The sequence below is a fragment of the Vulpes lagopus genome, chromosome 10 (assembly GCF_018345385.1).
Source record: "Vulpes lagopus strain Blue_001 chromosome 10, ASM1834538v1, whole genome shotgun sequence".
NCBI classification, from domain to species: Eukaryota; Metazoa; Chordata; class Mammalia; order Carnivora; family Canidae; genus Vulpes; species Vulpes lagopus.
The window spans coordinates 77,145,306-77,217,394 of NC_054833.1; the positions used below are offsets into that span (position 1 = coordinate 77,145,306).

At 43.2% G+C, this 72,089-nt stretch overlaps 1 long non-coding RNA gene across 2 annotated transcripts; it reads left to right on the plus strand.

Annotated features, from left to right (window-relative positions):
- Positions 1 to 25,853: 25,853 nt before the first annotated feature.
- On the plus strand, positions 25,854 to 46,158 carry LOC121500823. 2 transcript variants are annotated; one of them, XR_005990457.1, is made up of 4 exons: positions 25,854 to 26,070; positions 37,127 to 37,186; positions 39,547 to 41,894; positions 42,114 to 46,158. It is a non-coding gene; the product is annotated as an uncharacterized LOC121500823 (long non-coding RNA). The 2 variants fall into 2 exon arrangements; XR_005990456.1 differs by lacking the exon at positions 37,127 to 37,186 and having other exon boundaries at positions 25,856 to 26,070.
- Positions 46,159 to 72,089: the final 25,931 nt, after the last annotated feature.

The window sequence follows — 72,089 nt, forward strand, 5'->3', positions numbered from 1 at the left end:
AATGAATGCCCAGTGTCATGCCTCTTGATCCTCAAAAGCAAGTGACCAGTATGGGGCCCTCCACCAGTGAGGCTCCAGAAAAACCAAACATCCTCACAACTAAGCTGGCCACAGAAGCGGCAGAGACTGCAGAAGCTTGTCTCTGAACTTTTGCCTTCTAGAACTCACACCCTTGTATCTGATTGGCCAAACCTGAAACCCACCCAGAGTTAAGCCACGTAGGAGTCTAGGACATGTCCCTTTTACTGTCCTAGGCCCCACAACATAGGGATATACATCAGAAGGAGAAGGAGATGGATTTTGAATGCTAATCCACGATGTCTGGCAAAGTACATTTATCTGATCCTGAGGGCATACAGTCACTCAACAGATATTTTCTACTGAATATTTATTACGTGTCAGGACTGCAATTAAATGCTGTGGTCACAGCTGAGTATGACACAGTCCTCCTCAAAGAATTCTCCAGTAGAATTTGCAAGACAGCATGCTAAATTTTAGGAGGGAACCCTGGAGTTCTGAGGGAAGGCAGAGCAGGGCTGCTGCAGCAGATCTTCATATGGGAGAAGAGGGAGCACTACTCAGGAAGGTGTTTGGTGGGCGATGCTTGAAGTTAGTCCTGAAGGAAACATATATTATGGCTTTGTGACAGACAACTTGGGTCTGGGTTGAGAATGTTTTGAATCCCCCACTGCCATCCACTATTAGCTAAAACTTTTAGTATGCTCTCCTGTAGACCTGAATATAAGGCAGTGCTCCCTCACCCCCAAAAATCTATCCCACAGAAAAAAAGAAATGTCTTGGTCTTCTTAGTATTCTGTAACAAAATACCACAAATTAGGTAGTTTATAAACAACAGAAATTTATTCTCATACTTCTGGAGGCTGGAAGTCTGAGATCAGAGTACTAGCATGTTGGGTGAGGGCCCTCTTCCTCTTCTGGATGGCAAACTTCTCTTTATGTCCTCATATGATGGGAGGGAGTGGGGAGCTCTGTGGAGTCTCTTACAACAGCACTAACCCCATTCACGAAGGTTCCAATCCTTCTGACCTAAGCCTTTCTCAGAGAGCCCACCTCTTAGTACCATCACATTGAGCATTAGAATTTTAAAATATACATTTTCAGGGGACATATTCAGACCAGAGCAGGGGGTAACTTTATATTCAACTCCTTATAAAAATTAGTGCTTTATTTTGAACAAAAGGATATGATAACTTGAAATAATATCAATTAAATTGATGCATGATGCCTTTGAAAGAAGAAGGCATTCCCCTGAGACCCCACAACTAGAAACTGGCAGAATCAGAATGGACACTCTCTCCATAGCTTAGCTCTTAGCTACCCACTGTATCATTTTTTTCGCCTGCTGGCTTCTCCCTGGTGCTTATTCTCCACACTGTAGCTAATTTACAGGCAGTACTTCTGATAGGTAGGACTTGAGTTTCTTGTGTATCTTTGGCTGAGCCTGTAGCTTTCACTTCCCCAGATATCCCCCAAGGTCTCAGACAAGGACTCCTTGGTTCCAGACATCTGGTCCCGCTGTTGGTCGGAGCTAGACTCAAACTTTTCTTGAGTACAGACATACCCGAGTCTGAGGATGTCTTCAGATCACTAGTTGCAGCAAACACTGCAGACTCAGCCTTTCTTCTGCCAGATGTGCCAACAGGCTGAGATGATCTGATAAGAAGAAGTATATATAGAGAGCTAGATCCAAACTCTAAACAGCTGGGCTGGCTAACACTTGCATGAACACTCCATATTCAATCACAGATGATTCCCTTCTTTATAATATCTAGCCAGCATTGGACTCATTTCAACACCCATACAAGTGGGAACCAATAACTAAAGGGATTCCTGGGCATTGCCCAGGTCCCTGAGTTTCCATAGATACCCTGATATCACCAGCCCTACTGGTTTTTCCACTTGCACTTGTTCTTCAATACACCTTGGGTCTCTTCTCAAACACTATTGTGATGTGGGGCCCAATCCAAGGATAGTGGACCCAACTCCCAGACTGTTTTATCTTACTTAGCAGGATTGAGCTGTATTGAGAGACTAATTTTCACCTTCCATGTTGCCCTGAGACCTAGAATGCATTCACATATAAAGTATAGAAAAATAAACAGAGGTTCTGGGAAGACCTTAGGTAGAAAGGCAACCAGAAGGCAGGAAAAGAGTCCTGGTCTGGGAGTCTAAAGACAGGAATAGAAGTCCTAGTTCTGGTGTTGACAAGCTGTGTGAACTTTTCACAGATGGTTCCCCCTGCTCTGTTTCCTTAGCAGTAAAAATTCAAAAATTAGCTGGACTATATCAGGGCTTTTCAAATGTTGATATGTTTCCAAATCACCTGGGAGTCTTTTAAAAATGAGGTTTTTGATTCAGGGAGTCAGGTTGATCTGTGATTCTGCATTTCTAACAAGTTCTCTGGGTGAAGCTCATGATGCTGGGCCAACCACAGTTGGAGTTTCAAAAGTTCCCTCCAGTTCCTATATTCTGTGTCCCTCATGCTTTTTAGTGACCAAGAATAAGGTCTCCAATAGGTTTAAGTATATATTTATACATGTTTGTTAAACTATACACATATACAGGTGGCTAAAAAATTAAAACAGTATAGAAATATAAAAACACAGAATGTAGAAGGGCCCTGGTAATTCTCCCCCCAAAGAGAGAAATGCTGTTAAGTGGTGTGTTTAAGCAACATGACCACCCACCAAAAGAGGTGCTCAACTGTTCCTGCTTACTGAACCTCCAGGCTAGAGGCCCAATCCAAGGCTGGTGGATCCAGTTTTGAAAGAAGTTAAAGTTTCTTCTCCAAATCAAAGTTGTTGCAACACTTTGGTGCAGGAGATGGCAAGGTAGCGAGTTTGGGCTTAAAGTAGAGGAGTCGAGTTCTTTGTATTGCATTCTCAGAGGGGGGATATAAAGTTTATGGTGACTTTGGAAAGGGATCTTCACAGAGCTAAGGGAAGAAGAATGAAAACACAGAGGGTCAGAAATTTGGTCACCTGGGGCTTTCCAAATAGGGGTTTTCTCCTCCTTATTTCTCTGTGGGGGCACTACCCAGATATTGGGGGAAAGTTTGGCATATGTTTTCCCTAGAAAATGCTCTGTGATGTCAAAGAGTGATCTACTGGAATCGAGAAAGGTGAGGATTTCTTTAGCAATGGGCTCAGGACCCATTGGTGCTGGCTACCTAGAATAGATTCCTCTTAATCCAGGGGACCCAGAAGAAGGGAAGGTTTTATCTTCTGCTACCTCAAGCATACAGATGAGAAGGTCAGATGCAAACTCTGGCTTTGCAGCCTTTTCAAGAGCAGGCTCAAGAGACAAGACTTACTGACTGCCCTCAGGACTACATTCAACCTGTATAAGATGGCTGTTCTTGGCTTGGTACGTCTCTCTTCTACAATCTCTTCCCCTTTCCACATTCTTCAGAAGGGAGTCTTGATGTACTTACAAAAGGATTTCCCCCAGATGAACCCTGTTCTTTCCTGCCTCTGGACCTTTTATAGGCTCCTTCTTGCTGAAACATCCCTGGTCCTGTCATCTACTCCCCAGTCTTCACTGACGTCTCTTCCCTTCTTTCCTTTCCCAAGTGGAGTAAGGGAGAGAGCTGCTGCCATCTTACATCACTTCTATAATAATACTTCTAGCACACTGTAGTGAAGCTTTTTGTTTCTCACATTAGACCAGGGATCCTTGAGAACAGATATCCTATCCTATTCAAGTTTTATCTCCTTCCACAGCATAAAGTGTATTTATTAAACATTCGTTGAATGAATGGGAGAAATTTAAGTCACTCAAGGAGAATTAAAGTGATAATTACTAAATATACTTGCATGAGTTCATTTCTGATTAATTCAGGATATAATAATATAGGGTCATTGATTAATTTACTTTGTATACAAAGTTTGAGAAGACAGTGTGATATAGTGAAAGACACTAGACTTGAGATCAGAGACCCAGGTCTACCACTACATATTGTATGTCATTTGGCAAGCACTTGACTTTTCTGGGTGCCATTATCTTGAACAGGGAAAGAATGATTCCTATCATTTTCTCAAGAATAAATGAGATAACAGGCTTGAAAAAAAAACTAGTGAGATGTGCGAATGTCAGCGCTTATTATGGGAGCATTTAAGGAAATTAAAGATACCAAGTGACAGCCACCAGTGTTGAATATGGCTCCATGTACAAGTTATAAAGATATTGTCTATTGGATTCTCCTCCTTTTCCCCCCATGCCTCACTTCAGTACTCTGTTTTGAGACACTGGGCTGGGTGGGACCCTAGAAACCCAATGCCTCCTGTGTCAGGAGTTTCCTTTTAGGCTCTGCAGATAGGGGATGCTAGAGAGACTCTAAGACTGGCAGAGGAAGAGACTTGCTCCAGCCTATTTGCTTCCTGTTCCTGTCCATGTCACCCCAGCCTTGTTTCTTCATCCCAGTAGCAGCAGTTCTTTCCCATTGGATCCAGTAGACAGTTTCCAATACTTGGAGAACCAGCCTCATTACATTCCCTCAGGGACATCAGCATTAGCTGCTGGCAGTCCCCCCTAGGAGACCTGGGTTGCAGCACTACAGAGCTCTTCAGCTCAGCTTGGCAACCTTAGCACCAACTGAGCAACACCACCTGGGTTTCAGTCCTGGGGCCTCCAAGTTTCTCCATTGTAATATTCCAAACTCTTCCTGTGAAACATGGGAGACTGTTAGCCAGAGGCACCTAGGTAACCCACACCCAGATTTCTGATCATAGAATTGCAATAATAAATGTGGAGTTTTGAGCCACTAGGTTTGGAGGTAATTTGTTTTTTAGCAATAGATGACTAATAAAGGTCCTTTTACTGAGAAGCTATAGAAGGACAAAAGGAGACATTTTTTTCCAACTTTATTTCCTGAATCAATGACTATGGAAAACTGGACTAAGAATCAGCAGTTATACATTGCTTTCAATTGAATATTCATTTAGTTCCTCTTATTTACTTCTAAACTTTGGTTTTCTTCTTTTTGTGAAAAGCGTGCTGGTGGAGAGGGAACTGGGACAAGGAGAATTGAACTACGTTTTCTAAAAAAGTCTTCTGGCTTTAATTTCCTACAGGCATTCCCTGGACTAGGCATTAGAGGAATAGAAAATACATTTCAAACTTTAGATTTAGTTTTTATTAAGGAGCTTACAAGTTGAGATGATAAAACCTGGATAAAGTTTAGTAACCCAAGGAGACCAGGACTAATCAGGATTCTTATGTGCAAATGGTGTATTTGTCATAGTAAATTAGCTTCTTTAACATACAAGCACAGACCATCAGTGCTTTAACATTAAAAAAAAAATCTCATTTCTTGGCATGTGGAGCAGGGAGGGACTCTGCTCTACACGCTTATTCAAGAACTAGGAGCTCAGCCTCCTCCTGTCTTATGGGTCTGCCCTCTTCTAGGTGACCTCAGTGATCAACTGGGGAAAGAGAGAGAATAGCTGATGATATGAGAAGTTTTTATGGACTAGCCCTGGATGCACCTCACTTTTTTTCCATACTCTGTTGGCTGGAAGTTAGCATGTAGAACCATAGAACTGCAAGGAATGCTGGAAAATGTAGTTAGCTATGTGCCCAGGAGGAAAAGGAAATGAAATCTGGTGACTTCATAGCAAGGTCTGCCACTAACGGAGACCAAATCTTGTTGAATTCAATAGAAAAGAAATAGACTAGAATGGGAATCTATCCAGTCTATTTGCATAGTTAATGCTACCAAGTAGAGATGTACAGGTTGTGTCCTGCCAGAAGGAAACTAGATGAGGGATAATGGAGGCCGTGTTCAGCTTGGAGGAAGGTTTTCTTCTTTCTAATACTCTACCAAGAGAGGTATGCCTTTAAGAAATTCAGGCAAAGGCACTGTGCTAGTGACCCTGTGCCTCACTCATGGAATTGATGGGAAGGCATAAAGGGGGAGGCTTGGAAGTAAGAAGAGAGCCCAACGCTAATACAAGAACAGTCTAGTTAGGATATTGCTACTGACCAGATCATCAACAGACATTCACTGCTATGCTGACAGCCCCTGCTGGAAACTTACTATCTCCTCAAAGGTTGTCCAAAGCGTTGCATCAAGTAGGCTTCCTTGGCTTCTTGGGAAAAACATTCCACCACAGGAATCCTGCTCCAGTTCATATTTCGGGTGATATGGAAGTATGCTGGTTTTAAATGGGGCTGAAAGCAGACACGGCTTCTCAGGAGATCCAGGCTGTGGTGCGATCAGCAATGCCCTTAGGCCACATGTCTGGCAGATGATAGGATGTTGGAGGAAACGGTAGGAAAAACCTCACTATGAACCTTATGACATGCTCCAGTGGAGGAATCACAATGCAGAGTTTCTGTTCCTCCAGACATCTGCACATGTGCAGCAGAGAATTATACAACTAGGTCATCAGTCCAAGTTTGGTTTAAAAAAAAAAAATGGGAGCCCACAAAGTCAAATTACCAGAAATGACAAACACAAGAAACATCATGCCTGCCACAGTCCAAATTATTCAGGAAATGGTTTAACCACTCCTGGCACATATTAACCCAAGGCACTTCGTTTATGTGGAGGTAGAATATTGAGCGTGTAGTAGGTGCTTAGAGAATACTGAACTAATAACTGCCTTAGTGGAGTGGATGTTTTTTGAGTTACCTAATGTCAGAAAATTCTTCTAAAATTGGTATAGTAGCACAGCTTTGTCTGCAAGAAGAAAGACTTTTCCCTCTGCTCCCCTGGGCAGCTGGAACAGGGCGTCTTTTCTACACCATGGTGCATGCACAGACGGCACCCTTGGTTAAATACCATAAAGGCTAGAGCCCAGATGATACTGCTTATGAATGAAACTCTCAGGCCCTGTCCATTGTCCCCAAGATAGTATCTTACTGGTTGGGAAGCTCTGCGCTAGACCATGATCAACTGACCTACCTTGGCCCAATCAGATTCTTCAACCCTAGATATGAGATCTTGAGGGAATGATGACTAGGTACAGGGTCAACTGGAGATCATGATCACTACTAAGTATTAGGAGTAGATGCAAAATGCAGAAACTTGTCTTTTACTTTGGGAAGACTATCCCAGCATATCCTGAACCACTGGATGACTAAAAACTTCATTGAAGTGACAGGTTCTTGAACTTTAGAATGGTGGGTCTCTCTCCCATTCTCTGGAGTGCGTGTGTCTAAATAGGACCTCCAGCATACTAGATACTGTTTGTCCATTTAGTCCAGTCAAGGTAATGTGATTGATGTGATGGGTCAGTGTCCTGATCTCTAATTCTCTCAGGTTGTATTACAACAGAGGCCAGGAAAGGTGCCATGGTCCTGAGAAAATAAATGTTATTCATCCTATGAGAATGCAAACCATTTCTGGTCCTCTTTTTAAATTGCAGTGAAAAAGAATGGATTCCCCAAACCAGTGGTGGCATACCATATCCCTGAAGTCTTATTCCTCATTTCTAGCAGGTATACCATATCTGGCAGTAGCCATGGCTACTACTTTGTTAAGTGTGCAATAGTCTTCAATCTCCAGGATCTATCACCTTTCTACAGGGACTACGCTGGTGAATTATATGAGACCACCGCTCCTGCAGTTTTTAAGTGTTTAATGGGGAGACTAATCCCCCTCTCCCCTAGGATGTGATTATTTTTGATTTACTGTCTTGGCTGGGGTGGAGGGGAGTTTCAAAGTTTTTCTCTGCCTCCCTGCCATGATGACCCTTACCTCACAATCTAAGGATGTAATGTGGGATTACTCCAATTGCCAAATATATAAATTCCAATTATATAGTCATGGACTGAGAAAATCACTACTAGGATTGAGAAAATCCATGAGCCCAGTGGGCTTACCATGAGCCAGACTTTAGCCAGAATTTTATTTATTACCTGTCTCCTGTAGGCAGGAGTGACTATACAATTTGCAGAGCCCAGAGCAAAATGGAAATGCAAGGTCCCTTGTTCAAAAAGCAAGAAAAAAGTGCCATAAAAGGTACATATAAAGATTTTTCTTTCTTCTGTGGGCTCTCTCCTAATTTGTTATTGTGTTTTTGTTTGCTATTTAATGTAAGTAAAAATAATAATTGTAAATTATTAGCATGAATTTTATTATTCATCATCCAGCTTTAAATGCAAATATCAGAATATCTAACTTGTATGCAGAATCACCACAATTACATATCTGTATTTCAAGGCTTGTCTCTAAAGGTACCTCAAGATGGTCAAAAGAGGAAAACATAAGACAGACTCAGGAAGGTTGGAAGGAGGAAAAAAAGGATTCCCCAGCCACTGATGGAGCAGTCCTGGGCATGGAGATATTTGCAGGGGGAGTGTAAGCTCAACCTTGCAAAGGAGGGTACACATTGCCTCACTCTGGCCTGATGGCTGAGAGCTTCCCCCCTCACTGACTACTGGACTGATGTGCCATGTCATGACCCTGGGCAGGGTATGATGACATTGGGCAAGGCATCTTAAGTTCCCAAAGCCCTTGTTCCCTTAAGCCCACCATCCCAGTCCACGGCAAACAGGCAGCTCCCAAAGATCTTTAAACCTCTGCCCTAGGAAATGCTTGGTACCAGGATCAAGGTGAACAAGAGTCTTGCCTCCATCAAGACATAGCCTCCGACCTGTCACCCACCAGGTATAATGTAGCACTGCTAGTCCAAGGCAGAGATGGCTGCTTCCATGTTCTGCCCCAAGGTGCTGTGGGATGCTTGGGCCTGGCCGACCCTCTGTCCACATTTAGGTCCTTCACAGGTCCAAAAACAGCAGTGATTGGAAGACAGCTGTGTAGGTCCTGGAGGGCCAGTAAGCAGAGAAGCAGGTGGTAGAGAACGTGTCCTTGAGAAGCCGTGAGAGTGGGGCTTTCTTTACAAGATCAAAGATAAAAATATTAAGAGTTTCAAGACAGCAATCGCAGAGCATTAAACCCCTTGTTCAGGCCCTTTAAAGTATGGGGCTTTGTACAGCCGCACGGGTCACATGGCCATCCCAAGAAGCTGGCCCTGACCACAGGCCCCCACTCTAATAGGAGACTATAATAAGATTTTAGATCTCCAGATACTGATGCCAACTCAGACCCTGTGTCCAATAGTGTTCCAAATGTCTGGATATTCCCCTCTTTCCTCAGAGTACAATCATCCAAGTCAATGGTCATAGGTCTATTTAGGGAACCGCTGGAGAGAGCATCACAGTATATACCTGTCATGGTGTTGCAAGATTTTTCCTCCTGGAGACTCAGCCATCTCTTCATCTAGTGGGTTTTGGATCTGAAAATTGGCTCAGGTGTGGGAATTGAGCAAGGACCATGACTTTTATTAAGGTGACTGCCTTCAGCCTCCTGACCTCCATTTTTGTTTTTCTTGGTAATAGACATTAAGCACCCTTGTTGACCAATAATCTATTTTTGCCCTTAGGGACATCATGTGCTATTAACCATATCCTCACCTCCCTGTGGGTTAGACTTCCTTGTTTACCTCTCTGACCTTGCTGGCTATCCAGTGGCTATCCATTAATTGTGGTCTCCTGGCTTCTCGTGGTTAGTACCACCACCTGACCTACATTACTTAGGTGGATGAGTGGTGGGGAGAAGCATCATCCCTCATGGCTGTTAAAGAGCCCATCTCTGTGATGACCTCTGGCCTGCCAAAGAGGCTACTGCCGAACTTCTTGGTGATGCTGTTTCTCTCACCAATGCATCCCTGGTGGCCTTGGAGAATGGTATGTCTCCTGATCAGTGTTCTTATATTAATGCCAGCATACCTCATCCTTCGGTCTTTTTATTTCTTCCTGTTTCTTTGCCAGGACATTTCAGGCACTCCCCTGAAAGTTGGCCATTGTTTTTTCACAGTGAGTTTGTCCCCTCCTAGGGGTCCCTCTCAGAATGTTAAATACTATGTCCCCAAAACATGTCCCAAGTCAGTGAATTCTTGCTTAGCCAGTCAGTATGGTTTCCTGGATCAAGTATCTTCAAAACGCAAGCTTGGAGTATTCCCCTGGTGCCTGTTGATATATAATAGCTAATTCTTATAAATCTTTAACTGTGTAGTCCTCCCTTGCTAAGCCCAGCATGTCTCCAGCTGGGTTTAGCTCTGGATATTAGCTTGGGAATCAGCAGAGTCAATATTCTCAGGGGCACCCACATTTCAGGGTCCCACATTTTCACACCAGGACCCTGTCCTTCACATAACAGACCTGCTTTGACTGGAGCTTTGCAATTCTCACAGTTAGGGCTTCGGCATACTCTTCAGTTGGTTTTCCCTTCAGTCATAGGGGATGGGGGCACCTATGGAAGCTGCCACAGAGGCTTGATGACTCTCATACTTAACTATTAACTTCTGGTTAAATGCTTTCACTGTCTCATTATCCTTCTGCAGAGTGTGGATTCACTTTAGTAGCAACCAGCCAACTCCCTGGTCTTTAAGGCACTGTTCCCTCTTTTTAAAAAAATATTTACATCACTGAATTTGCCACAGCATTCCCCTCCACCAGGACATTTTCCAAGGTCACCAGTGATGAAATCTTTTTTAATTAAGCTACCATCTTGTTCCAGGGACCATCTGTGACTCACCTAGCTTTCACGACTGTGCCCCCTTCACCTGCTGTGTGGCGGCTGAGCCAGTCTTAAATCCCTATCTTACTGATTGTTTTCTTAAACCACTCTCAGCACCATTTATGTTATTCTGGGTCCTCTGAGAAGCAGAGACAAGGTGTGTGTAAATGTGTGAGAAATGTATTATGAAAAAGGCTGTGAGAGAAAAATGGGAGCCTGGGGGAATGTTAGACTCTATTGCTGGTCTGACCCTGAGTGAGAAAGAGGACATTAAGGAAGGAAAGTTGTGTGGAAGTGTCTTAGACTAGAGTGCAGTCCCAAAGGAAGTTTGGCAAAATTATTGAGAGTTCTGAGCCAGTGGTGCTCACTAGAGGAATCCCCATCTCCCAGCAACCAGCCTGTCCTCCTATTTCTTGTGTGTTCTGTCTGTGACCAGGAGTGTCCTTGGAACCGTGACTCAGGTGCTACTGAAGTGAGAGTCTTTATGCTCCATGCATTCAGTGGCCTGAGTAGCTCATTCTCATGTCCACCATATCTGCAGATGATTAGAGTACTCTAAATTGTAGCTGGATGCAAGTTTTAGAATCAAGCCTCATTCACCATTCCAAAGAGTGAATGGTGAAAAGCCCACTAGATTCTTGTGTATTATTCATGCAAAGGTGAAACTGTCTTCACAATATTTTAGCCACATATCTTTTAAAACATTAATTCTATCCGTTAAAACCACTCTCTAACATCTATTATGCTAATTTAAAAATTGGCATTGGAGATAAAAGTAACTGAAATGTTGTCTCTGGAATGGGACCTCTGGATTAAATGTCCTTAACTTGGTTAAATTCCCCTGGAGTGTGTTTTCCTGCATAGGGCAACTGGACTTCCCAGGGTATACAACACAATAAACTAACACAGGCTTACAGAACTCACTGCATCAACACTGAATCATGTTAAAACAAATTGGAGATGACACAGTAAGATGATGCTCATATGTGGCAAATTTAGTAAAGGTGGAACAAAAATTAGTGAAATCTTGGAAACACTGAGCTAATCCACACACAACTCTTAGAACCCTACCATGAAAGGTAGACATTATTATTATATCTCATCATATCACGATTTGATACAGTCTTGTATTATGGAAAGAAGCCTTAGATGGTATGGGATGATTAGGATTTCCTCATTTCTTTTTGTCCAGGATGTGAATAGAAGCAAGCAGAGGGTGAAAGTGATGATGTCCATGTTAGGAAAAAAGAGTGATACTTGTATGCATATCCAGGGTGTGTATGAGCAGCTGGCTAAATTAGGTGAATGCTGGGAGGGAAGGCTACATGCCTGACTCTGTGCACAGGTGTGTCATGGGTGGAGAGTTGGAGAAACACTGATCCATTCAGGTGGAACTTGTGATTGATTAGTATCTGTATGTCAACATAACAATGAATATTTACACAGGACTTTGAACTTTATAAAGCCTTTCCCCACAATTTATTGTCTCATTTAATCCTGATAACCCTGCAAAACAAGGAATATTTTGTCCCCATTTTCCAGATGAAGAAATATGTGACTCAGAGATTAAGTGAGCTTCCTATGGTGTACATAGTCATTCATTGTGAAGCCTGAATTGGAACCCCATTCTTCCGCTTCCCAGAGCCATATTCACCCATCAGGTGCCACCCCTATTTAATCTGAGGATAGAAATGTGATGAGGACACATTCTGTGCTTCCAAAGAGCTCTTATCCACAAGAATATTTGGCCCTGCTAGGAATTGTGAGAAGATAGAGAAAATGTATATATTATGGCCTTTTCCCTGGAAGAGTTTATACTCTGAAAGTTTTGGGGGGCAGGAAGGTGTTGGAGGGATAATTTTAGATTTACAGAGAAGTTGCAAAGATGATATAGATTCCCATATACCTTCACCAAGCTTTCCCTGATGTTAACATCTTGCATAACTGTAGTATGTTTATCAACTGGATAACTATTAACTAGACTACAGACATGATTTTGGATTTCCTATTTTTCCACCTGTGTCCTTGTTTCTACTGCAGAATCCAATCTACGTTACCATAACACAATCACTTATGGCTCGTTAAACTCCTCTGCTCTGTGACAGTTTCTCTATACTGTCTTTCATGACCTTGATCTTGATGCTGCTCAGGTATTTTATGGAATCTCTTTCAATTTTTGTTTGTTTGATGTTTCTCTTCTGGTTAGGCTGTAGTTATGGATTTTGGGGAAGAATACACAGATGACTTGCTGTCTCATTGCTTCACATCAGTGAATAAACTATATATCAACATAACTTATCAATGGTAATGTTAACCCTCAGCACTTAGCTCAGGTGTCATCTGCCAGGTTTTGCTACTGGAAAGCTACTCTTTTTCCCTTACAAGACTCTATTTATTAGGAGTGAGGGAGTCACTGTCTAATTCACACTCAAAGGCAGGGAATTGAGTTCCACCTCTAGAGAAAGGAGTATCAAGGAATTTAGGATGTATGCTAAAACCACCACAGTAATTAATACATACTGGAGAGAGGGAATAATTTAAGGCTATGTAAGAATCTTGTTCCTCCTGAAGGTTTCATCTGTTAATTTAAGCATTCATCAGTGGATCTTACCTGAGGCAATTATTGCTGATTATTACAATTGTTACAATTAATATTTTGTTGCTTAAATTGTTATAGCTTGGTCATTGAACCAACCATTCATGACTGAACCGACCATTCAGGTTGGTTTCTGTGTCCTTTTAACATGTCCCCACCTTTTTTGTTATTGTTTTGAACACTGTTTCATTCATTTGTTCATGCCTCTATACAATACTACAGGTTCATCTTGTATTTCTCCAAGGAATCTTGGTCTCTTTTATCAGAGAATGGATTTTGGAAACCTGGGCACGTAAGTTGTACTTGTTGCTATTGGAGTGTCACTGCTTTTGGGCCCTCTCAGTGGACACAGCCTGGAAAAGGAGTACATCCACCAGCCTACATATTATACTCCCCCATCTCCACCTATATGCATCTCATTGAATGAAATGGGATTCCTACTGATATGTCCAACTCCAACCCAGCATCATAGGATTCATGATAACATGTCACTATTGCTTATCTGTTGTTTCTTCTTACAACAGTGAGAAACCTCAAGGGGGTAATCGTGCAAGCTGGATAAAGATCCTACAACCTTGTAGATGTGGAACTGTCTTTGAGTAGAAGAAACAGGAAGTATGAGAGACTAGAGAACCCATCTTTGGGGCTACAGGCAACTCTATTGTGTAGGACAGATTTACCCAAACTGCAGAATATTTGGGGGATGTTAAAAAGAGTTTGTGGGAAAAATCCACATTTAATTTAAAACATTTATGTTTCTGTACTTCTCTGTGTCCCACTCCTCCATTCCCTCCCATCTCCTGAGCAGCTACAAGTGAATAACAGGGTCTTCTTTCATGCCCTGACTTAGAATTTCATCTCACTTCATCTCATAGGTGAGAGTGCATGAAGGTCAGAGAGGGAGAGACTTCACCCAAAGTCCCACAGCAAGTCAGTCAGCAATAGAGTCAGAAGAGTCAGGTCTCCCAACTCCTGGAAGAGCCAGTGCTCTTCCAAATAGCAGAACAAGGTATGAGTTGGAGAAGTCCACTACAGATGTGGAGTACAGATCCCCTGCTTCATTTTGATAAGGGTCTTCAACTGCCATGAAAAAATGGACACTGTTTATTGAGTGCTCCTTCTATGTAGGCACTAGGTTAAGCTTCAATATCTCCTTAAACAACCCCATGAGTCAAGTATTACTATGCTTATCTGCAGATTAGCAAACTGAAAATGAAGAAGTTCACAAACTAGCCCAAGATCACAAGTAGAACTGGGATCCAAGCCTGGACCTGTGGGGTAACCACCAAGCTGGTGTCTCCAGGCTCCTGACTTGTTCCTGGGCTGTGGGAGTCGCCTCAATCCTCCTCCAAGAGGAAGGTGTGTCTCCATCATCGCTGGGAGCTAGGCAAGCACTGGCCTGGCGAAGGCTAGTTATGACAGTATAGCCAGAAGTACCTCACAACGCTGCCGCACAGAGGTGAGGAAAGCACAAGGAAGCCATGCAAACATGCTTGCCTCCTGCTCACTCTTCTCTTTCTCTGTCTCTTTCTCTCTCTCTCTCTCTCTCTCTCTCACACACACACACACACAATCACACACACACACACAATCACACACACACTACCCTTCCTTCCTGATGTGACTCAACTACCCTCACTTTCCCAGAGCTAGCCATCTTCAGCTCTGGCCAGTTCTGCATCCTTAGCAGGTCACTGGGGGAAAACCAGTCTTAGTCATTGCATTATTATGTACAGAGCACAGGCTTAGGGGTCAAGAAGTTCTGAGTGCTAAAGCTAGATCTGCCCATTATGAGTTACCCCTCCAAGGGAGTTGTGTGACCTGGGAAAATTACTCAAACTTTTTTAATGGGCTAATAAACCTGACTGTAATATTGGAGTCAAAAGAAAATATACCTTGAATCTTCTGCTTATCTCCCCTTATCTTGCCCCGAGTCCAAGCCATTGACATTTTTGCTGAGATTATTGAGAGAGCCTCCTGACTGTTCTTCTTATCCTCTCTCGTTTCCCTTCAAAATCACCAAGTTATACCTAGGAATAATCTTTTTAAAAACATGAATCTGATCATCTAGGGGTTCCTGTCACTCCCCCAATATTATCATCAACAAACAATCCACAAGGGTTTCTCATTGCACTTGGGACAAAACCCCACACATCCCTATCATGGAAGGGCCTCTGTGATCTGGCTTGCCCACCTCTCCACCCCTTCACAGCCTCTTTCACAAACTAATTTTTCTGTCATTTCCTCCTAAGCAGAAGCTCTTTCCTGTCCCAAGGCCTTTCCACCTGCCCTTCCAGCTATGGGGAAATCCCTGCCCCCTCTTCTTGCCTGGCAGGTGCCTACTCACTCTTGAAATCTCAGCTTACCTTCCCAAGAGAGGCCTTTCCTGCATGCTCTGTTTAGATCCAACCCCACTTTCATTGTTTCATGCCACTAGTTCTCTTCCTTTGTACCTCCTAGCATGATTTACCATCATACACTTGATTGTGTAATTCCTTATTTAATGTCTCTCTCCTCCATAGGTGGAGAGCAAAGAGTGTGTTTCTTTTGCTCCTTTCTGACTCTCCCTGAGGTCAGTCACAGTGCCTGGGGCATAACAGGTGCTCAAGAAATCCATGGTGTATGAAGGTATGATGAAGGTTGCATGTGAAGCCCAGATATTGGACATGTAGTAGACTTTTGATCGATCTCTGTAGCTGTGTCCCCTCTCTTCCCCTCCTGGTGGATGCTGCCAGAATGCAGTTCTTAGGAGGGGTGTGGTCCCTCCTATACCCCAATTCCCCAGCACTGGGGAGAGGCCCCAACCAGGACCCCATGGGGCTGGCTGGGCACAAAGGCCCAGAGGCTGTGGAGCCAGGCTGGGCAGGGCCAGTGGCAGGCCTTGCCACCCAGGAGAGCAGGAGTAGGGCAGGGCTGCTGGAAGCAAGCCCCCTGGGTCTTCATCAGGCTCAAACCCTCCCTGTCCTTTCTTTCCCTACTGCAGAGAGCAGTTTTGCCCTGGCCAATGCCAGTTGGGCTGCTCCTTGTTTTGTTGTACACGCTGCTAGGCAACTGGTCTGTTTTTGCTTATTTACCTCCCCTGGGCCATTTCACAACACTTTGTAATAGGCCCTGCTCTCTCTGGTGCACATCTGGTTTGGATTTAGCCTGTCAGAGCCCCCTCTGCAAAGAGAGCCAGGACTTTCCCCAGCAGTTACCAGGACGGACCCCCAGGCTCTGGGTGTGCAGGCCTCCTTAGTGTTGGGCCACGCCAGCCCAGACGCCTTCCATTCGCCCAGCCCTGATTCTCCCCTCCACCCTGAACCTCCTAGTCCTTTTTGTCAACAGCGTGCACATTTCAAAGTCTGAAGGTAGGGAAGCTTTGAGAAGGAAAAAGCTGATGAGGAGTCAATAAATATTAGAACACCAGGTAGGAAGTTTAGAGAGAATGAACTCTGAGTCCTTAGTCCAGAGAGGGGTTGAATTTCCCAAGGGGACATGGGGAGACAGGGACAGACCCAAGACCAGATTCCTTGGGATCACTCTCCTTTACCCTGGAGCTTTCTCATCAAGAAGACCATCTTGGGGATAGAGTGGGTTAAATGGAATATTCTTAGGTTTGAAAGATTTAGTAAGTTTATCCTTCTCCCCAGCATACCCCAAAATTCTGGCCGGATTTCTGTAAAGGACCAATAGAGAATCAGAAATTTGGTAGATGTCATTTTACAGAGAGAGACTGAAAGTTTCCAATTTTCTCACCCAACAGACAACATATTGGCCAACGCAGGGCAGGGTCAGGGATAGGTGAATGAAATAGGGCTGGGAACAAACACAGAGCACCTTTCCTGCTTCTCCGTTCTCTATTGTTTTGGCAAATGCATCACACTCAGAGTAAAACCCAAGGTTCTGACAATGGCTTACAAGGCTCTACAAGACCAAGTCCTGTGACTTCTGTGACCTCATCCTTTCCTTCCGTCTTTGTATATTCAGCCCCAGTGATTTATGTCAAGAAAGAAGACTTCCTTGTTGCAGAAGCAACCAGCACCTGGGCAGAGCTCAATGAACAGAACAAGGATGGGGTTCCCCACTCACTTTTTCTATTAGTTGGCCCCATTGGCAGAGAATGAAATGCTCAAATTGCACAAAACCTACAAACTGCCTTATTTTCCTCCATAGCACTTATCTGTCCTTGACACATAGTTACATTACTTATTTATAGTCTTTTCTTGTTAGAATGCAAATTCCTTGAGGGTAGGGTCTTTGTTCCATCTATTGTTAGGTCTTTGAATCTAGAATAGTTTTGTATGAAGATAAGGCTCAATAAGGATTTGTTGAATGAATGAATGAATGAATGAATGCATGAATGAATGAAAGTCTGTTTTTTCTCCCAACATGTTCAACTGGTGGTATTTCCTTATTCTGACTTCTCACCTATAAAATAAAATGCTGACCAATCCTTTTAGACTATCTATCACAAACATCTTTTTGTCTCTCTTCCAGCTCACCATGTTTCAATCATCTCTGAACTGTTGGAGCACATGGCGTTCCTCCTCCTGGAATGACCCTCCCAGTCCATCTCTGAATCTCCTGGTTGGGTTTCACCTGGTAACTTTTAATGCTAGGATGGACTTCTTGGTAGCTTTGGATACCTCCCTTTGTTTTACCATCATGGTGATTATTACTTGTCAGGCTGCTCCACATTGATTAATCAATGAGGGATAAGGGACCAGATAACCAACTGGGTAGCAAATGAGCCACAGTCAATGGTCTCTGTCCTCTAATGGTTTCTATTGATTCTTTTTTAGGTCTACTTTGCCACTTGTTGACCTTAGATTATGGGCCTCTTGCACAAGAATGTAGAGTGAGACACAAAACAGAACTCTTCCTTTTTTTTTCTCCTCAAACCTTTGTCTTCTCCAGTTTCCCACAGGGAATGTCAACACTGTCTATTTCTTAAGTTTCTTTTTTTTTTTTTTCAGTTTCTTCTCTTATTTTTATTTTATTTTATTTTTTTAATTAATTTTTATTGGTGTTCAATTTACCAACATACAGAAAAACACCCAGTGCTCATCCCGTCAAGTGTCCGCCTCAGTGCCCGTCACCCATTCCCCTCCAACACCCGCCCTCCTCCCCTTCCACCACCCCTAGTTCGTTTCCCTGAGTTAGGAGTCTTTATGTTCTGTCTCCCTTCCTGATATTTCCCAACATTTCTTTTCCCTTCCTTTATATTCCCTTTCACTATTATTTATATTCCCCAAATGAATGAGAACATACACTGTTTGTCCTTCTCCGATTGACTTATTTCACTCAGCATAATACCCTCCAGTTCCATCCATGTTGAAGCAAATGGTGGGTATTTGTAATTTCTTAAGTTTCTAAAGGCAAAAACTCAGGACTTAGCTATTGATCAAGACCGGGTCTATAATCCACCATCCCTAAGCCATAGGCAAGTTCTATCACGTCTACCTCCATAACATATCTGAGATCCATCCTTCACTTTCCCTCTCCATTTCTCCACCCTATTCCAGACACCGGCATTCTTGCCTGCACTGGCTGGATTCCTATTTCCACTCTCATTGTCCAACAAGTGATCAGAATTAGGTTTGGTTTTTGTTTGTTTAGAGAGAGAGAGAGAAACCTAAGCAGCAGGCTCCACACCAGTTGGGCTTGATCTTACAACCCTGAGATCATGACCTGAGCCAAAATTAAGAGTTGGATGTTTAACTGACTGAGCCAGCCTGGGCCCCCAGAATCAGGTTTTAAAACAGAAATTAGATCTTGTTGCTTCTTGGAGCATCTGGGTAGCTCAGTGGTTGAGTGTCTGCCTTCTGCTCAGGTCATGATCCTAGGGTTCTGAGATTGAGTCCCACATAGGGAACCTGCTTCTCCCTCTGCCTGTGTCTCTGCCTCTCTGTGTGTCTCTCGTTAACAAATAAATAAAATCTTAAAAAAAAAAAAAAAGGGATCATGTTGCTTCTTCATTTAAAACTGCCCAAATGGCTTTCTGTTACACTTAGCATAAAACCCAGTTCTTTACCTTGTCCTCCAAAACCACCACAATCACAACCCCCTGCTGACCTCTCCAAACTTCAGTTCATACCACCCCCCAGTTCCACACTTTCCTCAGTATGCTTTAGCCACATCACTCCTCTTTCTGTTCTTTAAATATGTCAGTTTATTCCAGCTTCAGGGCTTTTGCACAAATTATCTCCCCTCCTTGGAATATTCTTCCCTCAAATCCTTACATGGCCAATTCCTCTGGCTATTCAGATCCTGACTTGACTGACAACTCTTCAGAGAAGCCTTCCCTGACCACTCAACTTAGAATAACATGACTCCCCACCACCACACACACAGTTATACTCTCATGTGTTGTTTTAGGTTCTTCCAAGCATACACCACCAGATTTTGTTTTTTTATTGTCTGTCTTCCCCCTATTATAATGAAACTCTATAAGGGGAGCGACCACTGTGACCTTAGTACCTAGAATAGGGCCTGACACATAACAGACATTCAGAATGTTTCCTGAATAAATGAATGAATTAGTCATTGTAGCCGAACCATGGGCTGAGAGTCAGGAGTCCTGTGTTCATCTCTATCCTGGTTGCTCTCAAACTATGTGACTTTGAACATGTCATGTATCAGCTCTCAGCCTCTGTATCCACATCTGTAAACTGAGGTCTGATTTCATGATCCATAAAGTCCTTTCCAGCTTCCAGATACCCTGATCCTATGGATCTCTCCATATTGTTGATCACAAGAAGCTGTCAAAATTGATGATGATAGCAATGACCCAACTAAAGCTGATGGATTATTTTTTTAATTTCATGCAATGTCCTAGGCCACCTTAGTTATTTATGATTTATGCTTAAGCTAACTTTTCCAAAAGGGTTTGTATGGCTCAGGTTTCAGACCTACTTTCCCACCTATGTCCTTATTTGCTTTATTTATATAGGGAGAAGGATAAATGCTCTCATCTGGATTTACTAGACTAGAATGGACCCTTTTGATTGCAAATGACAGAAACCTATCTCAATTCAAGGATAAAAATGAGAGACAGGTTTTGGCAGTTCATGAGATCCAAGGAGAGCTGAATAAGCAAGGTTCTAGGAGGACCAGAAGACAGCAAGGCTTCAGGTGCTGCTGGAACTAAATGCTCAAATCCCAATAGTGTTCCCTCCAGCCCTTTCTCTGCTTCTATCAATGCAGTCTAGCTCTTTCCTATAGTCCCAGTATAGCACTGGTCTCATGGACTTATTTCCCTGCTTGTTTCCAGTCTTTTCCAGTACAATAAAGTTTATTGAGGGAAAGGATCTTGTCCATTTGTTAATTTCTATACCCCTAAGCCCCAACACAGTACCTGGAGCATAGAAGGTGCTCAATAAATACCAAATGGATAAATGAATGGTAGAAAATATAGTCACCAACTGCTCCAGAGTTTAATACCCAAGTATTTCAGTTACTGAAAGGTTAGCAAAGTTTCCTAGGATCTACACCCCCTGAAATCTCACAGAAGGGATTCTCGTCCAACTAGGCCATATGCTTACCTACCCCTTGACAGATAAGAGTAGCCACTAAGCATGCTGATGTCTCAGCATCCACGTGAATTCAGGGAGGAGAAGCTTTTGAAAATGACTGTAGGAGGAAATATCACAGGTGCCAACACACTTACAGAGCTATTGTGGAGATCAAATAAAACATTGCAAGTAAGGGTGCTTGGAATGTTATTATGGAGTTGCCATTTTTAAAGGTCAAAAATGACCAAATATTGGCACTTTTATATGTTTCAACTTATTATAAAAGTATTAAAAGCATTACATGGATGTAAGATGATTATTTGATTATATGTCAGCAGAAGAAAGAATACTATGTTTTTAAGAAGAAAAGTTACTTCCTTTTTAAAGCAATGGTAGCTAAAATGATTTACTATGTGATAGCTCTGCAATTAAAAATGCTAATTGCTTTACATGGATTTTTTTTGTTTGTTTCACATGGATTATCTCATTATTTTTCCCAACACTTCCATGAGATAGACACTGTAATTATCCCTATTCTATAGATAAGAAAACTGAGGTTCAGTGAGGTTAAATTACATGCTCCAGATGACAGTTCAAAATGTGGTGGAACCAGGATTTGAATGTAGGTTTCTGGAATAAGGCCATTCATTATACTACATTAAGGAAAAGGTTGGGAGTCCAGCTAATCCACTGCTACTAAAAAGAATGACTCTGTTACCTATGACTCCACTGTCCTGGGTGCACTCTGCTTCCAAGCCATCTGCATTGTATTATAACTAGGAGTGAGTACATCTGCCACCCATGGCCAGACTACTCTCCTTGAAGGCCCATCATATTCATCTTTTCAATTAAAATAGACCTTACACTTTACCTAGCATGATAAAGGGGCACTCTCCAAAGGGCTATTGAACTGAGCGAGATGGACAAAAGATGATTTGACATCTCCAAAGGATATTGTCTTTGGTCTACATGTTTTCAGTGATATAGGGGATGGAACAATGGGAGTAATGGGTAATAATAAAAATATAGCTACCACATGTTGAGAGCCTATTATGTTTCGGGAAGTTTATGTCCATTATCTTTAGTTTTTGTAGTACCTTGCAAATTAAGTGGTGGTATCTCTGGGTATTACCTTTTCAGAGTAGCAGAATGTGTTCTTTCCAGAGATTACAAACATCTCCTCTGAGACATCAAAGCTGGACCAAGAAAATGTGTTTGCTCCAACGAGGGTCACACAGAGCTTTGAACCTAAAAAACGGTCCTCAGCCAGAATCTTACAGAATTCCATTCTGGGCGGGCCCCCAATTTCCTCTAAACGCAAACCCCACCCACACTCCAGAGCCCTACAACTCTGTCAAACAAATGTTTGACTTGATTTTGTATGTGAACTTGATTCTGCACCATGGAATTTCAAAGCTGTGCCTGCATGTCTGGAATTTAAATATTAGCCTTTCTGACCTGGATAGCTTTGATCTACCAAGTTTACATGCACAAGTATTGATAACACGGCTCAAAGCACAAGCAAGAGCACCAAGTCTGCAGTCCATGACTGCCAAGTGTGTGCATGTATACAAAGATCTCTGCTGAGATCAAAATGGATTTAGCTTATGTGTGTGCTTATCTGATGGTGAGGGAAGCCCCACATATGGGCCAGAGAGACAGAGCTCACTTTCATGCAGTCAATCATGCTTGCTTCATCCTATAGGACAGAAATCAAGGATGAACTATAGTTGAACTCTGTAAAGACCAGCTCTGGGCAGCCCGGGTGGCTCAGCAGTTTAGCGCCGCCTTCAGCCCAGGGCCTGATCCTGGAGACCAGGGATGGAGTCCCACGTTGGGCTCCCTGCATGGAGCCTGCTTCTCCCTCTGCCTGTGTCTCTGCCTCTCTCTCTCTCTCTCTCTCTCTCTCTCTCTCTCTCTCTCTCTGTGTCTCTCATGAATAAATAAATAAAATCTTAAAAAAAAAGACCAGGCTCTTGCAATATGGCCCAACCTTTCTTAAGTTCTTTGAGTCAGCTTTCTCACTGGAGAATGGCTGCTGTAGTTAATTTGCCAAGCATCTATCTTGTACCAAGTATCTGAAGTATTTATATAATATTAATAATAGTAGGTAAAATCTATACATGCTAGCTCTATTCTATGTGCTTAACAGTTGTGTAATATCATCCACACAAAAGTTATATAAAGGGGGGGACTACTATTTTCTTCATTTCTCAGATGAGGAAACTAAAGCACAGAGAGTTTCATCAGCAAGAGTCACACTGTAAGTTGAGGGCAGCGATAGGATTCAAACCCAAGCAGTAACTCTTTCCATCCTCTCAACAGACTGGTGAAGCTGGTGCAGTCATTTTACAAAGAAGAGAAAGAAGTTTAAGTAATTTGCCAAAAGAGAGAGAAAAGATGTGTGGGCGGGGGAGGAGCAAAGGGAGAGAATCCCAAGCAGACTCCTCGCTAAGCATGGAGCCCAATGCAGCGCTCGATCTCACAACCTTGAGATCATGACCTGAGCTGAAATCAAGAGTCTGACGCTCAACCAACTGAGCCACCCAGGTGCCCCTAAACATTTTTTTTAAAGGAGATGTGGCAGAGATCATATGTGGCCCCTCAAAGCATAAAATACTTCCTATCTAGCCCTTTATAGCAAAAGTTTGCTGATGGCCATGCTATAATGTGTCATCTCCATGTTGGCCTAAAATACCATTATGAAGATCAAAGGAAGAATGGAGATGGGAGTGTCTGTATATAGTTTGGAGAAGTCATTTCTCTTTTATCACACCTGAGTTTTGCCATTTAAAAGGAAAAGTTAGAGATGTGTGTGTCTTCTTTTGGCTTTAACTGGTGCTAATGGCAGGTGTCATCCTGTACTAACATAGGGAGTGTTTTCTCTAGTCCATCACCCATCTATTCAGTCACCAACTTTACTGCATGGAATTCAGACATAATTAGACTTCAATGGTGAAGAAAAACATAACCCATCAAAACAATCCCTGGAAGTTAAGACTGGCCCGCCTCCCAGATATCAGCCCTTTTGTCACGTGCCGTAAACATTCTAACCTCAGGTGAGGTTCTTGCTTGTTCTCCCAGACTCTTGGCATTTCAAGTTGTTTATTTGCTCAGCAATGTTTGCTTCTGATCCTCTTGAACTCTCCCAATCGACCTCTGCCTCTCCCCATTCCCTATGGTACTCAACACTGTCATGCATACATAAATAAATAAATAAATAAATAAATAAATAAATAAATAGCATAGAGATCTACCAGTTTCCCTCCCATTTGTTTCCTAGTGTCTGAGGCACATACTTTCCTCCTTTTAGTATCCACTTCTTCCCCTGGACATGGCCTGACACATGTTCTAAGAACAAAGGCAGCTTCTTTTATCTCTGGACCTCATCTCTCCTTCTCTTTTTCTCTTGTATGACCAAGGCAACCTTGCCTCCTACAAATTTGCAATCTCTCCCAAAGTCTTCATAATCTCTCTCCACTCAAAAGGAAACCGAATTCAGAACTGCCCCCAAGACACCATGACCTCACTCTGGTCTTCAGCACCAGGCCACCTCTGCATCATGTGTGCCCTTGAGGGCAGACAAGGGTGCCACATGGAGGTTAAGTCCAGGCCTGAGCACCTGGTCTGCCTTCATCTTACTCAAGGAAGAGTGTGCTCCTAATCAGACCCTCAGCTTCATCTTTACAGAACTGATGCAGTAGAGTCAACAATGGGTCCCCTGCCTATCAACATCGTCCCCTTTCCTTATCATTCACCACTCTGCAGTCAAAAGATGTGGTCCAGAACATAAACACATTGCCTAACCGCATCCAATGGTTCCTCAGTGCCTGCAGAAGAGTCCCCTGACCCAGCCCTCTACAACCTAACCCCCACCTCTCTCTTTAATCTGGTTTCCTACTACTCAGCTCTCATTCTCAAAATCTTTGCCACACCAAAGTATTTAGAATACTCCAAACACTGTGCAGTATGACTACACATCCTTTTCCTTGATGGGATGCTCTTCTCGGCTCTGCTTTCCAGAATACACGTGCACATCCTTCCTGTCTGTGCAGATTATCTTTTGTTAGTTCCTCTAGGTCCATGTTCCACCATTCTTTATCTGCTGTGTGCCCAGGAGGCTGATCTGTGGGGATGTCATGAGTGGGTTCCTGACTAACTGGGGGCCCCATAAGGAGATCAGAGGGAGAGAAGGGCAAATGGTCCTTTTATTGTCTGTTTGCTGGGCCACAGATCTGACTGTGTCCCTCACTATTCCTCTTAAGGTTGTCAGCTCTGCAGGATTCTCTCTCCTCTTGTAGGAATAGTTCATCTGCTAAGCTCTTATACTGTCTCCTATGATTCTTCTACCTCTGCACCTTTGCAAATAAGCCCTCCTCTAAATATATCACAAGAGCCATCGGTGGACTGTTGAGACTCTGACTGATACACACCAACCCACCACAAACCCCAAACGGTCCTTTGTAGGCACCTACCTATTTTATCACATGCTGCCTGTTTGCTTCCCTGTCTGCCCCATCAGGCTGCTTTATTTAACCTTGTTGTCTTAGATTTGTTCTTAGATCTAAGTTGCTCACCCATATTTAGTGAGCAGCTACTGCATGCTGGGCCATAGCTTAGGCACTACAGATTTAGAGATTAATAGATAGTAATTCCTGACCTTTAAGATCCCCCACCCACATGCAGGAGATAAGACTTAGGCTCTATTACTGGCTATGAGCACAGGACTAGTGGGTAGTCTGTTCCTGTTCAAATTCTAGCTCTACCACTGACTAGCTGTGTGATCTAGGCACGTTCATCTCTCTGAACCTCAGTTTCTCCATCAATAAATGGAAATAACAGAAGCTACCTCCCAGAGTGGTTGTAAAGATTAAGCAGTTGGCGTAGTGGCTGGCACTTCCTAGGCACTCAATGGGTGTCCATTATGATTTTTATTATAGCAGAGTTTAGTTAGTATACATTAAATAAATGGATTACTAAATTTATTATCTCATCCAATCTCCAATGCAACCAAAATATCCAATCCCCACCATACACATTCCAAATATACAGGGAAGGAATCCTTTTCCCATTTCATAGATGAAGAAATTGGGAGTGAATGAATGTCTAACCCACTCAGATTGCTGTGTCTCCTACCACCTCCCAGCAGCCAAAGCGAGGCTGTCCACCCAGAGAGCTGGGAGCCTTGGGCCCTGGAGAAACGATCCTGGCTTTCTCTCCAACTTTCCATCTACGGAGGATTCCTGCCAATAGCTGCCTGCAATTCATTCTGTGTCAAACACAGTCTGAGTCCAGGTGCTACAGGAGTTTGTAAACACTGGGCCTGCTGGACTCTGTCCCTGAAGCCCCCAGCTTCCCAGAACCCATGGCCCCAGTTCCTGTTCAGCTGCTGCTCTTTCTGTAAGGCTCTACAAGCCCCACTGCTCCTTCTGGTAAGTGCAGGGGCCAGGAGGGAGGTTCCACTTTCATATTCGCTACCACACCCACATGAGGGACATTTCTCAGCATGGAGGGGAAATTTCCTCTCTCTTTAGGCCTAACCTCAAGCCTGCTCCTGTCTCCTCATTTTTTCAGGACATACTTAGTTTCACACTGAAGCTCAGGTCCCCTTAAGATCTTAACTTGAATCTGTCTCAGAAACGAGGGAAAATTAATCCCTGCTGAGCTCCGGTTAGAAGCCTGCCCCATGCTCAGGTGTGTTTACATACACTCTGTGCACCCTGCCCCATGCCCCTTCATGGTGGGCATTACCTCTATTTTATAGATGTGGGGACTGAGATTCACGGCGCTCAAATCACTAACTGTGGGAATGTTCAAATGGGAAAACCTAAGCATTTGAGCTGTAGAAACAGTTGGAGGTCACTTCAGAACAGAAGTCCTCAAATGGAATTAATCTTTGCTGCTTCTGTACCACATGCACAGCTCTATGATTTTGCTTCCTGTAATCTGCGTGTTTCTTTGTGTCCATATCTGTCTCTTCTACTTGACCGTCCCTCCTCAAGGACAGAGAAGATGACTCACTCATATTCTTCGCCCTGGCCAAGCCTATAGCCTGAGGCAGGAAGCAACTGTTGCTCTGATAAGTTAAAGCAGGCCAGTGTGCCTCAGGGTAGGGAAGTAGTGGAGAAAAGATGTGAGGTGAGGTTAGAGAAAAAAGCAAGACCACATCATGCAGGCCAAGGATGGGGCCTGAGAATCTGTATTACTAGCAAGATCCCAGATGTGGGTGTAAATGCTGTAGATAATACTGGTCCCTGAGAACCACTGGTTTTAGGGTAAGAGAGGAGGGAAAGAATAAGTAAGACTTAGTCTTATCCTTAAGGAGCTTTCATGTCATGGGAGCACAATGTGAACAGTGAACGTCCAGACTGGTGGATGCATCTCCATTGTGACAACCCAGGGAGGGGCATCTCCTCAGTGTAGGGGTGTAGGGGAAGATCAGAGGAAGTTTTCTGGAAGAGGGAACTCTTGAATTGAGTCATAATATGTAAGTAGGAGCTAACCAGGTGAAGGAGTTAAGCAGGAAGGATGGGAAGAAGTATTTGAAGCAGAAGGCACAGCTTAAGCAAAGTTAAGGAGGTGAGAAATTGGAAGATGTGTTTGAACAATTGGGACCAAAGAGACTCCCAAATAAAGCAGATTAGGTAAAAACTATCACAAAAGGCTTTGCATGTCCTACAAAGTAAGGAGTTTAAATTTTATCCTGTGAAGCAGAGGTTTGTAAGTTTTTTAGGGGTGGGTTGAAGATGTCACAGACTGGCCTGCGACTCTAATCAAAGTTAATGTGCACACAGATAGAACCAGAGTGTACATTTCAGGGTTTCCACAAATTCCCTGATGCCTATCCATGAACTTCAAAAAGAAAACAAAACAAAAATCCCTACAATGATGATGGGTTTTAAGCAGGCAGGTGTCCTAATTAGACTTTATTTTAAAAGAAACTCTTGGTGGCTATGCAAAGAATTGACTTGAGCAGGGGCAACCAGGCACAGAAAAGCTAGGGTTTGGGACGCCTGGGTGGCTCAGTGGTCTTTGGCTCAGGGCGTGATCCTGGAGTCCTGGGATTGAGTCCCACATCAGGCTCCCTGCATCCCTCTCTCTCTGTCTGTGTCTCTGCCTCTCACTCTCTCTGTCTCTCATGAATAAATAAATAAATAAAATCTTAAAAAGAAAAGAAAAGCTAGGGGTTAATAGTCTGGGTAATAGGTCACAAATAGTGGTAAGAGTGGGGACCAGTTTAACACCTGTACACAAGCATTAGGTTGGTAAAGGCTAAGACAAGACTTGCTTTTTAGCAAGGTCACTCTGTTCAATTCAAAAAGCATTGCCTGGGAGCTGAGCTCAGAGAGGCTGTCTTTGCATGGCTTGCATCTAGGCTGATGGGTAGTGTAAGCCAGCTAAGCAGGAAGGAGCCATCTCCACCCTCACCCCACCTACTGGAATCTGCTGGTCATCAGTCAGTTGAGGCCCAGATATCCTATGCCTTTGAGGGCCGGAAGCCAAGGACGTGAAGGAAGGCAGCACTTCGATGAGCCGGGGAGAGGTCGCAAGGGTAAAGCAGGGTAGTAAATTTTTGGGAGGCAGCCGGGGTGTCATTCCTTCCAAAGGTTTTGCAATAGCTCTAGGAAGCAGACACAGCTAAGATGATTATCTTTTTGTACAGATGGGACACGGAAGGCCAGAAAAGGTGAGGACTTGCCAAAAGACACAAGGAAACATGAGGAAACACTGAGACTAGGACCCCAAGAACACTGGACTCTATGCCAGTATCTTGCCTTAGGTTGGCCCTGCTGTGAATTTTGCTGTGGCTATTCCTGGTGACTCTAGAATCCTGTAATTCTGTGGTTCTAGCAAAAGAATCGCCATCATTAGCTCAATTCCTTTGGTTTCTTTTGATCTATATTTGCCCTTATACCCCAAGACCTTACCGTTAATAACCTGTGGAGCTTGGAGCCAGCCCTGTGGCCTCTCTGCCTTGAATTTTCTCTTCATCTGTAAAACAAGAGAATTACACTAAAGAAATGTTCCTGAAGTCTTTTCCTTGTCTGGATTACAGAGGCTCTGCAAAGCCTCCTGAGACCCCAAATTCTGTCCCAGCTTTGAAGTTGACAACATGATTCTCATAGCCCAATGCCTTTTACATAAGGTTAACAGGGAATAACAACAGGGATAATGAAAATAATAACATTTTTTTCTTCCCCAAGGCCAAACGCTGATATAAGCACTTAAAAGCTTTGGAACAACTTTGTAAGGTATGGCTATTATTAACCCCATTTCATAGATGAGAAAACTGGAATCGCACGGAGAGATTACATTTTTTAATACAAAGTCATATGGCTAGCAATCTGTGGAGCTGGAGCTCAAACCAAGCAATTGCCTCTGGGTCCATGCTTTTGATCCCCAGGAGCTGAGTAGTGAGGGATTAAAGATACAGAGAAGGAATGGTAAAGGAGAGATCAAGTGATCTCTCAGTGACGGGAGGCTCAAGTCCCCCCGGGGGGCATATTCTAACATTATTCTCATTTTGCAAGTTGCGTTCTGTCACACTACCTCTCACCATCTGGAAGGGAAAAGACTTGTAAGAAGTTTAGTGACTTGTGGAAGGAGTGACCAGACTCAGCAAACAGAAATATAGGACACCTGGTTAAATTTGAACTTCAGATAAATAATAAGTAATTTTTAGGGTATCTCATGTAACATTTATAACAGGCTTATACCAAAAATGTTTTCATTGTTTATCTGAAATTCAAATTTGGGCTTCTGTATTTTATCTGGAAAATCTACTTCCAGCACAGCAAAATAAGGATAAGTGACAGCAAGTCCTCCTTGGAGGCTGAATGAGCATTACTATTTTGTTCACTCTCTCAGAAGGTTGGCATGATGGGCTTGGCTGAGTCATTTTTAAGGGAAAGAAATGACCTGTCCTCCCTCATCTCGGGTGGGAAGTCTTTTGGGGCCTCCCAAGTCACCCCTGCAGGAACAGGGGCAAACCTGTTCCCTGCAGGAACAGCCCTTTGAACTGGAGCAGAACTCCCTGGAATGACCTGGAACAGGCCGTGTTCACTGACCGCGCACATCCCTGGCTCGGTTTCTAATACCTTGTCCACAACTCGGAAAGTGACTTAAACAGTGATCGTCTTCCTCCCCTCCCTGACATATTCCCAGAGCCCTTCTGGAACATTTGGGACTTCAAATACTAATTACTGCTTCTCTCTGACCCCTAGTAACTTCCTCTGTGATAATTAGAGAAAAATTAAGGAAAGCATATAGTAAATTTTCAATAAATATAACTTGTTACTTCTTTCTTGCATTTTATCAGGAGTCGAAGTGGGTCATTTACTTGGGCTTTCCTCCTACTGAATGTTATGGAGTTTTGGGAGAAGAAAACCAATTCCCAATGATTGTCTGACCTTAACAACATGCTGTGAATTCCCAAAAATCCCACCCCCCTCCCCAGGAAATTGGTTTTGAAATATAAATATGTGGGGTTACTCCACATCATAGACATCTGTGCTGAAGTTTACTTTCTCATGCCTGGCATCCCAGTCAGACCCCATGGTTTGACCAAACTCCCACCTCATCACAACCTGACCCCCAGGTTCCACCCACCCCTCTCTCCCACTCTGTTCCACCCTTGCCTTATGTGGAGTGGTTTCTATCAACAGAACATGATTCAGCTCATTAGGAAACTGGCCTCTCACATACTTTCAATCTGCTTTGCCTTCCCTGATTACCAAGATATCCCATATCAAAGCGTGTTTAGATGAAATGCATTTGGGTGGGTGTACCCTGGCTGCCTCAGCAAAAAATATTAGAGCAGCCACCCAGAGCATAGGTGCAACATGCACAAAATATAGATTAGCATCCCAAAGCAAAGAAAAACTTTTACAATATATTGTGTTAATATTCTTAAATGTGTATATTTATAGGCAACCCAATTAGGCTCAAGGGAAAGGTCATAGTATTTCCTTAAAGAGGAGAATTCATTTAAAAAGGACTTAGAACAGAATAAAACCAAACTCTTTCTTGGGTTTTATAGCTTTGTGGGCGGGGGAGCAACTATGCCTTTCTCCTTCCTCACCTTTCCTCAGGCACAGCCCTTCTTAGTGTGGGACTATGAAGGATGGTGTCTCAGCTTGTTTTCTGAATAGCTTTTTAGTGGAAGCCACTAAGCGGTCTTTTTTAGCCAGACTTGTTTTTGGCTTTGTCAGTTAGAGCCTGAATATTCCCATTACCATTTTCCTCATCATCCCATGACTGAGATTCACTGATTATTTATTTTGTGCCAGAAATTTTGCTGAAAATTCTGTATGAATTATCTCACTTAATTTCATAATAATCTCCTATAAGAGGTACATTTTTTTTAAAATTAAGCTTTCATTTTCTTAGAGCAGTTTAAGGTTCGAGGAAGAATTGAAGGAAAGTTATGGAGATGTCTCATATATCCCCTGTCCCTTCACATGCATCGGCTCCCCTTTACCAACATCCATTACCAGAGTAATATATGCATCACCGTTAATGAACCTACACTGACACATCCTAATTACCCAAAGTCCACAGTTTCCCCCTGGTATCGTACATTCTATAGGTTTGAGCAAATGTATAATGACATATATCCATCATTATAATATTATATAAAGCATTTTCACTGCTTTAAAAGTTCGTGCTACACCTATTCACCCTTTCCTCACCATCCCAACCCCTGGCAACCACTGATCTTTTTACTCTTTCTATAATTTTGTCTTTTCCAGTTGTCATATGGTTGAACTCATATAGTAGGTAGTGTTTGCAGATTGGCTTCTTTTGCTCTGTAATATGCACTTAAGGTCCCTCCAAGTCTTTTCATGGCTTGATAGCTCATGTCTTTTTAGCACCGAATAATAGTCCACTGTCTGGATGTACCACAGTTTGTTTATCCATTCACCTACCAAAGGACATCTTCCTTTCTTCTAAGTTTTGGCAATTGTGAATAAAGCTGCCATAAATGTTCATGTGCAGGTTTTTGGATATAAGTTTTCAATCCTTTGGCTAAATACCAAGGAGTGCATTTGGGGGATCATATGATAAGAGTATGGGGCAGCCCGGGTGGCTCAGCGGTTTAGCACCACCTTCAGCCCAGGGCCTGATCCTGGAGACCTGGGATTGAGTCCCACGTTGGGCTCCCTGCATGGAGCCTGCTTCTCCCTCTGTCTGTGTCTCTGCCTCTCTCTCTGTGTATCTTATGAATAAATAAATAAAATCTTAAAAAAAAAAAGAGTGTTTAGTTTTGTGAGAAATCTCTGAACTATCTTCCAAAGTGGCTGTGCCATCTTGCATTCCCACCAGCAATGAATGAGAGCTCCAGTTGGTCCATAGCCTCACTAGTGTTGGTGTTGCTAGTGTTCCAGATTTGGAGCATTCTAATAGGTATATAGTGGCATTTCATCATTGTTTCAACTTGCAGTTCCTTGATGACATATGATGTGGGTCATCTTTTCATTTACCACCTATAGATCTTCCTTGGTGAGGTGTCTATCAAGATCTTGACTCTTTTTAAAATCAGGTTATTTGGTTCCTTATCATTAAGTTTTAAGAGTTCCTTGTGTATTATGGATAATAGACTTTTATCAAATATATCTTTTGCAGATATTTTCTCAGACAAGGAAAGGAAACTCAGACAGTTTCCAGTCTCTGGCTTGTTTTCTAATTCCCCTGATATTGTCTTTCACAGAGCAGAAGTTTGTAATTTTAATGAAGTCCAGTTTATCAATTATTTCTTTCATGGATCATGTCTTGGGTAATGTAAGGCATCTAAAAAGCATCACCATGCTCACGTCTATATTTTCTCTTATGTCACCTTCTAGGCATTTTATAGTTTGTATTTTATATTTAGGTCTATGATCTATTTTAGCTAAATTTTGTGAATGGTGTAAGGTCTATATCTAGGTTCACTTTTTTTTTTTTTTGCATGTGTATGTCCAGTTGTTCCAGCACAATTTTTTTAAAAGACTAAATTTGCTGCATCGTATTGCCTTTGCTCCTTTGTCAAAGGCCAGTTGACTATATTTCTGTGGGCCTATTTCTGTGCTCTTTATTCCATTTCATTGATTTGTCTATTCTTTTACCAATACCACACTATCTTGATTACTGTGGCTTTATAGTTAAGTCTTGAATTCAGGTAGTGTCAGTCTTCGAACATTGTTTTTTTCCTTCAGTATTGGCTATTTTGATTCTGTTGCTTCTGCACATCAACCTCAGAATCAGTTTGTTAATATCATAAAAATACCTTGCTGAGATTTTAATTGGGACTGCATTGAATATATAAATCAAGTTGCAAAGAACTGACAACTTGGCAGTATTGAGTACTCCTACGAACAAGGATAGCATCTTTCCATTTATTTAGTTTTTCTTTAATATCTTTCATCAGAGTTGTATAGTTTTTGTCATATAGATTTTATATATAATTTGTTAGATTTATACCTAAGTATTTCATCTTGTCAGATACCAATGTAAATGGTATTATATTTTTCATTTCAAATTGCATCTGTTCATCACTGATATGTAGGAAGACAATTGACTTTCACATACTGACCTCATGTTTTGCAACCTTGTGATAATCACTTATTAGTTCCCAGAATGTTTTTGTTTCAGATTTTCTACTTAGATGATCATGTTATCTGTGTACAGTTGGTTTTGTTTGTTCCTTGTCAGTCTGTTTACTTGTTTTTTTCCTTTCCTTGTCTTATTACTTCTTTCAGTACAATGTTGAAAAGGAGTGGTAAGAGGGGATATCCTTGCCTTGTACCTGATAAAGTGGGAAAGTCTCAACTTACTCACCATTAAGTAAGATGCTAGCTGTAGTTTTTTTGTAGATATTCTTCATACTCCTAGTTTGTTGAGAGTTTTTAATCATGAAGGAGCGTTAGAGTTTGTCAAGTGATTTTTTTTTCTGCATCTATTGTATGATCATGTAATCATGTGATTTTTCTTTCTTACCCTGTTGATGTGATAGAGTACATGGATTGATTTTTCTAGTGTTCAACCTGTCTTGTATATCTAGGATAAAACCCACCTGGCAAGTGACATATAATTCTTTGTATATGTTGTTGAGTTCAATTTACTAATATTTTGTTGAGTTTTGCCTTTATGTTCAAGGCAGATATTGGTCTGTAGGCTTTTTTTTCTCTTGTAATATCTTTTTCTTTTCTTTTCTTTTCTTTTCCTTTCTTTCTTTCTTTTCTTTCTTTCTTTCTTTTTTTTTTTTTTTTTTTTTTGATATTAGGCTAATTCTGGCCTCATAGAATGAGTTAGGAAGTATTTACTCTGCTTCTATTCTCTGAAAGTGATCATGTAGAATTGATATAATTTTAAAACATGTTTTGTAGAATTCAATATTGAACCTATTGGCCTGGTGCTTTGTGCTTTGGGAAGTTATTAATGATCTATTCAATATATTTAATAGACATAGCCTATATCCTATTCAAATTATCTATTTCTTTTTGCATGACACATTTTGGCAAATTGTGTCTTTTATGGAATTGGTTCATTTTATCTAGTTTATCAAATTTGTGGGTATAGAGTTACTCATAGTATTCCTTATTTTCCTTTAATATCCATAGGATCTGTGGTAAAGTTCTAAGAGGTACAATTTTTTTTTTAAGTAAACTCTACACCAGTCTAGGCCTTGAACTCACAACCGTGAGCCAACTAGGTACCCCCTGAGAGGTACAATGTTTAATCTTCATTTTAAGGATGAGGAGACTGAGAGCTAACAAGATCAATTGATATGCCCAGGTTCATACAGCTAATCAAGGGAAAACAGATGTTAAAACCCCAGACTATCTAACCCAAGGCTGGCACATTTAACCATGGTGCCCCTTACTTCCCAGGAGTTGACATAAAGCAGTTTGGGCATTCTAGGTACTTGGTAACTATGTGACTAAGGAAATCAAACAGATTCATTCATTTTAAAAAGCCCCTCCCAAAACTCTCCTGGATAGGCAGAGTAGATCCATTCCTCCTCTTTCTACTTCTCTGCTCTTGAAGGAATTTATAAGTCTGAACTCCTTTGAGGAGACAAAAGGGCACAATGCAAAAGAGAAAATTAAAAAAAAAATGATGTCTGAGATGGACTAAATTATGGCATAAAATTTAACCAGCTGTGTAGAGAGGGGACAGAAACCTTACTTCTCTAAGTCTTAGTTTCCTTACCTATAAAATGAGCACAATTCCATTTGCTTCACAGGATTGTCAAGGAAGTTAACTAGAAAAACTTAGCCTGCATTCAGGCATTTAATATTGTTTGAGCACCTCTTATGTGTAGAGGCCATTAAGAACTTGATAAATACCCATTAACATCCTTTACAAACAGATTTTATACTCCAGGCTTTACATTCCCAGGACCCAGCAGAAAGCCTGAGAGTCTGTGTTCATTAAACGTGGAGCATATGATGCTTACATAAATTAATGAATGAGTGCAATAAAAGTCAAAACTCCTCAACAAGGCATACATGCCCATCAAGTATATCTTTCTGGCCTCATCTATCACGCCTCACCTCCAGCTACACATGGCTAACTGGTATTCAACAAACAAGCCATGTCCTTCCATGTCTTAGCATCAACACAGTGTTCATATAATTCTTTTTGTCCTGAATGACTGCCACTTCCCCCTTTTCCCACCTGGCAAGCTACCCATTAGTCCTAGTTTTACCTTATGGAACATTCCGAGTAAGTCTGCTTGCCAGTCTTTCAAGTAGTTGAAGTTAGTTTTTATGACTCTCTTCCTGGTCCTATAGCTCAAATAGCTTCTAGCTCAAAACCCCCTCCTCCTTGTAAATAACTCTTCTTGGTGATGGTTTCTGAATTCCATACCATCTTGGATACCCCCTGCTTTGCCAGTTGCCTCTAAGTCATTCATTCACTGAATATTTATTGAGCACTTACTAAATATAAGATAAACCAGATTTTGTCATTAGAATATAAGTTTATGAGACTTATATTCCAGTAAGAGGGCCTGGACAACAAATAAAAAAAAAAAACCCATGTGTTGGAAAGAAAATTAAAGTGAACAGGTGAGGATAGAAGGAGAGTGAAGTTTATATACAGAGTGTTCAGGGGAAACTTCTCTGATAAGATCCAATTTGGACTGGATCCTGAAGGGAATGAGGGAGCGAACCACGTGGGTACCTGGGGGAAGTATATTCCTGGTAGAGGAAAGAACAAGTACAAGGACCCTCAGGCAAAAGTGTCTTGAATGTCTGTGGCAGTGTAGGGAAGCCCATGCAATGGAGCAGAAGGGAATAGGAGAAAGAGCAGTTGAGGTTCTAAAAGGAAGTGTCAGCATATCATGAAGGGCCTTAAGGACAATTAAAAGAATATTGTTTTAAGTGAGATGGAAATGTAACGGGGAGTTGATCTGAATCACGTGATGACTTCACTCCGGAAACTTTACAAAAATTGGGTATTAGAGGAGCAAGTATGGAAGAAAAGAGACCCATTTGGATGATATTGCAATAACTACAGCAGGAGAAGATGATGACCAGAGCCACGGTACTTATGCTACAAATGTGTAGAACTGCATTAGAATTCTAGGTGTGCTTTGAAAATATTGCCCACCACATTTGTTAAAGGATCAAGTATGGGACATGAGAGTGTGTCTCAGTCTCCATATCTACAAAATAGGGATAATAATTGCACTACACTGCTGTTAAACTTTGCAGTGGATGATCAAGAAACATGAATTTTATCTCTCAGCAATACAGAGAGCCTTGATTGGCAGTGATCACAGGACCATTAATCATAGTAGATTATTGGAGGTTTGGATGGGAAAGAAAGATGATGAATTTTAAGTACCCATGGGACTCCCAAAAGAGAGGTTCCATTGCAAAGTATACAGCACGATTTGAGATGAAAGCTCCAGATGTAGTTTGGAGTGAAAGTGTGGGAGATGTCATGGTATATAGGTAGCAGCTGAAACCAATGGAGTACGTCAAGAATAGCATTCTTTCCCATTTCTACAGCAATACTGTGGAAAATTCATGGGACTAATATAATTCTTAAAGAGAAAATCACAAGATAATTAAAAATAGAATTTAAAATGTGGTTATCATATGAAAAGATGGAATAATTATTACAGAATACTAGGCTGAAGGAAGCCAAGGAAACTGAGCTCACATATAGGTATGAGTTTGCTGGTAATGTACTGTAAAAGGAAACTGAGAATCGGTAATCAAGAAAAGGAGGACATTTTAGGCAACATGGATATAAATCAGAGACTTGAGCCCTCACCCAGGTCTTTTCCTTAGTCTACATTAACCACTTTTTTAGCACTAGCCATGTAATTGTCATTGATTTGAATGAGCTGAAAGCACATCTAGTTGGTCAGCATTTCTGCAATTATGGATATGCTGGCTTTGGGCAGATGCTTGGGCCACAGGAGCCCTGAGGGACAGGACACATGTGGTAAATTCCATGCAAAATATGATATTAGTATTTCTCCATCTACCATAGGTACCTTGAAATCTGGAGAACTGGGCTCTGCCCTGGCTCTGTCATCACCCAATGGCATCTGTGAGTTAAGATGATTGATCTGTTCTCTACGCTTGCATAACCATGTGCAGTTCTGGCCTCACACTATGTGAAGGTCACCAATGCACTGTGATTCCTTCAGAGGGATTCCAGGATAAGCCAGGGGGGGATGGGTACCTGGAAAACTTGTCATAGAAGGATGAACCAAAAGATATAGGGGCTTTTTTCCTTTGCACAGGGCATGGGAGATTCAAGTTGGATGTGATAACGTCTTCAAATGTTTTAAAAGCAACTATTTAGCTGAGAAATTTACTTGCTCATCTTCCACACTAATATATGAATGTGTCAAGGAGATGTACTTTGGTTTATCATTATAAAAGATATTTCTAATAATCTGTGCCATCCAACAGTGAAATGAGCTGCCTCTGGAGGAGGATGACTGATGCAACCCTCTTAGCTTGGATGCAAGTATCAGATCTGAGATTGGACTGGATGAATAAAACCCCCTTACTACCTCACTGCTCCCTTCGGTCATTTCTCCCTTCTTGCCTCTGTGGTCCTTTGGCTACCTCTCAGAGGAAGAAGCCTACCTGGACTTTCACTAAGTGGCAGTCAAGCCTTAGATCCCTTTGTCTGCTAAGATGAAAACTGTCCATTCAACCTAAGATATTCACTCTTGAGAGTGATTAATAGGGGAGGCAAATACCTCTCATACCTCAGGGCTACCAGGGACCATGTGGTAACTGACCTCATCTGGGCACCGAATGGCACCCCATCCCCCTGAGGGTTACTTTTCCCTGGTGCAGCCCCAGGTCAAGGCTGATCAATTTTGCTTTGAGGGAAGGAATGTGAGGCATGTCCTTTGTGAAGGCCCAGAACAGATGTTATGTTGTTCTTTCATGACTGTGTTTGCTAAGCCAGGCCCTTGGAAGTCAAGGGAAGCTTTGCTGGGGAAGCCAATCAAGAGATGATCAGGCCCCCTCTCGGACAGAAGGGGAAAGTCCAGGGGTAAGTGGAGGAGGATGAGCTATCCCAGAAACTGAGAGGAGTATAAAGGAGTTTCAAAGCCAGAAAAAAACTAACAAAGCCAAATTGTTTGACTCCTTGATTTTACGGATGAAGAGGCTGAAGATCAGACAGTGACATCCTTGGAGTCATGCAGAGAATCATCCCCATCAGGACTGGGAATAGAGGAAGACACTGGCATAGCCCTAAGAGTAATCTCTCCTTAAATTTTGCGTCCTAGGCACCTTGCTTGCCTCACCTTGGTGTTGGCCATGAACCCCATCTAGTGCAGGCCAGAGAATATTTGCCACACTCAAAGTCCCTCCAGGGAGATTCTATCAATGGAAGGTGCCATGTTTTTCAGCAGATGGTCCTACTTCAGCTGAACCAGGGAGGAGCCCCTGCCCACAGGCAGCCAATATGCAGTCTGGCCAGCTGGTGGGGGTGGTCTGGTGTGGGCAGCTGTCTCATCAGGGCCTGAGGTGATTTAATCTGACAATCAGATTTTCCCTTCAGAATCTAAATCAGCAATAAGGAGAGATGGTCTTTAGCAGTTAAGAGAAAAAGTCAAGGACATTCTCGCTTCTTAGTTCTGTTGCTTTCATCGTCCCCATTCCCTTGATGCCTGAGGAGGGAGTTAGGGGTGACCAGTCCTGTACTTCTCCCAATCTCTGCCTGTCGCTGATGGATGCACCCCTTGTGCCATTGGTTAGACTCTCTACAACTCTGGGGGCCACCTGCCTCCCCATTCATCCTTTAAAGAATGTTCAAACCAGCTCCTTTTTGCTACGTATAAAGTGATCAACACCTGGTCTAGCCGCTTACATCTTGACAGGGGAGGCAGATGCAAGAGATATCACTATATTTACCACTCGATAAATATAATGATGGAGAAAAATCAGGACCAGGAAATGGCACATAATCCATTTAACAGAACCAGGAATGAATACAAAGAGGGCTTCCTGGAGGAGATGTTACCTGAAATGAGTTTTACAGGGATGAGCAGGATTTTGCCAATTGAAGAGCAGGGAAAAGGAATTCCAGGATTGATCAAGGTACAGAGCAGAGGACCAGCAGGCCATGTGCAGAGGAACTGCAAGTAGTCTGACAGTTGTATGAATTTTAAGTCAGAGCATAGCAAGAAGGAGGCTAATCCTTGTAAGCCAGACTAAGGAGCTTGGACTTCATACTCCAAATCAGCTCTCATCTGCTGGCAGTCCAAGGCTACACTCAGTACCAGGACAAGTTTTATTTGGCTCACAGAGGATTTTATAGAATTCTGAGATTGAATGTCTTTAGACAGCCATGCTTCAGTTCATGCTCCACAATCCTCACCGTTCTCCATGGCCTACCCATGGTCCTGGCACTCATTTCTGTTTTCTTTTTGTCTTCTGCAGGCTCTCAGGCTGTGGCCCCTGTTCTGGATGGTGGAGAGTCTCTGATGAATTTTTGGCAGCCATTATCAAACCTCTGCTTTACAATAATTCCTTTGGTGGTAATGAGGAAGAGTTTGTAGGTAGGGGCGTTCTGAAGGCAGAGGAGTCTTTTGGAAGCCATTGCAATAATCTAGGCAAAAAATGTGTCAAGAGCCTTAAATTATGTCATGGAGGAGGGCATGGTGAGCATGGAGTGATGGCTCACTATCCTCTATAGTGTGTCCTTGAGGCCTGGGGAAATGTGAGACAGATTGATGGACCTGGAGCCAGCAATTCTATATCCAGTGCCACTTTAAATGAAGAATGTGAGAGTCTCTTACCTACTGGGCACTTCCTATGCCCCAGAGGCTTAACATCCATCATCTCTTGTAATGATCCCAACAACACTGTGGAGCCATTACTGCCTCTCCTCCACCATTCTACTATGGCTAAAAGAGGTTAGGCAATGTCCATGGAAAGTTGATGCTAAGTGGTTGGCCTGGGAATTCTGATCCAGAGTTAGCGGGGCTGCAAAGCTGGGGTCCATTCCTTTCATAGACTTCACACGCTGCCCAGTGGATTTGTCTGGACATTGTTCAGAGGCCATGACAGTCATGTTTTGGGGAGCTGGCCCAGTAGAAAATTAGTATGGACTTTGGAAGCCACAAGACAGAAAAAAAGACCTGAGGATAAGCTACCCAAGAGGACAGGTGGAAAATACATGTTTGGAGCTTATGTAGTTAGGTTGGCAAAGCCCTGCTACCTTTCTTTCAAAAACTAAGAAAAAAAAATCTAAATCGCGTATGTATTAGGACACAAATGTCAAAGCAAGAGTAGGTGTTGCTCTCTGGGATCTACTGGGACCAAAATGTCTGAAGTGGAAACTAGGCTGGAGAGGATCTTTCTGGAAGAGCCCCGTTTGCCCTGGACTAACAGCTCCTGCCTCCAGCTCTGCTCTTTCTTTTGTCCTCTACCAGCTTTGAGGAGAATTAGAAAACACTGCCATGGTGCTAAAAGTCTTCGCCAGTGAGTCAAGCACTCCCTCTAAGGCAGTGGTTCTCAAAGTTTGGTTCCAGACCAGCAGCATCTCCATCACTTCGGCACTTGTGAGAACTGCAAATTCTCAGACACCACCTAAGCATCCTGAAGCAGATATTCAGGGTCTGGAACTAACGCCCAGTGTTTTAACCAGTCCACTACAGGATTGTGATTTGAGCCAACGTCTGAGAAGTACTGCAGACCGGATAATGTGACCGTATGGATGTTTAATTGAATGCTTTAATGAATTTAAAATATTTTCCCCTCAATGTCCTGATCTTCCTTCCTCCAAATGAATCAAGAATTTCCCCCAACAATCACTTAAGGTCCAGCAGAATCACAGGCATGTGGCAGTCAAAGAGTAGGCATGAGGAGAGAGACCATAGTATGTTAGAATTCAAGTCCCGTGCTGGCTTGTTTCATTTTGTTTTTACTTTGGTTGTCCTGATTTCAGTTTCAATCTCACCCCCTCAGGCAAAGCATCTCAACCTTCTTGGGCTAGATTAGAGGCACCTGTCACATTTTCCTAGAATCATTCTGAGTTCCTGCTTATCATCACAGTGCTCATCACAGTTGCACGATCACCTGTTGACTGGCCCATCTATTGCACTGTACGGCCACGGAGTGGGGGTGCCTGTACTCTTCTTTTTCATCCTTGTACCCCCAGAGTCTAGCTGAGGGACAGTCGGTAAATATATGTTTAGTTAGCTGAACACCAAACTCATGTTTGCTTACCAGGCCTTGTTAAGATGGTTTCCTCAGCTAGATTGTTTCTCTCCAGCTGGACCTGTGGCTTTGTCTATGTTCTTATTCCAGCCTTGGCTGCCAGGTCACCATCTCCTGACTATGCAACCCAACCCAAGCCCTGAATTGGTCTCTATCATCCCTGCTGCTTTGATTTCGGCAGAGTGTTTATCACTATTTGACAGAGTATTAGATTATTTTATATTCTGACCCCTACACCCACACCCCTAGAGTGCAAGTTTCAAAATCAGAGGCTGGTCTCTCTTGCTCGACTGTGTAACCCCAGTACATGAAAACCAGCACATGAAAATCCAAAAAAATGATTTTTGGATGATGCATGACTTTTCACTGACTCATTTATTCAAACATGCATACATCATCTGTGTATGATCATTTTAGAGATGGAGAAAAATAAACCCCAGAAGAGAGTGATACGCCCAGGTCCCACTGCTTGTGGGTAGAAGAACTGCAGTTAGAATCTATAGCTTCTGGCCTTCAAGCTAGTCCTCTTTCCACCACATCAGTTACTTCTTTGCTGGACTGAAAAGGTTGGTATTTTTTTTTCTATAAGTTATGGGGGAGGGGGCTTTGAATATTTAAATCCTAAAGAAGTAGTAGGATGGGTTCTATTTTACTAATAGGCTTGGTCCCTCTCACCTCCTTCTTGCCACATTGACTAGTCTTATTTCAAAAGCATCTGCTTTTCCATCTGTGGGTCACGAAGTCATCGCTGCACACCATAAATCCATCATCATCTTTCCTTGCAGCTGCATTAGATGACAGCACTGAATCACTTGTGCTGTGAAGATGCCAGGAGAGCCAATGCCGTCAAAGCAGATCAGTGGGAGACAGCCTGCAATTACCGGTGGCTGCACCAGTGTATCTGCACTGTGGCAAAGACCCCTCTACCCTGCCTGGCTGCTGTGGGGAAGGATACACTGGGCATGAAAGGATGTCACTTTGGGAGGCAGCTGATTTATGTGAGAGGATTAAATATGACTCCATATCAAGTTCAAGTCCTGCCTCATCAACCCAGAGCCTCATGAGCTTTAGAGAAAGGGAACCTCTCTGCTATAAGTTTGGACCAAAAGGAGACCAACACTCTTCATTGAAGCATCTTCCACAGTGACAAAAAAGCAGGGGATTATGATACCAACTTTAGTGCTTTCTTTGTACTATTAACATTTGACTAAAATAGGTAGGCATAACTAGATTTTCATAATAAGTTGGTTAGAAAAATTAGGTTACAAAATATAAAGTACTATATGAGCCTATTTTTGTTTAAAAGTGTATAGATGGATAGACAGGTGTGCAGCTGGATAGAAGGGTCACAGATAAATATGCAGGATGGTAGGGATATGGCTGGATGAGCAGCACCCAGGTGAGACAGACAAAAGAAAGACTGGAAGAACCTACACCAACGTTATCAGTGGTTGCGTCTGGGTCGAGAAATTTACAGCCGGTTTTTAAATTGCTTACCATTATTTCTTGATTATTTAGTAATAAACTTATGTTGCTCTTATCAGCACATAGTTATTAACGCCACCAACTCTAGTATTCAGAATTGAGAGCTCATCTTTGACCTATGTTCCCTTTTTATTCTTCCTGGGTGGATGTTCGTATCATCCATTCATCCATCCACCCACTCAGGAGGCAAATCTATTTGGACTTTAGGGTGGCATTTAAAGGATGCCCTGAGACATTTTTATATCCATTTTATATCCTTTTATGACTCCAGGCTGGTTTTGTTTTGTTTTGGTTTCTTCTCTAGACCTTGGGGCCTCTTTCTGCACTGCATCGTACCATACCTGGTGTCATCCTGGCCAGTACCTGCGCATGCTTTAAGATCTTTGGGTCTTACCATTCCCTCTCTCCTTTGTAGTCACTTGCATCCCTTCCCTCCCCTCTACTCTCTCCTCCCTCTACCACCTGGGATCTCCCATTGCACCTTGTACCTTATTCTACTTGGAACTGCCCAATCTGTGTGGTTATTATGATGAGGAGCTTCTTGGTCCTCCGTCTCACTTCCATCTCTACATCAAGAAAAGCGCATCTGCTTTTCCTCATATTCCCTAACAGCCTAAAAGGAGGCTTGGCTGACAACAACCTGATGCTATTCCCTTAATCAACAAGCATTTACTGAACATGTATTATCTACCAAATATAGTGATTAACAAAGCACAGTCTCTCCCTCCAGGGGCTCAGCCAGGTGTGGGATGCAAACACAAGCACCTGAAAATAAACCATAAACATGATTCCAGGGGATATCGGTAAACTATTATGGTCTAGAGAGTGAGTTTTCTTGGAGTTCAAGAGACAACCCCCCCCCCCCCCCCCATGCTGCGTGGACAGGGAGAGACTTCTCAGGGGAGTTAAGCTTAGAGCAGGGACTTCAAAGCAGAGAAAGATTTGGAAGATCGGAGAGAGGATAGGGAAAGCATTTCAGGTTGGGGAAGTGGTGGGGCACAGGTACGGAGGTGGTGGGCCCCTGGTTTGCTCATGGGGTTTACAGTCTGAGGGAGTTGAAATGCATCAGACTTAGTTCAGGCCTGGGGCTCACATCTAGCTGACCACTGGAATCTGTGTGGTTTATTTGAGCCTCAATTCTCTCACTCATGGATTGGGTGGTGTATATTACGTGCTTTGCTTCACAGGGAAGTTAGGAGAGGCTAATGAAACAATCACATGATGTGCAAAAAGCTCTTTCAAATTGTAAAGCATCACATGTATGGAATTCAAAGAATAATCATAATCAACAATACAGCTAAAAGAAGATGACTTAGAAGGGAAGGGAAATGCTGAAGCATGTTAGACATATTTAGGGCAGGGTTTGGAGAGGCCTTAAAGATTCTGGGTTTATTTTTCCACTCGGATCTCACGATCCCTAGGATCATTCTCTTGTGAATTCCTTCTTATTCATCTTATCTCTCCACCCTAGTCTGGGTTAGGCTGCCCTCTGTATTCCTCATCCCACTTACTAGTAAAATAGCCTTTTAATTTCTATAAAAATACCTGTCTCCCAAGCCAGGCTGGGAGTTTATAGATAGCAGGTACATTTCCCTATTTATTTTAGATCCTCAGTGCCTAGCACAGTACCTGGCACATAGTGGGCAATCAGTAGATGTGTTAGTGATAACTATCCTAGTGCTACTATTCATGGATCCATCATTTTGCTAAGTACTTAATACGAATTTGCTTATCCCCCCAACAGCTTTGCAAAGTAGGTCTTATTCCTTTGTTACAGACAGAGAAAGTGAGTCTTAGGAGGCTGAATAACTCATCCAAGTTCATCCAAACCATAAGCACTCATGCCAGATTTAAGCTGAAGCAGTTAGGCTTCAGCGTACTACGATGCTTTCTTGTGAATTTATTCACTCATTCATTCTACCAATTATGATCATGTGCCTACCGCGTGCCAGAAAATGTTCCAGGCTAAAGGAGTATGTCAGGAAGAAGTGATAAACAGGATCTCAGATAATCCCATGCCAGGTGAGAAATGTGAAACAGATGTGGGACCAAAGCACAGAGCATCTCGGAGGTGTGGGTGGAGGTGGAGGGCGCACCCCATAAAGAATAGGGAACTAGAGCATTCAGTCCAGGCAGAGGGGAGGGCAAGTGCAAGGACACCAAGGTGAGAAGCAGCAGTTTAGCATGGATGGTACACTGAACCTTCCTGACTCAGTAGTGTTCTTGAAGGTTAAAAGCTCATCCTAAACATCTCTATTTTAATGACCCTGCACAAGCGGGTGGAACTAGGTACCCTAAACTAGTGAGAATTTGGTGAATGAATAATATTGGTTTCTACCTCTTAAAAAAAAGAACGAATTTTAAATTTTGGGAAGATACTGGGTAGCTCAGTGGGAAGAAACTCCAGCTTGCAATGGACAACCAAGGATGAGCAAAAGGAAGTGGCTTTGTGTTTATCAAAACCTCTTTGATTGGCTCAAAATATCCAGGCCCCCATCTGAAACGTACTCTCCTGTTAACAAAATGTGAAAACAAGCCCTTGTCTAAGGTACTGTGGCTTTTGCAAGTTGCTAGGATATCAATATATTTACCCACAGCCGCAGACATTTGGCTCCGGAACAGCCCACTCAGTCCTCACATGAGGCTAGATCATGGGGATTCAATCCACATGAGGTCCTACGGGGGCTTTGAAATCAGCCAGGGAGTTGATAATTGCTTGGAGGTTTTGCTATAATAAGCTTTTTTTGTGTGTTGTTAAGTTGATTTGCTTTGGCTTCTTTTGGGGTTTCAAATTCAGTTGTGATTTGCACCTGCTTTTTTGAACCTAACAAAACATATGAGGGAGAGGAAGGAGTCATATTTTTTTACTCCACAGTCCCTGGGCTTCCAAATGTGAAGATACCCTGGGTTTCAATGCCCTAAGGGAAAACAGGACATTTGGTTTGGGGGCCCTTTAGAGAAATGTAGGAAATATGGTCTAGAACATGTTGAAATCCTGGGCTAAGTGCCAAACCTTAGACTACTGCCTCTGCAGTGATCTGGGGGCATGGATGGGACAGACTGCTTCTGTCAAACTGCAGGACACAGGGCTGACTCAAGACCTATGACAGGGCTATACCCCTAGCCTTCATGTGCCTCAAAGGCAAATCAATTTGACCGAAGCAGATTTTTAATTCTTCCAAATCATTACATTCTCTAAACAAAACAAGATTCAATTGTTATTTTTTGTAAGAGCTGCAAACTGGCTCCTCGGTTTAGCACCTGCCTTTGGCATGATCCTGGAGTCCTGGGATCGAGTCCTGCATCAGGCTCCCTGCATAGAGCCTGCTTCTCTCTCTGCCTGTGTCTCTGCCTCTCTCTCTCTCTCTCTGTGTGTCTCTCATGAATACATAAATAAAATCTTAAAAAAAAAAAGCTGCAAACTTCTCTTGGCATCACCCGATTTTTTTTTTTATTTTTATTTTTTTTTTTTAGGGAGCATGTACCCACATGAATGGGTATGGAGGAGTGGGAGAGGGAGAGGATCAGAGAGAGACCCTGCTCCACACCCTGCATGGAGCCAGACATGGAGCTTGATCTCAAGACTTTGAAATCAAGACTGAGTCGAAATCAAGAATTGGGCACTTAACTGAGCCAGGTGCCCCACCCAATATTTTCTTTTAAAGATTTTTGTGTTTGTTTGAGAGAGGGAGAAAGAGACTGAGCAGGGCGAGGGGAAGAGGGAGAAGCAGACTCTTCACTGAGCAGGGAGCCCATTGCTTGATCCCAGAACCCTGAGATCATGACCTGAGCTCCAGGTACCCTGCATTCAGTATGTTTTAATACTGTGGATCCCAGGGCTACACAGGCCAGCAGTGGATCCTACCTACCATCATCATCAGATAACTCACTAATGTGCCCCATGCCACATTCCCATAGCAACTGGGGGGAAAGGATCTCTTTGGCTGAAGTTATTATTTCAATGGGCAAATGATCTATCTAATCATTGACAGCTTGGGCAGCTTAATATCAACACTTCTAAAACTCTATTTTGGGCTGACAACCTCTAGAAAAATGGAAGTATTACATAGTCCATAACCCTTTCAATGGCTCAATTTTTTTTATTGGCTCAATTTTTTAAGGTAGTTTTAGTGACATCATTTGTAACTAGGTTAACCTAGAAGACTCACTGGAAGATTATATTGCTCAAAACTACATGCTCCATAGTATACAGTTAAAAACTTTTCTGCAATTCTAGTCGACAACTGGCAACCCCTGCTTTGAAAATGTTCAAGTCTGAATCATTCTGACTACATTCACTGGCATACACAGGCTTTTTTCAGGGCTTCCTTTGCCAAGCACATTCCCACGAGAAGATCATCTGTGTTGAGTTCCGTGGTGTCACTCTGTGATTTGTTTTGACCACGAAGCTGCACAGAATCAAGTGGAAAGTTCACTGGTGGAAATCATGAAGTTCCTTATAGCCTGCAGATTTCTGTTCCTATGCCACCCCAATTTTGACATCAATAAGAACTTTATCAAGTGAATCCTCATGATTTTTGTTTCATATTTTGATTTATAAATTTTAAAATGTTTACTATAGGTCCAGAAATAAACTTATGCCATTGTTCTAACATTACCACTGTCCCCTCCATCTTCTCTCCCCGTCAGAGCTTCCGTGAGCTTTTTTCGGTGTATGCTTTCCCTGCTTGTTGAATTGAAGACACAGATCTTGATCTCAAATGGTCACAGAGAAAGGGCAGGTGGAAACCATTTTCTGCACTCCTGCTTTCCTATGGGAAAATTGGGGAAATAAAATATACTCACATACATCAGATCTGCTGTAGACATGCCTTGTCCATTTATGTGCTATAGAAATGTCTGCTAATCAAACAAGTATAAATAGTACAACAGGTCCACAGCCACATCTACATCTATTCTATATTTATATCATCGCCCCCGTACTATCACTTGGTTTTAGTTCCCGTAATTTGCCTGGTTTGGCTTTATTTTTAAAGTGGGTATCTGTTCTCTTATATTAAACCATGAGCTCCTTAGAGGTAGAGATATGATTTATTAATTTTTGCATCTTACACTGGCACACAGTGGGTCTTCCAGGTAAAGGGGATGTCAGGGGAAAGATAGGATCCATCAAACATACCCACTGGGTCAGGTGTTGTTCTGGACAGTGAAGTCACACCACCTCACTTAATCCTCATCACCATGTGACCTTGTCTCTCCCTCTCCTGTACTGTGCTCCAGCCACACTGGGCTGTTTTTAATGCCTTAAATATACAAGCTTGTTTAACCTCTGACTTTTGCACTGGCTGTTAATGTGCCTGGAACACTTTATCCCCAGATCCTTCCATGGTTGGCTCTTTCTCTTCATTCGAGTTCAAAATCACCTCCTCTGAGACTCTCACCCTGATCAGCTCACTTAGGAAACCTGACCTGACCCTCAAACAAGGTTATTCTGTATTCTAGACCTTCTTTTATTCTCTCTGTAATACTTAATGCCTGAAGTTAGCTTATTTATATATTTATTTCCTTGTTTATTGCATGTCTCCCTCTGCCCCTTCCCCAACTGAAATGTGACCCCCATGATGGCAGCCCTCCCCCCTGGAGGCTTCCAAAGCCTGCCTTGTTTGTGGCTATATTTATAGCTAGAATAGTGTCTGACACATAGTAGGTGCTCAATTATCATCCAGGGAGAAAATAACCTTGAGTGGAGGGTGTTACTAAACCAATCCGAGAGATAAGGAAACAGGCTCATGGATGTGGGGTGACATGTCTTCTGTGGGTAACTTGTAATTGGTAGATCTGAGACCCAAAGCCCTCCTCCAAGCCCAAGCCTCTCGCCTTGTAGGATACAGCTGCTCCATGAGTGCAAGCAGATACATCGAAGGCAACGTGGTGCGTCTTCTACTTCATTCAGATCTTCTGATGGTTGTCTTGTTTCCTTGTCTATTTTTTAAATTATAGGCAACCAGGCATCTGGATCTCTAAGTTCAAGAAGTTTTATTGACCAGTGTAGTAACAATAATTGTTTCTGTGTGTGCTAATATGCTAAGAGCTTTGTATATACCATCTCAATTCCCATAACAACTCTATGAGGATGGTAATTGTATCTCTATTTTCCACATGAGGAAAATAAAACTTGAGAAGACAAATACCATACCTAAAGTTAATGGTACCAAGGCAAGAATCAGAAGGTACAAACAGGGTAATTTGAGAAGTGATTGATAAAAGACCAAAGGAACAAAGATTTATCTGCTTCATCTTAACCACCATACTAGATTGAGGACTTTCTAAAAAGCAGGCTCTGAGCTGGGTACCAAGGATATGAAAACTCCCAGACCACAGCAAGCTCATAGTCTGAAAAAAGGAGACATGATTGGCATAAGAAAGAAACCCAGGTATGAGGAGGGATTGAAGGGGAAAAGGAGGAGGGCTGTGTCCTGCAGCCCTGAATGAGGGTGAATAGAAAAGCAATTGAGCTTCTAGTTCTTCAGAGTAACATGGGCTATAGTGGGAGAAGGGCCACTCGGAACTTTTATTTCAGTGATGTGGCCAGCAGGAGATAGCCCGCTCACCTATGGGGGCTAGAAAAGTATATAGATGAAGGGTCCACACATCCCTGGATCATGACAGAAGGGAAAAGCAGGAAGCTGACTCAGGAGAGCAGGGCTGCCACAGTGGTTCCTAGACCTGCTGGTCTACTTTCTCTCATGGCCTCAAGCTGGTTACTCTGACTCATGGCCTTTTGGCCGCAGGAAATCCAAATGACCCAGTTTTCTGCCTGGGCCACTTGCTTTTGGTTTCATTTTCTAGTACAGAGTATGGCCATAATGTATATTAAGCTTAAAAGTTTCTTCATACTTTCAAAGCTTCTTGTAGAGTGGAAGAGAAGGGGTCTTGTGACAATGTGGTCACCTTGGTAAATGTTTCATAGCTGACCAGAGGGACAAGGACTCCCTTATCAGGATGAGGTCTTCTCAGCCTGTTAAGCCATCAGCCCCAAAACCTGAGAAAAAGTTGTCAGTCAGGGTTCCAGCAAGAACAGAAAGTATGCTCAAATGGGTTATTTGGGGGACATTTAATGAAAGGACACTTACTTAGGTGCAAAGGAAAGAATCATCAGATAGCACAAGGGAAATTTTGGGGCTTGCAACAGCAGGGAGCCACTACTATCACTAGGTCACGTAGGTACAAGAATAGGGAGCAGTTTCTGGAACCAAAAGACAGTAGAGAGAAAACCTCCTGAGAAGAGCCTGCTCTCAATAGAGGAAATCAGCCATGCCCTAGAAGCCCTGAAAGGAGGGAGCCAGGGAGAAAAAAAGACCCTAATCTCACACTCTTTCCACTCTGTGCACCTGCTGGTGCCTCCCATAGGCTGGACTTACTTGGAAGCTAGAGGGCAGGGGGGTTATCGACATGGTCCATGGGGTACAGAGTACAAAAGGATGGCAGTGATGGGAAGGGACATGGACAATGACCAGGACAAGGGTTATGGCTGGTTGAGAATAACTGTACAAAGAGTAATGATTTGGATAGATAGTTGTCATTGACTACTTGCTGTATACTTGGCCCTTTGAAAGCACTTCCGTAGATTAGCTCATCTGATAATTAGAGCAAGTCCATAAGGAAAGCACTGTTCTGGTCCCATTTTACAGACTGGGAAAGTAGGGATTATAAAGGTCAAATACAAGCTGGTAAATGGAGAAGTGGACTTGGACCCAGATGCCTGTGATTACTTATCCAGTGCTCTTTGTCTACTGGACCATCCCATCTTATCCCAAATGAAAATTGATGAGTTAGGTCATAAAGCATTGCTAAAATGGAGGGAGTGACTGAAATATAACCTAAGGAGGCAGAGAGGAGATATTTCCATAAGACAAATAAAGTTATGTCAAATAATGCATAACTGAGATTGAACAAACACACTCCATTTAAAAGATATTAAAGTACAAACCAAAAGAAGAGAGGCAGGGAGAGAGAGAGAGAGAGAGAGAGAGAGAGAGAGAGAACCAGCCAATTGCATATAGGATACAGGCCAAATGTCTAATTATAGCTGATAAGGCCCCTTATGATCTGTACCTTGCCCGACTCATCTTTCCCCATTCCCCATGGGGCACTGTGTCCCAGCCAAACTAAACTTTATTTAGTTCTCTAAATAGCCCTCGAATCTTGCCCATGCTGTCCCTTCTGCCTGGAACACGTTCCCTGGACTTCTATTCTATTTGTCCTATTTATCAGGCCCTAAATCTGACCTTTCATCTGTCTTCCGTCTCTTTCTTCCCTCTTCCCTCCTCTAACACGTATTTATTGGGTCCCCAGTACAAGTAGGCACAGTGGTAGGTGTTGCTGACATTGGCCCCCACTGGTCCCTGCCCTCATAGAGTTTCCATGAGGAAACTTTCCCTTCATGCCCAAATGTGGGCTGGAGTTTCTCCTGTGTAGTTTCTTACAGCCTGGTCTACTCCTATTACAGCCTTTTTACTGTGTATTCTGGCGGGATACTCTGTCTTCTGGTTCTGCACCTGTCTCCTCTACTAGCCCATAGGTCAAGGCTATAGGACTACGTCTGTCTCTGTGTGTACTCATTTCCTAGTGCTGCTAACAAATCACCACAAACTCAGTGGTTTACAGCAAGCCAAGTTAATTATCTTACAAATTCTAGAGGTCAGAAGTTTGACACAGGTCTCACTAGGGTAAAATCAAGGTGTGGGGAGGCTGTATTCATTTCTGGAGGCTCTAGAGTAGAGTCTGTTTCCAGTTAGAGGGTTGCCCACATTCCTTGACTGAGGGACCCTTCCTTCATCTTCAAAGCCATCAACGGCCAATGGGGTCTTTCTCACATTATGACACTCTGACACTGACTCTTTCATCTCTTCATTTTTAAGGAATCTTACGATTATGTTGGGCCCATCTGTACAGTCTAGGCTACCATTCCTATCTTAAAGTCCTATTTAAAGTCCTATGCACTTAAAGTTAGCTAATTAGCAATTTTAATCCTATCTGCAACCTTAATTCCCTTTGCCATGTAACATTACACACTCACAGGTCCTAGGGATCTCTAGGGGGGCACTCTTCTCCCAAATACACTGTGTAGGCTAGTCCAAGGGCAAAAATAAAGTATCTGAATATGCAGGTGGGTTTTTATGTATATGGAACCAATAGAATCTCTATACATGCCTAAGGTGTGTCTGTGTGACACATATATGTAGGCTGTCCACATGGATGGCTATGTTTGTGTGTGGTTCAGGGGCATACACTGTGTGATCTCATTAGTTGTGGTCATGTGTATGTATGTGTGTGTTGAGAGGTGGGGGGACGGCCCTAAGGGGGAAATACAAAGATGGCATAGATAACCATGTATTGTTTTCCTGATAATTCAAGTTGTGAAATATTTGGTTTATCCCCCATATGGACACTTAAGACTCAGAGACCTGGATTTCTGTGTTCTATACTCACATGTGCTGTTTACCACATTCATAGTGAAGGTAACATCCTACCTGGGCCAGGAAACCCTTGTAGAAGGGCCTGGGTGAGTCAGCATGCAGATTAGAGGCAAATTCAGTGCTTCCAGCAATGAGCAAATCAATCAAATCATGGTTTCCCATCTTTCCTGTGAGAATAACAGCTTCTGACATGAAATCTTGCTCAAATCACCAGCCCATCTCCTACCTTATTTCATGAATCTAAGAACACAGAGCCCTTAGGGATCACCCAACTCGCATCCTTCACTTTACAGATAGGATTGAGCCAAAGTTGCAGGCAACTTGTGCAGGTTCAGACAGCCATCCTGAGATGGGATAAGGATGGGATCTCTGGTGCATTTAAGATCCTTTTGAGGGGACTGTCCACTCCTTGAGGACAGGGACACCACATTACATGTTTCCATAGCACCAGGCTTCCTCGGGGCTTTCTGTTCCCCAAGTCCTCATGTTTCTAAGAGATAAAAACTGGGGATGTGCTTCTAGACACAGCCTCTTTATTTTCAGGAGATACTTCTACTCAGAATCTGTCATATTTTTCACTTCTCATGGGAAGCTAACCAGGACAATCTAAAAATCTCAAGAAATGTTTTTCTGCCCTTCTTCTTAAAGCTTCAATGAAGCCAGACCAAAACTATAACTTTTATTCCCAAGGTTTCCTGGCCCTGTCCTGACCCTCCTCAGCCTTCTGAAGAAAATGTGTCTTCTTCATGTGTTTGATCAACAATATTTGGGCATCACTACTGAGTATAGTCACTATGCTAGAAGTACATGCATTACAGTGAACAAACAGATGTGGATCCTTGTCTTTGACGGGTGTATGATCATAGAACTTCCAAGTTAAAACCTCAATCTGTTCCAAAGCTGTTTCATTTTGAAAGAGAGAAAGAGACAGAGACAGAGACAGAGAAAGAGAAAATGAGAGATGAACACTTCCAATCAGAGTAGGAGGGGGTAGAGAGGAAAGAGATCATGAGAACAAGAAAGAGACAGTCAGAATCACATGAAAATCCAGAAGGACAACAATGTGATGAAAAATCTAGAAACAAAGAAAGAGGGCCAAATTGTCTCCCTATTGCAGAGACCTTTGCATTTGTAGAGGATCCCAAGGAAGGATTTTTGCCTCCAGGTTGTACTATCCTTGTGCATCTTCTTGCTGTGCTCAGGAAGAAGGAAGCCAAGAGAGCAAGAGACCCTCCACAGAAGCTCCAATATACCCAAGGGAGCCTGGAGGGAGGGGTCAAGAGCATATGGTCTGACTCTACCCCAGGGCTGCTCTGAGTGTTCTCTCCTCCATAAGAGCCTTCCCAATCCAGGAAGAGAAACAACTCTCTGAAAAGTCACTCTCTCTCTCTTCCTTAGCCCCATACTCAGGCCAATCCATCTTGCGTATATACCCTAAAAAGAAAAGCAAACCGTCTGCCCCACAGGCAGCCTCAGCTCATGCTGGTCCTATTAGCTGTGGTTGTGTGTGCCATGTTGTGATTCACAGCCTCCTTCTTACCTGGCTTCTGTTGCTCATGACGTAAAGTACAGAAGGTGCTCTTTGGCCTTTCTCATTAAGGATGAGAGTAGAAACAATTCATTTATTCTATTTATCCAGCCAATATTTATTGAGCACATTTTGTCTGATAGACACTGTACTGGGTGTGTATTTGCATCCTGAGCCTTGACTTAGGGCTCCACATAGCAGGTCCTCGCACCCTGTACTGTGAACAGCAAGGATGAGGATCCCTACTTCATAGACAAGGGAGCTGAGACCTAGAGATAGTAAGGGCCACAGAGAATGGCAAGACTCAGGTCTTCCCAGGACCTACCTTTCAACTCTCTCTCTTCCTTACCCCCATACTCAGACCAATCCATCTTGTATAAATACCCTGACACCCTGACTCTGAGCACAGGTGATTTCATAGTCCTCAGGTGGGGTCTGGTGCTGGGAAGGCCCCAGATGGGAACCTCCCAGACTAAGTCAAGAGCTCTTCTTAGACAAGGACACTGTTGAATTCATCTTTGTAACCTCAGCACCTAGCTCCAATCTCTGGCATGTAGTAGGTTGTCTGAAAAGTGAGTTAAATGATTGAATAAAGTTGTGTAGTTTTGGCCTCTCAGATTCTGGAATCTTCCTAGTCTCATTCAAGTCTTAGCAGAGGGGACATTCCCCTTAACCTCATAGCCTCTTCATTGCCCTATTCCTAGATAAGACAAGTGCCAACAGGCTACAGTGGGATCATTCTTGAAACATGCTGGGAGTTCCTCAAGAGTGACAGAAGCTGGGTAAGTCAGGGAAGAAAAGACCCTGGGCCAGGGTGGTCCCCAGTTCAATTCTCCATGTTGTAAGGGATACAGCAAATCCTGGCTTGGAACCTGGTGCCAAAGAGCCCAAGATGGTCGAGATGCATGGCAGCAGAAGGTTCCACACAATGTGCGATACCTGAGGTTAGGTGAGATCCAAGCTGGTTTCCCCTTTATTCTGAAAGGAGGACTCCGAAGGGGACACAATTTGTAGCCTATGACAGAAGAGTGCTCAAAGTCAAGAAGCAGCATGAACCATGGAAGAGCATGGGGTATATTTGGGAGACTAACCAGCTATGTGATGGGTGGGCAGATATGGACCCTGAGCAGCAGAACAAGCCTGGGGAGGAGACTGGAACTGGCTCCCGGAGGGCACTAAGTGCTGAAGGCCTAGTATTGGACAGCCTGATTGGACAATGGGGTGAAAGGGACAAGGTGATATCCATCCTGCAGTCAGAAAACTCTTACAGCTTGGCAGGTGATTCCTTTAATGGGGGTGAGGGAGTCAAATTTGCATAGAGACTGCTTTAGTCCATTTGAACTATTGAAACAAAATACGGGTAGACTGGGTTGCTTATAAACAACAGAAATTTATTTCTCATGGTTTTAAAAGCTGGAAGTCCAAGTGCCATCATGGTTGGGTTCTGGGGAATGGCCCTCCGTTGAGTTGTAGACCGTGGACTTCTCACTGCTACTCCCATGGTGGGAGGGGGCCTAGGAAGCTCTCTGGGGCCTCTTTTGTAAGGGCACTAATCTCACTCATAAGCGTTTCATCTTGATGACCCAAGCACCTCCCAAAGGTCCCACCTCCTAATACCATCACATTAGACATTAAGATTTCCACATATGATTTTTGAGGGACACACATGTTCAGACCATAGCAGAGACCGACAAGGAGGCCATAGTGGTGGTCTTAGGTGAGAGGCGATCAAAGCCTGAATGAGGCAAATGTCTGTGGGGAAGGAGAGAAGTGATCCTATTCAAGAGACAGAGGGCAGATAGAATGGACAACATTCACGGCCTGATCAGGTAAGAGAGCCTGGGAAGGTGGGATGACTCAGGTTCCCTGGCAAGGGGCCTCAGTGGACGATGGCGCCCCACACTAAGGTGGGGAATTTGAGAGGAGTGCAGACTGAAGGTAAGATCACAATTCCATTTTAGACACTTGGGTTTGAGGGTTCCTGTCAGATACTGGGAGAGATGCTCAGGGGCAGCTCTGGAATTTCACACAAGAGCTGATGGGACGTGTGACTCGGAGATTCTCGGGCCACCTACAGTCAAGTAGGGCTGTATGGGGAGGTTGTACTGAAACCAGCAAGACACATCAGGCCATAGAAGGGAGGAGAGAAACAAACAATGCACGATCCCTTTGAGCCCCGATTTCACCCAGAACCAACGACTGCCGTTGTTAGAGATCCTTCAGTCTTCAAACCGAATACATAAACATCAAGGTTAGATTCGCAGTTTTTGGTTAAAGCAAGCCATTACCTGTCCGGTAACCCAAGATGTTGCTGAGGTGTATTAGCTTTTGATTTTCTGAATCCTATTTCCTTAAAATGCACCAAATTTCCATCTGTGCTTAGAGGCAGAAAGTTCCCAACTTAAGATGAAAAGTCAGTCATCAAGGCAGCCTTTTTCCTCAGCTGAGGCTTGCACACCCAGTGTTGTCAAAGGCTCCTTGTACAAGATCAGTTGAATTTCCTCCGTTTTCACCAATTTACATATTTTTCCTTCAGCCCTCCAAAGGAGCACACTTCAGGATTTTCAAATTTCCTCCTGGCACGTTACACAGTACGAAAAGGCAACATGGCCCCCCAGTCACTGAGGCTCCCATGTGCCGAGGAGAAAATGTTTACGGTACAATTTAGCCTGCAGCAAATTTTTTATAAACCTCAGGGAAAGAAGAAGAAACAAAAGCTGGTGAAATGTGAAAATAATTAGAGAAGAGACTTTCCCAGGGAACAAACATGGCCCACACTGTACGGAGGGAAGAACAAACAAACTTTGGGGAGGTTATGGAGTTGTAAAATCCTTGTTTACTTCTGAAGAAAGAAATAAAGTTGGAGGGGAGCCACCGGGTCTGCACAGCCATAAATCAAGTTTGGGGGTAGGGTGGGGGGGTGAGGAGGGAGGGGTTAGACTATTAATCCAGCGTCCAAAACAAAGCAACATTCCAGCCGTCCCTGGTGGCGTGTGAACCTGTACCGTTTGATTTCTGAGGAGATCTGGCCCCTGCCCAGTGTCACTGTCTTCGCGATGTCAACATGCCCCGGCCTGCCCCCGCCACACGGTCACCCCATCAGCAAAGCATTTGGTTTGGGTTAAGGTTTCTGACATGGAGTCGCAGGGTGGTTCGACTTTCAAAAAGCAAAGGGGGAAAAAAAATCAAAACACCCTAGTTCCCTCTTCTTCTCAAGCTAAACTTTCCACAGCAGTTTCAGCAGCGACAGAAACCACCGGTGGCCCAGTCAGGCGCAGCCAGGGCTGGCCCAGTGAGGCGGGAGGAAATTCCCACAGCGCGGGGCTCAGCTCTCAGCTCGGGGGAAGGGGCCCTCCCGGGGCCTCTTCCCGCCCAGGCCTGAGGTGAATTTGCCTGTGAAAGGTCACCACGGAACTGCCTCCCAAGGCTTTGGGATTTTTCTCCAGGCGAAGGAACGCGTCAGGGTTCTGGGAGAGAACAGTCCTGTTTCCTATTAAGTCAACCTCCTAGAAATGACACCCAGAGTCACGGAGAACCTGAGGCCTTTTAAAGTGACAAAAACACCAGGTGTGAAGTGACAGTCCTCACAGTCACCTAACAGCCCGAAGACATTCATTGCCTAGACCTCAGACTTCTTTCCCTTTGCAGACGGAAATGAAAGCAAGGGGCTTCAGTTCACCCAAAGCTGACTGAGTGCCTCCTGCCTGCTGGCTAACCTAAGCGCTGTAAATGCACTGTCTAGGGTGATCCTCACAACATGTCAACGAGATAAATACCATTATCATAAATGTCCTTATTCTCCTGCAGATGACAACACTGAGGCTCAGAGAGTCCGCACGACCAGCCCACTATCGCACAGCCAGCAATGTGGTTGCGATGCCAACTTCTGTCTGCCTCCAGCTCCATTTCTTTTAACCACGAAGCTCGCTCCGCTCTTCCGGCAACACAGGTTCTGCTGGTAGGGGCCGTAGCTAACTGATCGATTGAAGGATACAGGGGATCCAATTTCACTAAAGTTAATTAGCTTCATTAAGAACCTGGTAAAAAAAAAATTAAATTAAATTAAATGAAAAAGGACTGGGTAGCAAAGAGTCCTAACAAATAAGGATATTGCTAAGAAACTGCCGATTATTGAGTACTTACTATGCCCCGGGTAAGCACTTCGCATAGGTCATTTCAACTGCCCCACAAAAGTACCCTCTGAGGAAGGTGGTATCACCATTTTGGAGCTGGACTGAGTCAGAGAGAAGGTGAAGAGCTTCCCTAAGGTCACCTCACTGGTAAGTGGTAAAATAATCTCAGCGTGTCATCTAGGCTCTAGAAGTGATCTAACACTGGTTCTGATGTAAAAGATCAGGGTCTTGTGGTCTCTGCAGAATGTTACCTATAGGGAGGTGTTTTTGTTTTGTTTTGTTTTGTTTTGTTTTTTTGACCTAAAAGGACTAACTGTATAACTTCGCACTACGTTGGGTGCCATCTTAATTGATTTTGATATGCCAAAGACCAAAGGCCTTTGGTTTAAGATTTCTGAAATGAAGTCGCAGGGTTGTTCGACTTTCAAAAGAAAGGGGAAAAAATCAAAACACTCTAGTTCCCTCTTCCTCTCAAGCTAAACTTTTGGTATGGCCAAAGAACAAAGCCCCAAATCAAAGTATGAGAACAAAACAACAAACTAATAAAACTGTCCCTTCTGACCCCTTTGACTCCCTGTGATATGAGTAAAGAGGCCTCCTAGTCAACTTCTGTAGGCTGCATCAGTCCAGAGCTTGTCTTCTATGGAAGCAGAATTGGAACCCACGCCAACTACCCTGCCATGATATTTTGTCGTTCTTTAACAGTAAGATACTAGCAGCTGCCCCATGTCTTCATATGACAGGTAGGTTATTATCCCATTTTCCAGATGAGGAGATCCTGGTTCAGAGATTTGCCCAAGCTGAAGCAGCCAGATGATGAAGTAATCAGGACAAACACTGGGGTCTTTGATATTTTCTGAAGGGCTCTTCCAAGCACCCATACTGACTCCATGACTCATCCTTATTTCATTTCTGCTACTTCTTTCCCTCACTTTGCTACATGAGTTTCCAACTGCTGTAATAACAAATTACTACAAACCTGGTGGCTTAACACACCACATTCTCTTTCAGTTCTTGGGTCCAGAAGTTGGAAATCAGTATCACTGAGCTGAAATCATCCTGTTGGCAGAGCCGCATACCCCGAGGAGGATCTAGGAGAGAATCCATTTCCTGGCCTTCTCTGTGTCTACAGCTGCATTCCTGTATCCCTTGGCTCATGGCCCCTTCCTCCATTTTGATAGGCCACAGCGTAGCCTCTGATTCCACCTCACTCTTCTTACAACACATGGCCTCTTCCCTTTGTTGTAGTCAAATCCCCTTCTCTGTTTCCAACCACACATATTACCTTCCTTGCACTTGATATCAATGCTTCTTCTGCCTCCCTCTTACCAGGACATCTCTGATTGCATTTAGGGCCCATCGGATTAATCCAAGATAATCTCAACAACTCAAGATCCTTCACTTAATTACATCTTTTCCTATGTGAGGTAATAGTTGTGGGTTCTGAGGATTAGGACCTGATATCTTTGGGAAACAATTTTCAGCCCACCATGCTTGCCTTCCCCCTTGAAAATTGTGCTTTGTGTTATTTTTCCAGGAGCAAAAGTAGGGTTGAGTTTGGTCATCTGCTTCTGTTGCCTCATCTCCTTGGTGACCATGAACACTATACCCACCTGTTTCTTTCCAGTTATTCCACTTTGTGTGCCAGTTGCCCTGTTAGAGTATCCAGTCCGTGACGCTCCCTTCTGCAGTTCTTACGAGAAAGCTTAACACAAGGCAATGCCTGGTTGAAAGTCAAGTACAAAGAATTAAGTTCACGAAAAGGAGAAAAGTTATCTTTGGGGAGCTGATGACCTAATTGAGGGTATTGCATACATTAGAAAAATGATCTAGTAATACCAAAGATTATCCACTAAATGCCAAGTCCTGAAGGGAAATAGGAATTTGGAAGAGACGAGGGTCCTATGAGCAGAAGAGGTCATGAAAGCCTTTCTGGAAGGACCACAGCCTGCAATGAGTTTTAAACATTAGCTAATATTTTTAAGAAAAGAAGGGAACTATTCTATCTGAGCATCTTCTGTGGGCTAAGCCCTTTATACCTGCCATCTCATTGCTCTTTGCCACACCTGGGGTGGTGGATATGATACATTTTCAGATGAAGAAACTGAGACTTGATCAGAGTTTATATCCCTCTCTCAGCTGGTAGATGGCAGAGCTGATATCCAAGCTTGGGCCACCTGTCTAGAGCCTGTGCACTTGGCTTGCAACCCCGATTACTGGGGTAAGTCACAGTGCCATGACCATGGTGTCCAGTTGTACTTAGGGAAGAAGAGGCCCCTATCGCAACAAGCAGAGGAACAGAAACCACACACATTAGCACAGAAACATGAACACCTGAGCTAGCAATGGCTGCACACCGGTGGCCCACAGCCTATATTGAGATAACAGGTGTATTTTTGGAAGGACCCAACCAAGCTTTATAGAAAATCTGAAGCAGATCCCTGTATATATATAAATAGCCATCAGCGTGGTGAAGGGGGTGTATTTTCATTCCCGCCAGGCAAAATCAGCTGGCATTGGAAAGGACAGAAGCTCATCACTTTGAGGCATGAATCTCCAGACTTCTAGAGGCATGTGAGTTTGAGAGTTCTAGTAAAACAGTATCTTCCAACATGCAGACATCCATTTGGAAAACCAAAATCAGATATTTTCTATCTTCCATCTTCCATGTTAATTATAATTTCTAAGTAATGTCAATCTACTGATTGAAAACAAATCAAAGCACAATTAGGTTTTCAAGCAAGTTGTCCCCAAGGCCCATCACTGTGCATCTTCAGCATCACTGGCATGACTCTGAGATTAATGATAACTCTTGTCAGAGGCATGCTGTTTTACTGTACAAAACATTTTCATGTGCCTTAATTTGTATTATCCTCAGAAAAACAATATGAGTTAATGCTTACTATTCCTGTCTACAGATGAGGAAATTGTAAAATGAGGAAATTTAAAATAGCAATTGTACCTATTGGAAAGGACACTAGTGTTTGGGTTGAAGCCCTTGTAAGGTTTCAGTTCAGGGCTTGCCTTTCCTAGACCATCAACTCATATGTATCATATGGGGCTTGTCAGATAAATTGGCTTGCATGGACCTATCTACCCTGAAAATCTGTGAAAGAAGAGAAAAATATTATAACTCTAAACATATGCACTATTCTTTGTAATGGCTTAGAATTGTCACATTTTGGAATAAACCATGAATCTTGGTGGGAGGGTTGGGAAGTTTTAGCATCCACTTTGCTCTTCAGCACCAGTCTCATCCTGTGTTTCTGTGGGCCTGGGAGGCCCTCCTGGATCTTCTCACAGCCCATCAGATTTTTAGAAGGCATGAACTCCTGACTGTGGAAACCTCAATCAGTGCTCTCAGGGAAGTGAAGCTCAGAGAGTTTCAGTAACTTGCCTGAGGACACACAGCGAGTGAGTAACAGTGAATCAGAGTTCAGGGCCCCAAGCACACTGGGCAAGACTTTGTGATGAATCCCAAGCAAGAACATTTTCTCCAGTTCTGAGTCCTCTTGGAGTTGAACGTGAGTTCAGATCGGTTCTTGAGGCTGGATTTTTCTGTCATACTCAAGTAACACTTACTTCTGGGCCTTTGGGAGGGTCTGAGACCTTAGCTTTAAACATATACATAAAGATTGATGGTATCACAAGGCAGGCTGTGGATATATCTGAGCCAATGAAGGTGCTCGTTTGGGTCAAAAACATAAGCTTTGTGATATGCTGTCCCCCTGACCAGCTAGTACCATCCATGAGATACACGCAGGTGCTTATGGATGGACACTGCCTAGGAGGTTTCCTGAGGTGTGCTTGCAGTCCAGGTTCACCCCCAACTTACCCAGTGGTCTGCAGCATCTCTTCCACTTCTCTCTACTTTGGCTTCCTCATCTGGAAAATGGGAAGACAATGTGAATGTCCAGAACCTCCTGAAGCACAAGACCACCAACTCTGCATGAGCCTGGGTCTAAATCTCAGCTTGGTTCCTTACTGGCCCGTGTGACGTGCAGTGTGGTATTTAATCTTCTGAGTCTCAGACTCTTCATTCATCAAACAAGGATAAGAATTATGTTTCCAGAGCATTGTTAGGATGAAATAAAATAGTTAGGGTAAGGATCCAGGCATTTAGGATAAAGACAGCCATTTTTGTTCCAATATGAAAAAGGTCTGTGAAACAGAAAGAGCTACTGAACTTTAAAGTGGAGGCATTATCATTGCTGGGTTATTGTTACTACCCTTCACAGATGGGCCTGGACACAAGGCCCAAGGCAGTAGGAGGTAGGAGAAGGCATGAGTCATGGGAGGGCAGCTCCAGCACTTCTCAGTCCAAGAGGCATGACATTTTTGGCCAGTTGTAGAATCCCCCCACTGCGTTCTCCACCCCCAAAGGCGCGTGTGTGCACACACACACGCACACACACACACACACAATATTAAGAAGTAAACCACAGCATTTGAAAACCTCCCGTTGGTTTTGCCTTTCCTTCCCCCATGTATTGTTTTTGGGAAAGGCTGTTTCAGCCACAGCACTGCCAAGAAAACAGGGTGGTTTCCCTTGACCACTGGCCATGAATATGTCCCTTTTCCTAAGCTTTGGTGCAGGAGCCCACAAGTGATTTTAAAAAATAATAAAATTCTTCTCTATAAATAAACCCTTATGCTTTCTGCTGTGGGTCTTGGAGGGATGAGTTTCCTCTTCTTTTGAACTAATTAAGGGCTACATTCCCCTCCCCAGAGGAACCACACATCATGAAGCCAGAGAGATTCTGGGTAATCATCCACCATTGTGTTTCCGTCAACTCAGGAATGGCAACATTCCAGAACTTTTACTTAAAGAGCCACCCTGCTCCTCACCAGACACACATGCCTCCACAGAAAACCCCATCCCAGGTTCCCCTGGAGATTTTACTATTGTGGCCTTTACTGACTTTCCAGAGTGGGACAAATTAAGCATTTGCAAAAATTTACTCAGTGGCATGGAGCAGTAGAAGAGTATAAATTTTGGAGTCCAGAGACCTGGGATGGAATTCTGACTGTATTCTTGCCCAACAGGGTGATTCCGGGCAAAGAACTTAATTAACATCTGCGTGCTTGCCTCGGCTTCCTTGTCTTGAAATGGTGGTGAAAAAGAGCTTATGCACCGTGGTGAAAAAGAAGCAAGATAGGCTGCATGTAGAGCCTCAAGCACACTGTTGGAATTTAATAAATGCTCATTGTTATCATGTTCTCTGCCTAATTAATTATCAGTAAGAAAAAGAAAGCTTACTCTGCTGGGTTCATGGAGAGGACTTCACAACAGGGTAACATACAGGGATGGAGTGGGGCTAAGGGGCCCAATAAGGGATACTGAGGTACCCAGAGCCCCGCCATGGTGGGGAGCTATCACTACCCCTGTACCTGAAGGCGAAGGAAGAGGGCCAAGTGTTGCTGGAGCCCAGTTAGGGGTAGAGCCTTAGGAGAGGGGCCACTGTAGGAGCAGTAGTTTTAGAGGAACGTGACCATGGACAGAACCAAGCACAGAAGCAGAAAGGGAGCTTGGGGGGGGGGGGGATACCCCCATCTCTTCTCCTTCCACCCCCCGATCTCTTGTGATGCCTGTCACTGGCCGAGCTCAGCTGGAAGATGCAGACGAGGCACTCTGCCCCCACCCCCACAGTGCAATCACAGGGGCAGCTTCCCAGGGCATAGTGCAGACCAGAGAATAAATACCAGTGGAAAGAGGATGCAATCACCAGGCTGGTCAGAGAGCGGAATTCCTTGTGATTTACATATTGGCTAGTATTACTCAACCTAAACCATAAACAAAACTCTTGCAAAAATCCTAAAGTGATGATGGCAATCACATCACTTCAGGCCTAGAAACTCTATGTTGTTCCCCACTGCCCAAAGGAATGATTCCCCTACCTCCACCCCTGGGATCCTGTTCCAAGCCCCCTCTTCTAGCTTATCTCCTATCTCTTCCCTACTTGCACCTTCTGAATGGCCCATGTCCTGTCAAGCTTCTTGGCTTTGCATTTGCAGTTCTATTTTTTTTTTTTTTTTTGCAGTTCTATTTGAAACTTGTGATGGGCAAAAGTCCTTACCAGTCCTCCATCCCTGTCTTCTTGGCTTTACTGACTTCTTGTTGTCCCCCAGCACTAAGGCAGGGCATCTTCTCCTTCAGGCAATGTGCCTTACCCATTTCCCACTAAGTTCTTATACAGGGGCGGCAGAGTGTCGTTACCACAGAGGCTCTGGAGCCAGCCTGCCCAGCATGCTATTTCTGGTAGCCACACACTTAAAAAAAAAAAAAAAATTATTTATTCATGAGAGACACAGAGAGAGAGGCAGAGACATAGGCAGAGGGAGAAGCAGGCTCCCTATGGGGTACCTGATGTGGAACTTGATCCCAGGACCCCAGGATCACACCCTGAGCCAAAGGTCAACCGCTTTGCTCAACCGCTGAGCCACCCAGGTGCCCTTCAGCCACACTTTCCAAGTGGCACTGTGCCCTTGCCACTGAACCTCTCTGTGCCTCAGTATCATTGGGGTGATGATCGCACCCAGCTCACAGGGTTTTCCTAAGGATTAAATGAGTCAATATGTGCAACTCGGAAATGTGCCTGCCTGGCATATAGTAAGCACCTAATATTAGCCAATCTATTTTTATTTTTTGTTATCACTATATCATAGTACTTAACATGTTATAGTATAAGTCAAGGTGTATTTGTCTGATTTCCCACACTGATTTTTTTTCAGCAATTCAACTATACGGTCCACATGTGTATTCTCGGTACCTAGTCCACATAGTATGTGTTCAATAAATGACCAATGAGTGAATGAATGAGCAAGGGGGTATGGGAATGATATGAGGACTCAAAGTCAGTTTCTGCCATCTGGTCTGGGCTTTCGTGTGAAGCAGACTATAGGCCTTTTCTCAAGAATACGTAGAGCTAATGAAGTCAGATCCAGAAAATTTAAGCCCCTCCAGAGCAAAACTGGGCCACCCAGCAGGGCAACTCCCCTGCAGGCCTAGTTTGGGTGGGTCCCCGCCCTGAGCAGCCAGCCACTTTCTCATCTAATTGTGTGATAAAAGAAATAGTTCCTCCACCCTTCGCACTTCCTCCTCCCACATTAAAAACTAAGAGTAAAGATCCGCAGTCATGCAGAGCCCCAGTTGTCTCTGGAAAGACACACACTTCTTTCCTCCTCTCCAGGCAAAATTTGCCATTAGGACATTCGAGGTGGAGGTGTGTGGTCAGAGAACCTCATAAGCCCCCCAGGTACGCCTGCAGATTCCTCAGGTCTCTGGGTCCCAGGAGCAGGTGTGGGCTTGGGGAGGAGGGATTCTGATGCTCTGCAAAAGACACACAGCAGCCCTGATACTCTTCTGGGCTTCTGTGACTTCCTCCTTCCTTCCATCCACACATTTGTGTTCCCTGCCAGAGTGCTTCCCATCATATTCAAGGAAAATAAAATGCGAGGTCCTACAAAGCCCGTGTGATCTGCTTCCTGGCTGCCCCTCACCCACAGTCTCCCTACAGCCCCTAGGCACCCAATCTGTCCCTCACTAGGCCTACTGCAGGCCAGCAGGCCTCTTGGCTGCTTCTCTACAAACTGAGCACACGAGCGAGGCTCTTGCTTTAGGCATCCTCAAGGTTCTGTTCTTCCCAAGGCTCTTTCATTTAACAAACAATTTTTAGATTTTTATTTTTAATTATGGTAGGAAAAACACGCACATTTTTTTCATCTCAACCATATTAAAGCATACAGTTCAGTGGCATTAAGTATATTCACACTGTTGCACACTCACCCCCACTATTCATCTCCAGAATTTTTCCTCTTGCAAAACTGAAACTCTGTGCCCATTAAACATGAATTCCTCATTCCCACTTCCCCCAGACCCTGGAACCACCATTCGACTTCCTGTCTCTATGAATTTGCATTTAAGTAGAATTATACAATATTTGCCCTTTTATGGCTATCTTATTTTGCTTATGTAATGTCCTCTAGGCTCATCCATGTTATAGCGTGTGTCAGAATTTCCTTCCTTTTTAAGGCTGAAAATATTCCATGCATATATATATACTACATCATGTATATCCATTTATCTGTTAATGGACACGGGTTGCTTCTACCTTTTGGCTATTATGAATAATGCTGATATAAACATAGGTATGCAAACATCTGTTTGTATTCCTGCTTTCATTTCTTTTGGGTATATGCCTAGAAGTGAAATTGATGAATTGTGTGTGATAATTTTATGTTTGTTTTTTGTTTTGTTTTGTTTTGTTTGACAAGTCAGTATACTGTTTTCCACGGTGGCTGTGCCATTTCTACTTCCCCAATAACAGTGCACAAAGGTTCCAATTTCTCTACATCTTTGCCAGCATTTATTAGTTTCTGTTTTGGGTTTTTTGTTTTGTTTTAATAGTACCCATGTGAGGTGGTATCTTATTGTGGAAGAAACCTAGTTCACCAAAGTTTGGTGACTTCCAGGGCTATTATATGTGACAAACTGAAAACACATGTTTTTGAAACTCAAAAGCCTATGCTCTTTTCTCTATGACAGTTGTTCTCAAATATTTTTTAAATTTAACTAAGCAAAAATATATATATAAAAATAACCTTGAGGCACCAAAAGAGTGTTGCCAACTTTTTATTTGGCAAAACAAAGACCATTGGAAAGCAATTAATTTGCCATAATGTCACTATTCTTGCATAGGAAGAAAATTTAACCACACACCCTTCAGAAAACACACACACACACAATAAAGTTTATCTAACTTAATAAACTTAGCTTTATGCAAATGAAAACCTCACTCTACTGTCCTACCCCAGTAGTGAGGACTGTTTCCCAAACTGTAACTGTCCTTTTCTTCTTGATGGCAAGTGACCCAAACTTGGAAGGCCCTCAGCTGGGTGCTGTGGGAAATACCAAGCCAAGTGCAAGTTGACCTTGGGGGCAATTTGGACAGGCACGGAAAAGAGAAAATTAAGTGTCCCACGGGTTAGCCAGCCTGCTCTGCAAGTGACGAGGAGGTGGAAAGCTTTTCCAAATCCTGCCATTTCTACCAACTTCGTGACCTCTCTTAAACTTTTCTCCTCCTCTCTCTTACCACTAATCCGGGTCTTGTTTTTGAGAGGAAATTTAAAACTTCCATACAACAAGAGCCATCATAAATAAAGGGGGTAGATGAACCATGAATGGCAAAAGCAGGTATGTATTGAAGAATTTATAAAACAAAGATTTGTATTAAATATATATAAGGGGCACCTGGGTGGTTTGGTTGGTTAAGATTCTGCCTTCAGCTCAGGTCATGATCTCAGGGTCCTGAGATCAAGCCCCATGTCAGGCTCTGCACTCAGCATGGAGTCTGCTGGAAAAAATTCTCTCTCCCTCTGCTCCTCCCATGCTCTTTCTCTCTCTCTCTCTCCTTCCCTCCCTAAAATAAATAAATAAAATCTTTAAATACTTATATATTAATATAATTTCAGTAAGGAAAAAGAGGCTTAGGCAGTACTACCCTGCTATGCCTCTGCGCCCAGCCTCACCCAAATTAAATAGTCTCCCATACCCAGAGAAATTACTGGAAACTGAGATTGAATCAATTCATCACACACCAAGATGCAGTGGGCTGTTCTCACAGTGGCCAGCTCAGGATTTGGGACCAGATGTCGTAGTTTCCATCCCAGCTCCCTTTTTACTAGCTTCCTGACCTAGAGCAAGTTACTTAACCTCTCTCGGTTTATTCCTTTATAAATGAGACTAGTTGTATGTACCTTTAAGGTTGTTGTGTGAAATAAGTGTCACCACTTCTAGAAGTTACTGTTTTACAATACTGCCTGGCCTGTGGCAACTGTTGAAGAATTATTAGCATCATCTGCAGGAAACCCTCCAAGACAGAACCTTCTTCCCTTCTTGCCAAGGCTTTTGCACTTCCCTAGGACCCTGAGTACCTCTTCATTACGTTTAGAGAAATAAGATATTCACCATGCAGGTAAGCATAAAGGGTAATAATAATGAACAGTCCTGTTTCTTCCATTCTGCTCCTCAAATCTTACCATTTGACCATGTCTGACTCAGATTTTTTTTAAAAGCAGAAGTAAAGATGTAGCTCCTTGTGAACCTATCTCAGATCCCTCCTCTCACTCCCCAGATGTGGCCACTATTCTGGTTTTTATGTTTTCTATTCTTTTGCAAACATTTACACTTTATCCAGAAGCAGTATGTGGTAGTATTTTCCTGGGTTAAAAACCTTTAGTGATTTCCGTCTGCCTACAAAATGAAGTGTAAGCTACTCTCTATGACAACAGTAAAACACCTCCAGACCCTGGCCCTTGTTGGCTCCTCCTGAGGCAGGTGTATTCTGCTAGCATCTGTGCTTCAGACACACCACACTGCTCCTTTCGCCCTCAGCACACCAGGCGTCTTCCCACACTGACTTCCTTTGACACCTTTATATTTAACACAACTGTGACAAGTCCCTCTCTCCCCCGCCCCAACATAATATTACCAAGGCTTCAGGAGTGGGGTGCGAGGCTTGGCGTGCAAATGAGCGACTGTGTGCCAGACTCTTCTCCTATGTTATAGTCACATTTAATTTTCACAACACTGAGTACAGACCAGTGACCTCATTTTATAAACAAGGAGGTCGATGTTCAGAGATGTTAAGTGACTTGCTAAAGACACACAGCTATGCTTTCTACGCTGCAAGTGGCAGAGTCAGAGGCTGACCCCTCAAGGGTCTGGTGCTCTGCTTACTGACCTGCTTCATGAGGATTAGGTGTGAAACTTGGCTCTGCCATTTACTTGTTTTATGACCTTGGACAAATCACTTCTCTTCTCTGAGCCTCTGTTTCCTCATTTGTAAAATGAGAAGATTGTACTCATTGGTCTGGAAGCCCCCTGTCTTCCTAAAGACACAGACCTCTTGTAATGTCTCTATAGCTTCATACATTCCTTCAGTCTAGGGCGTTCCCACTAAGAAGAGTCAACTCTCTGAGGATGATCCCAAGTCAGCAGAAACCTGACAATCCTCTCCAACACTCTTTACAGTTTCTATACCAGTCTCTGAACTAGCAACTCCTGCCACAGGTCTGCATGTCTAGGCTCCTGCCTGGCTTGCTGCATCTCTTCCTGGAGCCAAAAAACCATAAAGAGGAGAGAGAGAATGAATCCAAAGACAATATTTTCACAAAATTACATTAAATTCTCTGAGTGACCATGTGCAACCTACTGCCCCACTCTGAGCCTTAATGACCTCACTTATAAAAGAATGGAGGTTGGTTTCCAGTAGACTGAGGTCCCTTCTAGATCTAAGCTTCTATGATGCTGGGCTACTACAAACCACCTGTGGCAAGACTTCACTTATAAAAGTATGAACCATTAAACAAAGGCCCATTCTCCCTGGGAGAACCTGACCTCAGCATATTCAGATGTCTCTTTTGGAATCCAGAAGTCCCTACTTATCTTCAGGGGAATACGTTCCAAGTCCCCCAGTGGATGTCTGAAACTGCAGATGGTACCAAACCTTATATACACTATGTTTTTTCACGTACATACATATGCTACAGTTTTAAAAAATATTTTATTTATTTATTCATGAGAGACACACAGAGAGAGGAAGAGACAGAGGCAGAGAGAGAAGCAGGCTCCCTGTGGGAAGTCCAACATGAAACTTGATCCCAGGACCCCAGGATCATGACCTGAGCCAAAGGCAGATGCTCAACCACTGAGCTACCCAGGTGCCCTTAAAATTATTTTATAAATTAGGCTCAGTAAGAGATTAACAACAATAATAAAATAGAACAATTATAACAATATACTATAATAAAAATTATGTGACTGTGGCCCTTTCTCTTCCAAAAGAAAAAAAAAACACCCCTATTAGACTGTACTCACCTTTTTCTTATAATGACACGAGATGATAAAATGCCTATGTGATGAGACAAAGTAACATGAATGATGTAGGCACTGTGATGTAGCATTAGGCTACTCTTGACCTTCTGATGGTACCTCCAGAAGGAGAATCATTGACTTCTTGACCATGGTTGATGGGGGATAATTGAATCCGTGGAAAGAGAAACTGTGGATGAGGGGACTACTACAACTGGCCACTATCCCAACTTCAAAGTCAGATTGGAGAGAAGTTTCCTAGAAGAACAGGGATTTAAAACTGAGAAGAGGAAGAAAAGAATGGAGTAAAACAAAGTGCTATTCAACCAAGTCAAGACATTTAGGATGACAGACAAGTTTGCTGAGACTTCAGAGTCAGGTGGTCTTAGAGTCAACTCCTCATTCCATCACTTACCGTGTAAACTTAGGCATGAGCTTAATAAACTTAACCTCTCTGAGTTTGTTTAAACATATGTTATAAAAAAGTAGGTTAATCATTTTTACTCACGATGACTTGTGGGGCTGGATGGAGATGGTGTGTGAAAATGGCTGTTTAATGCAGTGAAGGTGTTCCAAGTTACCCATTGTTTTTATCGTGTGTTTTCTATTTAAAGAGAGTCAGGGACTGCCAAGAAAATACAAAGAAACTTAGGGCCAGATGTTTTCCAGCCAACACATCTATGAGAAACATACTCTGGGAGCATCCTTCATCACAGTATCCTAAAACTGAAAGTGACTCTAGTAATTATCAATTACAGAATAATTACACCAGATTTAGTCCCCAACATCCTCACTGCCCACCACTGCTTGAATGCTGGCACAGACGAAGCCAGAAGAGTGTATTCATAGACAGAGGTGAGTTGAAGCAGACCCCTGAAATGTTGAATGTCAGACCCAGTGGACCTTCCAAAAAAATGAGGCCTCGGTCTCCTTTATAACACAACAGTCACCAAACCATTTGCAGTCTGCAATCCCCTCCAAGTTATATTATTCCACTGAGCCTTTGTTCTTGTTGTTCTCTTTCCTGGGAACTCTCCTTTCTTCTTCACCTAAGGAGATACCTACTCATCCTTTAAGATGAAGTTCAAACATCACCACTTCTGAGAAGTCCTCAGTGAAGTCCCACCCCAAGCTGGGTTAAGTGTTTCTCTGTATCCCCAGCTCCTTTTACTGAGCACTCACCTAATATGAGTGATCTATTTATGTATCGGTCTCCTTCTCAGACTGCGGATCCTCATAACCAAGGACCTTACCTATGTACTTCATATCCCAGCTCTTCCCACAGGGCCTGACTCAATGAACAGAAGCTGTCTGAGATGCTGAGCCTCCCAAAGGGTCAGAGAGGCCTGTGGAGAGCAGGCTGTGGCTGTGTTGCATCGGGAAGTGGTGCCCAGGGAGTGTGTGTGGCAATAATTAGAGGCTGGGTCTGGTCTCCTGAGTAAGAGGAAATGGAGAAGAAAGGTTTTTATTTCAGAAATGCTCTGGGGGTTGTTTTGGTTTTATGTCTGTCTGCCACCAGCTGAATTCATGGAGAAGCCTGTTGAAAGCCTCATGACAGACATTTCTTTTCTTCTCCATTATTCCCAACAAATTGGTGGGATGCTGGACACATGTCTCAACAAAATTATGCTCCGCGAGCAAGATGGGAGCTATTCTTTGAGGGGGATTTGAACAAGGTAACGGGGTGTAATTCTATTACATTATAACCAAGTTTTTTGGCCATTTGGGAGAAGGAGGGATGGACATTCTTCTAATCCACGCATCTGACATTACACTACGTGCTTTCCACATGTTTACAACACATCGTGAAGTTAGGGATTAGTTGTCTATCTTACACTTGGAGAAACTAAAGGTCTAAGGTTAAGTAACTTCTAATGGTTAAATAACTTTTAGCTAATTCTCCATTGAGTTAGGGACTGATCCAGGTATAATCTCCAAATATATGCTTTTTTATAGTCTCATAACCAATAAGGTAACGATTATAAGTTACCTATCAAATATCCATTTCCCCCTTTATGGTTATATGTGGAACTCCTACTCTCTGCTGGGCAAATTGCTGTCCAGAATAAACACATTTCCCAGTCTCCCTCATCGCTGAAGAAGGTTCTATCCAATGGTACATGCATAGAAGGGGCAAGTGGGGTTTCAGAGGGGGCTCCTGGTAAGGGACAGAGTGTGTGCCCTTTGTTTCCCCGACTTCTCCTGCTAGTAAGCTAGAACCAGGTGTGCTACATGGAACTCCAGAAGCCATTTTGGATATTGAGGTGACCTTGAGGATGGAAGCCACGTATTCAAATGGCGCC